We start from the raw sequence: 72,089 nt of genomic DNA on the forward strand, positions 1-72,089 counted from the left end.
CCGAGAACTCTTTGATCTCAGCGAGTATCTACTAGACCATTCCTTCCATTGCGATGACAATTAGCAAAGTGCTAGGAAAATTCGAAGATAAAACTCAGGGTCTGCCCATCACGGAATTCAGCTGACTTCGAGCCAAACTGTACTACATCAAAATTGACGATGGCACCGTCAAGAAAAATGCAAAACGAGTCAAAACACCTGTCACCGCCAAAAATCCCTAACACAAGCATTACACACAAAGCTACACAGAGACATGCATTACTATTATATGAGAAATTAACTATCACAACGACACGCCATATCCACAACAATCATTAACAGAAAATGACAATGCCACTTTGATGATAAGCGTTACTCCACCAATGCCATTCACACCTTCGCGCACCGACACTACCGACCTAAATCAACATAATACACATAACAAAACACTTTTATCAAAACTTGGTCAAGAACTACCATCGATTACAAAAGTGAATCAAAAACAAAAGAGCGTTCAAAACACCCATTCTTCTGCGTTGGATCAAACTCACCATTCGCCTGCACTGGTCAAGAAGCCTAATATTAATGATCTTGAGTGAAGTCATGAAAAAGTGATCCACAACCTCCCATTGCTCCATACTATTAATAATCAGTGATTCGATACCTGTCATTCATTAAAAGTGGGAATTAGTCCCACATATCACCTAGTTGTCATGAACTAACGTAATAAAAATCCCAGTCATGCGTTTAGATCCCTCTACCTACCCCTGCCTACGCTCATTGTCCAAAATAACAAGTGCATCGGGAATGACTTAAAGTGCACGGAAACTCACTGGCTAAAAAAGCAGAACGTAGCGGTCAGTTATATACACAAGCCAACAGCGCTATTTTAATACTGCAAAAGGTACATCATAAAATATAACTGCAAGATTTAAGTACCCCTTAGGTAACGCTATATCAAGCGTCGAACCAGTTGAAACCATCTTAATGATGTACAAATGTTAAACATTTCGATTTAAGTGTGTATTACTTACTTCAGCTTACGCAGAGCATCCCTGAAAATGAAAATTAACATTGTAAACAAAGTGTGCATTATTCATACTAATTATATTTTAAAACTTATATAAAATTATTTAAGGTTTACGTGATTCACATAATGCATCCAAATTAGAAGAATGACTTATAATTTAGTATGCCAGTTGATAAGAATATAATTAAACGTATTCATATGAGTTGTAAGAAACTATTAATATAGTGTACAATATATAATTCAGTATGTTGAGACAATTATACTAAGTACACCATTACATCATCAGACTGGCAGCTAATTTTACTTTCTTTTGAGTGCAAATATCTGGGCCAGCATGCTTGTTGAAACTAAGATAACAAACATAATAATACTAATAATAATGCTAATAACAATAATTATAATAATAATAATAATAATAATGAGGACTTTGTATAGCGCATAAAAATTTCAAGCTCTAAGCGCTTTACAACATTAGACAACACCTATAAGATAAAACATATCTAATGATATGATTACAAACACAAACACCATGCAATTAGAAAATATAGAAAAAAAACACGCTGAGAATATTTAACGTAGGAAACATTATTAGGTCTTTACGGTTGTTCTTGCAGTCGAAATAAGTGAGTTTTGAGAGCACTCTTGAATGTGATCACTGTGTCTTTGTGTCTAAGTTCAGTGGGCAAATCATTACACGTTGCTGGACACTGGTATGCAAAAGAAAGCTGTCCATAGGACTTTGTTTACATAGTGGGAATATGCGTATACGATTGTCAGAACAGGAGCGTAAGTATCGTGCAGGTGTTTACACATGGGTGACGTCGGATAGGTATGTTGGACTAGAGTCCGTCAGTGAAATGTAGCACAGAGAACAAATTTTGTGCTGGATTCTGGATCGAATGGATAGCCTATGTAGGGTACAGAGCAGCGGGGAGGTGTACTCTGATCGTGGTCTCTAAGTATGATCAGAGCAACTGTGTTTTTGGAGTATATATTGAGATGAATCAGACAGAAATTAGTTACAATAGTCCAGTATTGAAAGTACTAATGAACACACAAGTGTTTTAGTTGCATCAACTGAAAGATATTTGCGAATGGAGCTGATGCGTACAAGTTCAAGGTATACAGCCTTGCATATGTTCATGACATGTTGGTGCAATGTGAGACTACTGTCCAGAGTGACACCTAGGTTTCTTTATGATTGTGTGAAATGTTGGTGTTGCATAAGATACATATGTGCATAAAAATAGAAAAGGCTTGATCATAAACGTTCATTACTGTTGACGCATATCGATATCAAGTTAGGTAAGCAACTGTCTTATTCACTACCCATGTATCCACCTGCATCGGTTTATTATAATCATACAAGAACTTCTATAGAGAATATGAACATATCAATTATGTTCTGATAATGTAGGGTAATGAAGCAAGCTTTATCCTGAGCTGAAGAAACGACACATTTGTATATGTGTGTTTAACATTTAATCAATCAAAATTGGATGCGCTTGTTTGCAGACAAAAATGAAATAGTTTAGTACGTTGTGCTCCAAATACGACTTTAGATGTCTCATACATTCTGCATAGTACTTTAGCTAAAATAATAACTCAAATCCAAGGGTATGTATAATTATTTTTAAAAATTGCGCGCGTTACCGATGGCCCAAACAGTATCTGTATTTCACATAGGACAAAGACATTAGACACATACATCTACTTGCAATGAAAACATGATATCTTGACATGTTAGCGCTTATATATGCGCGCGCGTGTGTGTGTGAGTGTGTGTGAGTGTGTGTGTGTGTGTGTGCGTGAGACAATGTGTTATATCAAAATTTTAAATACCAAAATACGAACATGTGTCGTGGTGTCGCTGCGAAATATAAATTGAAGTTACTTTACATATGATTGGTTTTGTCTATATTTAATTCCCGCTTAGGAAATTATTTTTATATGTGTTCTTTCATTTTCCCTAAATAGTGTTGTACCACTGGTTCTGGCAATACCTATGAAAAGAAATGCATGTTCAACTAAAATTTGTTGTAAACAGTTTTGATGATCACTAGAAATACATCTGTTCGAAATAAGGTCCCTATCCAGGACCGCATTCAGTGTTGCACAATCCCAAATCTACCTTGATTATTATTGTCACGGATTATCTGGCTCATAATTACATAGTTAACTGGCTCGCTCCAAAAGCATAGCCATTGACTGAGTATTTCGTTTTGTCTTCATGCTTTTGTTCATATTATATTCTACACAATCGCAATTTAATCGTTATATTAGTAAATATTAGTAAACTAGAGCTTAAATTATATATAAATGCATAGTTCTAGATATCAAATGCAGTTTTTCATTTTTCATAGCCAGTATATGCCCTATAGAAAATCAAACGACATTACACCATAACTACGTGTACGCACTTTCTGACAAGAGTTATTGCGTGTATGTAAATTGCATAAAGTCTTGCCAAAACTAATCCCAATCAACAGCCTCATATTATTTAATACCACAGTTATGAATGTTGATCAATTACGTGCAGTCAAGAGGTAGGAATCACATAAGCTGCAATGCACCCAAAATGATTAACAACTATACCCCGAGGTAATGTTTTGTTTCATTTTGTATTGTTCATTTCCATTGTTATTTCCATGACATGTAAGATTATTTAGATGCTGATATATTTAAGATATGATCTACAAGAATGAGGATATCTGCCAGACTTTATACAATAATTATCAAATAGAAAAATAACCGAAATATGCGAACACTTTGAAAATATATGGCAATTAATTGCCTCCTTGTGCTCCATGAAAATAATTAACAGCGGGAATAAATTGCATACATGTGTTTGTTGTAAGAAGTACTTCTTCAGCATCCAATAACTTGAAATAATTTGAACATAAATGTGCCATTCTCATCAATTATTAGGCGACGGCTGCCTGTAAATATAGGTAAATGTAAAAGATGACTCTTTAAATGTTGTAACTAATTAATTTGAGTCTTTTTAGGATGGTACTTGGCAACAAGATGGCCTGTCCATAGCACATACATTTAGCAAACCTAATAAAACTACTTACTCAATCTTGGTATCCATGCTTATCGCAATCGGTACAGGTGCACCTCTGTCTTGTTAAGATCTGAAAAAGATTTATACAAATTTCTTGACCTCATTACAATATTAAGATAGCATGAATGAAATGTGCCAAACATCAATATTTAGAGTAGAGAAATGGTACATGGTTATCTCAAGATTACATAAATGTCACTTGAACTGGATCAAATCATGAACGTCATAACAAGCATTCGAGAACAATAAAGGGTTATACTTTTCATCCAAATGGGTCTAGGTGGCATTTGATAATCATTTAAATACTTGCGCTACAGACCTACATACTTTTGGATGACTATGCTTGCTGAATGGTCAAATGTGTTCTGCAATAAAGCACCTTTTCCAAATATATAAGTTTTGTATTTAAGGATATGGCCTTGAAAATAATGATTTTCCTAGATACAACACTAACTAATCTTCATCTTATGTTGGAAAACCAATCATCTTTCCTAGCTTCTCAGATATGTATGGCGTAGCAGGACATGAAAAAGAACTGAAATACTTGACTGAGAGCCTCGACACAGCATCAAATGCATACGGTATTGATATTAGCGCCCTAAAATCCAAAACTGGTGACCAGCATCACCAACAGCATCAATGCAGAAATAAAGGCCAGTGGATAGAAGGTGGAAACTGTCACAAGCATAAACTACTTGGGATAACGTATCACATATTAGGGTTCCAAACCATAATAACTTTGCTGGATTGCCGGGACAACAGCAGCAATAAATATGTTGAGACCAATATGGAAGGACACTGACACTGCTTTTGGTTCCAACACAAAGCTGATGCGCTCTATTGTCATATCCATATCAATTACGCTTGTGAAACATGTACACTCACGTCACATCACAAGCGCATTACTCAAACCTTAAAATTAAGAAGCTACTTAAGATCTTGGGCATCTCATACATTGACCATGTAACCAACAAAGAGGTCCACAACAGGATCCAACGAGCTATCTGACCCTCTACGAAACAACCATTCTTATCCAATTACGTAAACTATGCGGAAAATGATGTCCTATATAAAAACCTAAAGCAAAACCATAAAGACAATCATTCATTTGTCAGTGTAACTACGCATTATTCGAATATGCTTTCGTATTTTATTGACAAAAGCTTGAAATCCAGACGCTGACTAAATTTAACACCGGTGATGGTCTGTCTGCAAAGTTAAATTCATTTATATTTCCTCAGCAGTTCATGTTAACTGAGTTGCCAAAGCGAAAAAGGAAGAAAAGATAAATAATTATTGTAAACAATAGGAGAAGGTCATGTCGACGCTTTGGCTTCTATCATGTTCCAAACATGTGCCAATGCATTATAAAGCTGTAGCGTGTTTGTAACGTATTATTTAGTTCTTCTCATTTGGTTGAAAGTAATATATTTCTGTTAGAAATGGAAAACTAGCAACACATCAATAGATAATGATGTATTTTTATTATGAACAAGGTTTCTTTATTTATAGGTATAAAATGCGATGTCAACACATTAACACAAATCATTTTAATTTTGCATTTTATAGTATTCAGTGTTCTTGTTCATGTGACATTTACTAAATACTTTGGATTTAAGTTATATTTTATTTCTGTTTTGTTAACGTATTTATTTACATTATAAAAATAAAATTAAAAATATTGAGTGGATAGCTATGGAAATCATACTATCAAATTAAGACGGCCAAACTTTAAGTCGCGATGAATTCGTTTGCACCAAAGATAAAAGTGAAAGATGGCATACAATGGAGATGTGTCTGGCGGTGCAAAGATTTACGATGCTCTGGTAATATGGCAACAGGCGAGATTGAATCTTTAATAATACTAGAGCCACAACACACACACACACACACACACACACACACACACACACACACACACACACAATATTGGTCCAGATCATTGACGTTTTAAAACAAATACTTGACCTAAACGCAAAGGATAATCGACAGGCCTCCAAACTCTGCATGCAAGCCACACAAAATTCGTCTGGGCCAGTTCAGTCTGTTTAGCAAGCGAGGAGACAAAATTAAACAGGATAACTATATAAAGCAGAACCCAAAACAGTAAAAGACTTCTTAAGTGATAGTAACTGAAAGACTACGGGACGTGATTAAATTGCGATATTCATCTTGTCTGACAATAGCCAGGACTCTGATTAAGTATTTTTCCAAATAATGAAACTTGTTGATTCGACTATAACTTTTAACATGACTTTTTAAAGTATATTTTATTTCATTAAACACTTGAATTGTTATTAGATACTGAATAATACAGCAGAAGGCGTTCTGTGCTATTTATTAAATGCAATATATCAATACAGTTAGGAAGGGGAGTAAAGACTGCCCTGAAAGTATATTTCCCATGGAATATAAACCCCAGTAAATGTATACCATAAATCAGCTGTTGGTGGGCATCCGTTCTAACCTAGTATGGAATATCTGATTATTTTTACGGTCAAGTGATATTTCAAAGATACATAGATTAAGGCTAACACAACATTTCTCCGCTTGAGAAAGTTAGCATTGAATCGAAACGTGATCTGATGACCGCCAATGTGTGAAATATCCGTTTTGACTGGTTGGCACTGTTGTGCTTTCATCTGAGTCAGTGAAAACATTAGGGTTTGAAGCAGCCGCTCTGAGCGGTTTCGATAATGTAGTAGGCATGTGAATACAATTTCTCCTATTATGTCGTATCTCTCTCTCTCGTCAGCTACTACCATGTATGAACGATGTGTAGATGCCTCCGATTTAACAAAACCAGAAGGAAAATTATCTTTAATCCATACTTTATTTCCTACCTGAAATTTTGTATATTTTGGGCGCAGTGTTGACGATCATAATTTCTCTTTGGACTTTGCTTTTGATAGTGTTCTGATTTCTTCAGTTGCATTAAATCTGGCCATTTGGCCCTAAGTTGTTTGGTGTCATTGGCAAAGGAGTTTGTAATTTTCTTCCCTTCAATAATTCGGCAGGGCTGTATCCATTTAGTAGAGGTGTTGTGCGATATGTCAAAAGAGCTATGTAAGGATCGTTTACTTTTTTAAAGCATTCTTTAAATTGCTTGAACAGCATTTTCGGCGAGATCATTGCTCTGCGGATATTGTGAACTACTTGTAATATACATGAATGAATAATTTGTCGCCAATTCTTTGAGTATTGCGGATGTGTATTGCGGACCATTATCTGAAACTAATACTTCTGGCATACCGTGTCAAGCAAAGATTTTATTTAAGATGATTGTCCATTGCTTTTGAACCTGTGCTTTGCAATTTTGCTATTTCGATGTATCCTGAGAATTGAGTAATCACCAAGAGATATATTTGACCATTCAGTTCAAACAAGTCTGAAGCGAATCTGTGCCAGGGGCGACTTCGAAATTCATTTGTTATCACTGGTTTATCTTGATCTCTTGAGCTTTCGATGCAATTTTGGCAAGACTTTCTAGCTGAGTACTTAGAATTTAGCTCGTTCCACGCATGTAACTGTGCCTTGGTTGCCACCGAGAATACTCCCCACGATTTTTTTAAGTGACCTTGTACGATTAGGCGTATTCCTTTCATTAGAAGATCACTTTAAATTATAAATTCAGCACTATCTGCTCAGCACGGTTAACGCTTTCTTTCAATATCGTATTTCTCTGACCATCCCTTTTCACAGAATTGTACAAGATGTTTTCAAATCGAATCATTTCAACATTCAGACTTTATTTGATGAAGTTGAATATTTCATGCAGGCAAATTGCTGACTGCGAAATCAACATAGGCGTTAGTTTCAGCCTGAAATTATATGTCACCCTCAGAGTAATACGTTAAATGTGCTCTGGATAAAGTATCAGCAGTGTTGTGTTATTGTGTTAAAACATAAGATGAGACGCCGTGTTCTAAATATCAATAACTTTAATATATACAAATGATTACTGTGAGGTCTTAATACAGAGTGCTATCAAAGAGGCAGACGCCTGTATATAGTACCAGTGGAACCATGACTCATGCACAGAGGGTTCTGATTGGTCAGTTACACATGTATAATGTTACATCTCTCATCTTACAAAGAAAAAGTTTTAATAAACTTTTAATAAACTGTCTAAATGAATCATGAGCCATTATAACTAATATATCAAAATCAAGTTCGTATTTGATAGCAATGATCACAATGATCAACGAATAAAAGTCTGTGACAGATTGAGAATGCATTGTATATTTTTGTTAAATATCCTGTTGCTTGTTTGATTGCTATTTAATGTACACGGCTGGTCCTTATATTGAATCACCGTCTGTGTTTATCAACAAAACCATACACTGTGCTACATTAATGACTATTCTATTAGCTGAGTCTCTCTTATCTGTGAGAACAGGATTTCGCAACTGTTTCTTATCCAGGATATGTGCAGGTTTTAAGAATTGATATTACACTGACTCTATTATCTTTGGTTTTACTAGCCTACCAGAACGTGTGTAGTATCCGCTTTGCTGACAATCTTGTGGGTTTGTTGCGGCAGGCTCAGGCGTACTTTGGCTGAAACATTGAGATTCCACTGATTGTGAAATTGGTTTGCTGGCATTTGTGGGAAGTGTTTCAGATGTATACAGTGTGTTTTCAATCTGAGAGAAGAGCGCATTTATATTATATTGTAGGGGGTGTGTTTCATTAGTTTTCATGAGCTGACGTCTATTGCGACGATAAATGGTACCATCTTTGGTGCGAACTGAGTATGACCTTTCGTCGAGTTTTCTTATTATAACGGCAGGTTCCCAGTTTTGACCTTTGAACTCTGACTGATTCCCCTTCCTTAAGTGGTTTTAGTGTTTTTGCACTTTTATCATAATAATTCTTTGTTTTCTTCTTGTGAAGTGTAATTTTGTTTTTCACCTCGGCGGTGATGGGTGTTTTTGAAATTAACTTTTCGCGGGTTGTTGGGAGAATTGATCTGAGTTGTCTCCCCATCAACAATTGTGCTGGTAAGAACCCGATATCAAGAGCAGTGGCTCGATATTCTAATATGCCTATAAGCGGTTCTCTGCCATCGGCTTTTGCTTTTGAGAGAATTCTCTTTACAGTTTGAACTGTTTTCTCCGCTAGGCCGTTCGACTGAGGGTATGTGGGACTCGATGTAACATGTTTAAAGTCCCATTCTTTCGCGAAGCTTGCGAAGTCTCTCGAATAATGGCATGTTTGATTGTCGCTGACAACGACTTCCGGTATTCCGAAGCGTGCGAATATGCTTTTCATGTGATTAATAACAGTGCAACTTTTTGAGCTTGCGAGTTCCTTAACTTCGAAGTAGCGACTGAAATAATCTACTACAACAATGTACTCTTTATTATCCCATGTAAATAGGCATGTGGCGACTTGTTGCCATGGATATTCAGGGACGTCATGGGGGATGAGAGGTTCCTTTTGGTTAGAACTTCTGCGCTCCAAGCAGATAGAGCATTTTGACACTAAATCGGAAATGTCAACTGAGATTCTTGGCCAAAACAATACATCTCTGGCTCTTTTCAGACACTTCTTAATACACAAATGTCCTGAATGCACAGTTTCTAGCATTTTCTGCCTGAGGACTTGTGGTATGACTATTTTTTGACCCTTCAATATTAACCCATCTACAACTGAAAGTGTATTTCTATAATTCCAATAGTCAATTATCTCTGATTGACAGCTTGACCTCTTTTCAGGCCAACCTTCAATTATGACCTGTTTCACTATGACCAGCTGGGGGTCTTGTTCAATGAGAGATTGAATGTCTTCCTTCTTACGGTCAGATACAGGTAATGCTGATAACACCATCTGCACATGCATATCTATACCTTCAGATAAGTTGGGGTGTGTATCAGATAAGAACTTACGGGAGAGTGTGTCTACTACGGGTATGTTCTTACCTTGGTAATGTTTTACCTCTAGGTCATAACGCTGCAGTTGCAAAAGCATGCGTTGTAGTCGCGGTGGGGCTGCATTGAGGGGCTTTATAGCGACAAGTGGAAGGTGGTCAGTTTGAACGTGTACCTTTCTCGCGTATACATATTGATAGAACCGTTTGCATCCGAACAGTATAGCGAACATTTCTTTCTCTATCTGAGCATAATTATTTTCAGTTGTAGTCAAGGATCTTGATACATAAGCCACGGGCTTATCATCTTGTATTAGGGCGGCACCGAGCCCATATTTTTACGCGTCCACTTGCAAAGTCAGTGGTTTCTTAGGGTCAAAATAGGACAGAACAGGTCCAGGGCTTATAGTAGTTATGTCTTTGACCTTTTGAAATGCGTCTATTTGCGGAGAGTCCCATGTAAATTCTACGTCTTTCGCTAACAGTTGTCTTAACGGACTGGTGACCCCAGCCAAATCTGGGGCAAATTTGGACAAGTAGTTAACCATGCCAAGAATGGTTTCTAACTCTGCGCGGTTACGAGGGGGTTCCATTTCTCTGACCGCTGATACTTTGGCAGGGTCAAGTTTGAGACCTTCTTCTGACAGAATATGTCCGAAATACTGACTTCCGTAACACCTACTTCTAGTTTTTCCTCATTTAGCCGGATTCTTTTTTCGAGGGAACGTTTGAGAACATTTCTCAAATTAGTATCATGTTCGTTGCGTGTGCGTCCGAAAACTAGCATATCGTTGCAAATCGAAACGATACCACTTGAACCTTCAAAGCTCTCATTGATCTGCCTTTGGAATTCATCCTGAGATGATTTCACACCAAATGGGAGACGCAAGAAACGGTAACGAACGTAAGGGGTGTTGAAAGCTGTGAGGTTTGATGAGTCACGTGACAGTTTTATTGCCCAATATCCTGAGCGTGCATCCAGTTTGGTGAAGTATTTTGAAACTGATAATTGGGGTAGGATATCGTCTAGTGTGCGCATAGGGTAATGGGGACGCAAAATTGCTTTAGCAAGATATTGTGGGTCGAGACATACCCTTAGTTTACCCGATTGTTTTTCTACGACAGCCATAGAATTTACCCATGCTGTAGGTAATGTAACCGGGGCAATGATATTTTCGTTTTCCATGCGATCAAATTCAGTTTTGAGTCTGTCTTGAAGTGTGACAGGTACTTGCCGCGGAGGGTGTACTACAGGTGTAGCCTTGGGGTCGATGTGTACGGTACATTCCCCAGGGAAAAGACTTATGCCGTTGAGGACTTCGGCATATTCCTTGAGAACAACTGCCTTAGTGAGGGGCGTACTCTTATTACATTGTAAATTTGACATCTGCGTCTGAACAGAGTATGTAAATTTAACTAAGCCTAACTCCATACAAGATTGTAAACCAAGAATAGATGGTGCTTTCGTTTTAACAATGTACAACTCGAGTTCATGTGTACGTTCAGTGCGCTTACACGTGAGATTGACTGTACCCATTGTACTCAATAATTTGCCGTCATATGCGGATAATGTGCTTAATGTAGGTTGAAGTGGATGTTTTATGCCTAGCTTTTTCAATATATGCGACGGTATGATGTTAACTTGAGAGCCAGTATCCAATTTAAAATCAATAGAAACTAAATTAGGTCCTACCTCTATCGCCGCATACGTCTGGCCATTGGCAATTATATCCCTTTTTACACTGTCAATATATAAATCCTCGTCTTTATGTTCATTGTTCATCATACTGACCGTTTTTCATCTGCACACTTTCTCAAAGTGATTGAGTTTATGACACTTATTGCAAGTCTTTCCTTTTGCAGGGCACATGTCCTGGCTTGAATGTAACTTGTATCCGCAGTGTGCACAGGTCGCGTTGACGCTCCGTCTGGAAGATGTGGTCCATTTCTTCTTCGGCTGTAGTTCTTTTGTCTTGGCCTGTCGTTGAATTGTCGCATGTACTTTCGGTCTGGCTGATGCAGACAGGGTATGGAGCTGATCCTGGGCATATTCATGGCTTTGACTGATGTTAATAGCCTTTTCCAAGGTCAACTTTTCACCCTCGTTGATAAGTTTTTCTCGTATCCTTGGTGACGATACCCCCGAAGACAATTCTATCACGAATCATGTCGTCTTCGTCTTTGAAGAGACAGTCCTTGGCCAAAAGTTTCAGTGAAGTCACATATTGGTATATTGTCCTGGAGCCTTGAATTTCATTGTTGAATTGAATCTGGCAAATACCGGATTTAATTTTGGTTGCACGTGATGTTTGAATTTTGTAAAGAGCGTTGATGGGTCCTTTTGATCTTCATCCTTCAGAGTCCATGTGTTGAAAATATCTCTAGCTTTGTCGCCTACCCAAAGTAGAATGTAGTTGGCTTTGACCGCATCACTTCTTCTACTCATCGGTCCATTAAATATTAATTCACAGTGTTGTTCGAATTTAGCCGATGAGGTGGTAAGGTTGGAATTGTCCCAGTCCATGGTAGGGGTTGGCACGCCGGAAAGATCCATTTCGAAGGTATTAAGTTCGTATGCAGAAATTTCAACGTTTTTAAGGTTTTAAATTCGTGCAAAATCTTCCGTGGATTGTAAAGTTATTGTTTCAATATATCCATTTACGATCCATGTGCTATTCCAATTATAAATATTATCCCACTTCTGACACCATGTTGTGTTATTGTGTTAAAACATAAGATGAGACGCCGTGCTCTAACTGTCAATAACTTTAATATATGCAAATGACTACTGTGAGGTCTTAATACAGAGTGCTATCAAAGAGGCAGACGCCTGCAGATAGTGCCAGTGGAGCCATGACTCATGCACATGGGTTCGGATTGGTCAGTTACACATGTATAATGTTACAAGCAGCTAATAGATTTTTGCCAGCAAAATGAATTATACAAAAGTTAATTCTCATCAAACGCATTCTAAAGCGTTGAAGTCAAGTGGGTAAATCTCCCAAAATGTGTGTGTTCATTAGTGGTACTAATTGCTTATGGTCAGTTTCAAGCATGAATTGTGACCCAGTTGAATAGCTACGGAAGCGTCTAAAAGCCCAAGCGATTTCAAGGTCCTTTTTATTCTATATGAGCATAGAGTTGCTCAGTTTCTGACATACGTTGCGATGTGCTCGCAAACGGTCTAATTGTGCTACTGTGATACTGCCGTAGCATAGCACCTAGAGCAAATGAAGATGCATCTGCATATACAATTAGTTCTTTATCTGGATCATAATGTGCTAAATTTGGTGAATATATCATTTCTTGCTTGATATATCGAAAAACTTGTTCTTGATCTGGAACCCAAGTCCACGAAGATTTACCTTTCAGATGCTCACGTATTGATTTTGATGTTTCTGCCAAATTTGAACTAAATTGCCCAAGCTGATTTGATATACCGAGAAATCGTCGTGCCTCTGTTATGCATTTCGGAGTTTCGATTTCAGTTTTAGGTCTGACCTTTTTCCGGATCAGGTCGGCAACCATTTTCGTCAATAAATGCCCAAGAAACCTAATGGATGGTCTCGGAAATTTACACTTTTCAGCGTTCAAAGTGACGCCGAAATTTTGAATAGATTTCATGACCATTTCTTCGTCTCCCCCAAAAAAAGAACATCGTACAAGTGTTCTGCTATTCGCTCTAGAGTGTATGACAACCTTTTCTTAAAGAAAATTCAAGCGCGGCACTGATTCCAAATAAAAAGCGATTAAAATAAAACCTACCAAAATTAGCAATGAAAGTTGTAAGGCAGCGTGAAACTTCTGAGGGGTTTATGTGCCAAAAGCCTAAGTTTGCAACATGTTTGCTGAAAAACTTTGCACCTGCTAGTTTTGCAAGGGATTATTCAAATGATGTTAGTAGGTGCTTCTCACCTTTAACTGATTCATTCAGTTTAGATCCAAACAAATTCTTACCGTACAGTTTGGTTTCGGAACAACAACCATTGCCGCGCACCACTCAGTGGCTCATCTGCTTTTGAAATAACAACCATTATTTCCATTCTATACAACTCCTCTTGAACTTTATTCAATAAAGGAATAGGAACCTTTTTTCGGGGTGGTGGTACATAAAGCATAAGGTTTGGCATTTTTGTCCAGAGTTATGTTATCGAACCATTTTGTTTTCCCTATACCTTTTAAAAAATGTGGGAATTTCGCGCGATAATCCATATCTATATTTATGGATTTATCGTGACCTTTGCTTCAGTTTTGTGGGTTATGTGCGTGAGGCATTTACTGAGGATATATTTACCTTTTCAATAATCGTGAGAGCCTGAATCGCATTCATGCCTATCAGTGCCAGATTCAGTCCCTTAACAACAAATACACTGAACACATTGTTTGATTCCAGTCCACATGTACATTTTCCAGCACTTTAAGTTCAGAGATTCCGGGTTCATACAATTTTTCGATCAGACTTCGACAGTTTTTGGTCTCCGATGTTTCGTACATCTCTCTCAGGAATTACAGTCACATCAGGTCCAGTATCAATCTTGAATAAAAGTGAAGTGTTGTTCAATATCACACGCGTTATCCACGGTTGACCCTTCTTTGTGCTAATAGTCCCTAGAAAACCAGGTTTTGCTCTCGATTCTATTGTGCGAACTGCTGATTTTGACAGAGAGCATTTTGCATAGTGTCCTCTTTTCTTAAACTTGTAGTATTCTGCTTCTATTTATGGACATCGGTATCGACAATGATTAACTTTCTTTTCACATCTCATGCATCCTTTTCTGCTGACATTATTCTGTTTAACTTCTGGGATTATACGTTTCTGTTTCCCATATTTCAGTTAAGACGATTGTACTGCATCCATTTCAGTCATTCGTTCTCCAGTGGTTCATATAATTGAGTGTTGCTATTTCATAGCTTCGGTTCGTCTAACCTGACCAACTGCAGACTCTATAGTTAGATTTGCATCTAACTGCAATTTTTCCTACAGTTTTGAATCTCGCAGTCCATGTCACATAGTAAGGCAAGACATAACTTTATCTTGCCTTAGAACGATTTGACTATATTTCGTTGTGCATGCGTACAATGTTACCTAGGGTGAATAATTGTTTTTTCCAGGCAAGCGACTGTTCTAGCATGTATCTCGTCGAAATTTACTTACGGCGAGAGACACTAATAGCGTGGTATACACGTGATGTTTACCCTGACAATTACTCACTCTCATATAGATTTAAGGTAGATTCCATTTCTAAACGACACTGGTCGTTTTTGATCTTGTAAAGGAGTTAACGTTCTCCATTCTGTTCTCTGGCCATAGGGGTAAGTGTTAAATTCATATTTTATTTGATATGTGAAGCTTATTCAGGTTTTAATGTCATATCGTGTAATGATGCATTTACTACTATGCATATTTGAAACGTTGTGAACTTTGAATTACAAGTTGCTATTAATTTAATTTTTTTTCAGAACCCATTATTATGGCCAGTGCGGTGTAATTGTAGCTGTTCAGGGCTGTTCAGGGCTGTGTAGAGATGTCTGGATCTGTTCAGGACAGTTGAAGGCTGACTGTAGCTGTTTAGTGATGCGTGCTGTCTAGTCTTATGTGTATACGTGTGTCTGTACACGTGGTGGAGCCAAGAATGTAAACGTAGCCAATACAAGGGTGATGTATGCTGTCTGCACGTATGTGTATACGTATGTCTGTACATGTGATGGATCCGTGAAGAGTGAGCGGCCGATAAAAGTGTGGGCCAACCCAAGGACTCCGTGAAACTGTGTGGTGCATCAGTTTATGAATCATACGACTGTACAAGTGTCAAGAGGCATATGCTTGTTCCAAATGATGTTTCAATTGAGTACATTTTCAATTGTATGAGATTATTTGGAATCTTATTTGTATTATAGGAGTTTATGTGAAATCTCGCTTACATTGCATAATATTATTTGAAACGATTTGCAGTCAACGAGATTATTTTAATCTCACTTTCCATTCGTAAGATTACATGAATCATATTTTAGTTTTTCAATTTGTGAATGTTTGTGTAGAGCGATTGGTGGATCAATCGTATGTTGAGAACATGAGATAATCGTTGTATTTATTATTATGTATATATTATACATTTCCATTGTCCATCACATTGTGTTTGCGTTATTCGTTTAGTCCAAAACCCACTCGGTTACAATTCTGTTACAGTCCAACTACAAGTCATCTCTGATCATTTCTTCATGTAGTGGCCCGATATTACAAATATCTGCTAACACATATATAGCTGTAACAAAACTGTTCACTTTTTCTCCATCTTCCTGTTTTCTTTGATTAAATGTTGCATATTCAAAACATACATTTCCTCTTTGGAATGAAATATCGCACGAATATATGTCATAGGCTTCTACTATTTTTATCTTCCTCTGTGAGGCTGAACGAAGACAAAATGTCATCAGCCTCGCTTCCCATGGAATAAAGCAATGTATTTAATTGAATGTATTCCTCTTTTCACTAAGTCCAGACGTTTGTCGATAACGTTCAAAGCGCCAAAATCACTTTTCCCAAGTTTCAGGTCTCGATAAGTCAAATTTGTACGGATTTGTAAACTGAAATGAAACCATTTTCAACTCTGATAATTTCAATTATGTTTTACCGCTGCCACCATGTACAGTTTTCTGTTGTTACAAAATAACTGCAGAATGCGTTCTATACTATTTATTAAACACAAGACATCAATACAGCTAGGAAGGGGAGTAAAGACTGCCCTGAAAGTATTTTTCCCATGGAATATAAACTCTGAATGTATAACATAAACCTTGGTGTGCATCAGTTCTAATCCAGTGTGGAATATCTGATTACTTACAATACACACTGTAAAGCTGTCGCCGTTTCTTCCAATTTAAAAAAAAATATTTCATAATCATGATATTGCTATAAAAACAAAATAATCAAAACCCGCGTATATTTGCGGTGTTGACAGGCTGTCACTATTGCCTCAAATAGTCTACACTAATGCAAAATAAAGTATGGTTCAGCTGATTTTGCATGAAAAGTCCAATCATTACCTGTTGGATAAATTAATTTATATCATTGTCAGGTTCTATGCTGTATTAAGTGTCTCTTCATGAAAAGAATTAATTTTCAGGTAACAATTATTTCAATAGAAAGTTACACCGAAACATTCCAAATCAGAAGAAAATATGACTGATTTATTAAACACAAAAAGATGTACGTTTCATTCGATTTCAAAATTATGTTCTTTTTTGTCGTTATGTACGAGAAAATCCTTTGAAGCCAACAATTCTATGTGTACGCGTTTGCGAGGGAGTTTGGGTGGGGTTAGCTGACGAAATAACTAGTTCAACTTTTATAAAACTACAAGCATTGAGTTTCAAAGTGATAGCAGTAGTAAAATCATTTAAAGTAACTACCTAAAGTAATGTTTAAACAAAAGATATGAAAGAATGGTTAGAATATTCATTTATTTATTTTCCCCCGACCTCTACCACATGCCCTACTCCGGGTGTTAGAATATTTATTTCGTTATTTATTTATTTCATTTATTTATTTTCACCAAATAGAATGGGTACAGCACTACCTACCCTACTCCGAACCCCACCCCCAAAAATATAATATAACATGGTTCGGCCTGAAAATAATTCGTGGGGTTTTACAATTTTTGACGAACAATTATAGTATAAAAATCAAACAAAATCGTGCAGAAAGTCAAAGTGAATTTACTTACCGATTTGTCCTTTATCAGTATTTTCTCCTCATAAATCGTGGATTGGATTAATTAAGGTGTAAAATTGAAATAGTTTACCACCATATCCACTTCCCCTGCTATTTGACATTTGTAAATGAATTAGTGGGGACAGTATACAGCTTAACAAGTTGTCCTGATAAGGGTACACTCGATATCTGCTTCTAAAGGTATTTCGTTTAAATGTGAAAGGGCTTTCTCGGTTGGTAATTTTCAAAAGTGGACATTGTCTTAATCATTGATTCTGTAATGAAAGCAACGACATTCTTAACTTATGACTATTGTGTTTTAGAATGTCAAAATCCATTGACGCTAGTAATTTGATGTTCCGATAGAACGGTTTCAGCCCGGGATATGTTCTTGTTAATTCATTCGAGTAAAGTATACTTCCGTATCGATGATACCCCTCTCTCTCTCTCTCTCACACACACACACACACACACACACACACACACACACACACACGCACAAACACATATACATACATGTAAACACGTAAAAGTTACATTCCTAGAGAATTATCCCCCTTAAAGCATATGAACCTAATTCTATATTATATGGCTGAAGCTGTAGTGATTATCCTCTTTCTATATCATCTCTAATCATGGGATATAAAAACCAGGTGCAAATCTTCAGTTCAATTTCCAAAAGCTGTTTAGTATTTTCACATACTAAGATGTCATTCCTTTTAAATATGAGCGAATGGACTATAATATATAGTGTAGGACATAATGTGTGCGATACAAATATAATGCGCACATTAGCGACCGAGGTTTTCTCTGCCAATTCTGTTTTGTGTCCCATACCTCGCATTATCCTTGGTCTCAGGCGAGTATATGTAATCTAACTGACATGATGAGTGATCGCGGATTACGTTCTGATTTGTGTATGATCAACTCTTTTTATCACCATGGTCAGATCTTTACCTAGCGTCACTCGTTCCCAGCGTCTCATTTTTTTGTTATTATAAAAACTGCATCATCTCTCAATATGCATTTAGCCAATCACTGTCGAATGCTCGCTTGATCATAATCATAACTGTTCAAATCGCGAGCAAGTACATGCGATGTGCTCCTGTGAAAGACCATTGTTTCATATGCCGAAGGAAGATTGAATTGAAAGTGCAACATTTTTAAATGCCGTGTGTGTGTGTATGTGTGTGTGTGTGATTAGGATTTTTAACTTAGATTTAAAAAATATTCAGTCATATCGCTACGACGTCTGCAGTGCGGCAGTTTGTAGTGATGTCTAGCACTGTTACATCTTGCCGCTGACACGTAGCATGATGTCCAGCCCATTCACACTATCCTGACACCAGGTCGACCAATCCCAACACTAACCTCTTAATGCTGTGCGCCAAGCTACGCACCTGTTAATTCCAATTTTGTAAGTCTTTAGTATGAGTCGGCTGGGATTCGAACCCACGATCTCCAGCGTCCTAGGCGGACCCTCTAACCACATCGTAAGGAGGAATATATATATATATATATATATATATATATATATATATATATATATATATATATATATATATATATACATATTCTTTCGCCCTTGTATGGGTGTTTCAAATTTTTAAATCTTAAAATTGTTCATAAAAAAGGTAATCAGCAATTAATTTTTTGAGCTGCAGAAATCTCTAATTAATTATAATTTATAATTTAGGTAATATCGGTGAGCATCTATGTACTTTCCGTCTTTTAAGTCGGGGAATATTTTGTCAACTAAATGTGAAGGTGCTTAAGCACAGTGTTCATAACAGTACACATTGCACACAGCAGGTCATATGTATATTGACAGTTGATATGTCGATGGTTTTTGGATGAACAACGATCCCGGCAGATATATTGGTATTGATTTTATACATGAATCATATTTTGTTATAGGTAAATACATGCGTGTTCTATTGATTTTATGATCACGGTATTTTTTATATTTGTGTTTATATACATGATGGAGGAGAACATCGACATTGAAAAGGCAAAACAATGTTCTTATACTGTCAATAGTTCATCAAAATTAAACTTTTAATAATACTTTGGCAAACTACTCCACTTATTTTTTTTTAAATTACCCACTTCTCAAATTTTCAGAAGTTCTTGATGTCATGTACTGATCAAAATAAGAAATCTGCACACATAGAAATAGATCTTAAGAAGAAAAAAAAAAACACAAAACACCGTAGATTGTGCGGCATTTATAACTTCATAACTGTCAGATAGCAACTTGCTTGAAAGAGTAAATCGTCGTTAGATACCTATACCCCAGAGGGTGGAGCATCGGCAATAGGTCAGTTCTATACAGGACTGTTATCCACTAATTTACCTTTTCACCAAACCTATAAACCTTCCCGATATTTTCAACATCTTGATAAAACATCTTACTCTTATATATTAAATTTCTACCTCGAAGCATAAAATATTACAGAATTATAAATACAATAAACTAAATTAAATTCATTGTTATAATTCGTAAGAAAGGCTATTTTACACAAGCAGCATTTCTCATATACATATGTTTTTATCCAACTTTTCTAATGAAATATCTCGCATAAAGATTTATACCTCGAAATTCTCAAAAATAGCTTTCCTCGAAACATGTGCATTTTGAAACGGATTAAAACGATAAAAATTACAAGTTATTTTCGGGTTTTCCTTACCAAATGCGTCATTGCATAGAATAGTTCATCATCGATCTCAATAGTCTCTCAGTCTCTTCAATGTATTCGTCAAAGCCAAACTTTTAACAAACGGGTTGCAACCTAGATGCTCTTAAACTTGTTTAAAAAGAAAATCCTTGTTTTCTGTCTTTGTCGACATTCCCATATTAAAATTCTGAACATCAGTTTCTCAGAATTTACATTGAAAAATAATGCTGAGAAAATAAACAAAACTATTATAATGTCTTACATGGCAAAACATTCGCAGGGAACACAAATCAATGTTTCATACCTGACTTTACATTAGAAGTTAATGGAGCTACTGCCAAAACAACCAACTGAACAGCGTGTTTAAATCAAATAAAATATCCATTTCTTATTTGTTACTGCAAGAGATGACATCAATTATAAAATGATGTACATAGAGCTATATATAAAATATATGCGAAATAACTATTTTTAGGTTCACAGCACTAAAGGAAATAACATGATTATATTTATCTGCATTTCCGGAAAGTGTTTTGCATTTAAAGGACATCACACATAAAGGTAGAAAAGGTATTTTAACAAATCGAGAAACTATTGTTTGCATGGCAGTTTCATTTTCTCTATAAATCGCTCCTTATGTTTACAATATATTCAAATATCAACAGTAGATGCAGGTAATCGAAAGAAATCATCATTTCCATGGTATAAATTTAGATAATAATAAGCATATAGCAATTTTGTTTGACTTGTCCGTGAATAAGCAACTATTAAAAACAATACGTATAATACGAACAATCCGTCTGTTTTTATTTTTGCTTGATAGGCCATTTATATATCAGAGGATAATGTGTACATCAGACTCTAGGTACTGTACGATCGGCATACATATATTCAATCTAGGAGTGCGCAAAATTACATTAACAAGATCATGCTATTCCATCACTTTGTTTTATCTACTTTTCTATATGCTCGAATTGTTCATGAACCTTAAATATATAAAATTCATAACTGTTCTTCAAAATAAAAGCAATAATAAAACACTTCAAATAAAACAAAATCCATACAATTTCTTTTTTAAAAATAATATTGTTTAAGCACTGCTACATCTCTGCGACATGATGTCCCAGTGCTATGCATCACTATAAACTATCACTATAAATCATGTTAAACTGCCACACAACAGGCATCGGAGCGATATGACTGAGAACAAAATGATAAAATTACGTTAAAAATCCAAATTACACACACACACACACACACACACACACACACACACACACACAGAGTGTTTTAATCTACCAGTATATACATGTCTTGCTTTTAAGAGAAACTTTGAAGGGGTGATTTGCAGGACAAACAATTTCTTGGGGCATTACACTTTGTACTCCTACCCACCTTCCTTCAACGACGAGTGAAAATAAGTGCTGTCTTTCATTTTTAGCCCCATCATAGATCGGTACGTAAGAAAATCATGCTAATCCCATTAGTTGTTCTTGTTATTGTGGTGGTGGGGTTTAACGCCATATGTCAGCACACGATAGGGTATACATGGCTGCCAGTATTAATGGTGGAGGAAGAACCCGGGAAAACCCCGGAAAGAACCACCAACCCACGAGAAGCTACTGGCAAGCTTTCTCACATACCCACATTGGTTGAATCCGAGACTCGAACCACCGCAGGCAGCGGTGAGATGGCAGTGATCCGTAACTGAGAGCGCTTTAGACCACTCGGCCACTCGGGGCCCCCATCCCATTAGTAGAAACTCATCAAGCAAGACCAAATACACCACACGACAATGCTTCAATTGACTTAAACAAAAAATTGAAGAAAGATTTGACCGAATGGCAGAGAGCTGTAAACTTATACGGTTTACTACTGTCGTAGTAGGGCATAAATTGCATTACAAAAGTGAAACGTCCGTATTTGCTTTACCGTGAAATTACTAACTGGGAACATCTCAAAGCAGATGCCTTTCTCCAAACCTGTTCTGGATAGATAGCCTCTTGTTAACACTATGACCGAGAACACACATGCAAAAAAAAGATTTCTCCACCATTTTAGATGTTCCACAAAGATCATAACAGACATTAAAATATTCCGGTCAACTGTACTAATGATCATGGCGATACCGCGGATAGCTTATCCCGAATTCTCATGTAGCAATTACTACTGCATGTCATACGAAAGTGTTATAATGTCACGTTAACAATTGAACGTTTGATGCAGAAGTTACTGCTATTGATTTTTTTATGGAATATGGAAGAAGTTGTGGCGAAACATGCACGTAAACTTAATATTAAAGTGAATTTAAATTAGACATATATACTAGATTGTTACGTAACTCGGAAACGAAGGGGACGAGGATGGTTTATTGGTTGTTTTTGAAGAAGGTTTATTGATTTATTATTTTCTGTTTTGCAGTATACAATAATATAAAGAGTTATATATTGCTGAGCAAGTTTAGAGTATCATGTCCGAAACTGGATATACACCAGATGTTGACCCACTCGACTGGACATGGTTAGAACCCGCCCCCTTCTCGAACTGAGACCTACATCCTAACTACAGAAAATCGATACTTTGTTTGTTTCTTCTTTGTTCGGTTTTGTTTGTTGTTGTTGTTGTTGTGTTTGTGTGTGTGTGTGTTTAGATAGAACTCAAATATTACATTATAATGTTTTGCAGTTCCTTTTATTCAAATACATAACAATCATAACTTTCCGCAAAGATGTTTATCTCTAAATATTTAAAAGAACCCCTTTCGTCCACGTTCCATTCTCCCCATGGACGAAGTGCCTCAAATCTTTAATTAGTTTACCTTCTTACCTCAATTATGACTGTTGTTGCAGTTTAGTAGTGCATTACATTTAGTGACAAATTGCCATGGTTGAAAATAACAAAGATCCAAATTCTTTTTAACTTGACGTATGTTGATGTTCAATTGTCCCTTTCGAATCAGATCTCCTAATACAACAAAAGTCGGTATTATTCTTAATTAACGTTTCGACCTTTGACTGACGCTGTGAGTTCGACCTAGGTATACTATTTCCCTTTTTAACTGCATTATCGATTTAGAGAAAATAAACAAATGTCGTGCTAGTCACCAGAGAGAGAGAGAGAGAGAGAGAGAGAGAGAGAGAAAGAGAAAGAGAGAGAAAGAGAAAGAGAGAGATTGAGAGAGGTTATAATTATTTTCCCATGGAATATATACTCCAAGCATTTCATTTCATTCTCATCATTAATGAAGCATTGTTGTTTCGTTGGGTATTTGGGGTGGGGTGGGGGTGGGATTTGTGACTTGGCAACTGTGTGTATTTATTTATATATCATGGAAGATTACTATTTGGAACTATAAGTCAGTTCGTTTGAAACAGGGTGAATCGTAGGTGTTTATATGTGAATAAAATTCAACATTGTTCTCTAATTTTAGTGCCTAAAAACATCATTGAAAAATGGAGTGAAATGAAACGGACATATAGATATATAAAAAAAGATATTTCTTTTAACATTGTTTACTTAAATACATGGTATTTAGGAGATTTGATTTCGATGTTTTTAGTTCGAGCCGTATGTGCCAAAGGAAGCACCCCAGCAGGCGAACCAGGCTAATACATTGGTATAATTCGAACTTACGTCCTTTTGGGAAAGAGCCAAACATTCTGACCAGTGAACAACTTTATGCTCCAGACTCCAATGATTGCCTCTTCGACATGCGGGCCAATGCGTCGCGCCTATTTTACATTATCATGCCACACATGGAGTATCGTCAAGAAAAGAATAAAGAAACCACATGTAATGTATGTGATTATCAGAACACGGAATACCTCTCTTCCTAGAAGTTATTACCTTCCGAACAAAATGTTAACAATGGTGTTAGCGTTAGAAATTAAGTTTTGCTAACAAAATATCACAAGTACTATCATCATCGCCATTATTCTACTAATGTATTGATTCTACTGATCTCCGATAGTAGCTCATGTATAACCTGGCATATATGTACTCTTCTACGACGATAGTTAGATGGTCATTTTTTCTTTGGGTCAAAATCATGCGGTCACAAGGACCATGACTGTTTTGCCATAACTCAGGTGGGAAGGGCAGACAACTGTCTTTATTTTACTAAATGTTTCTTTTGCAAGAAATGGAGATATGAGTGTATGCATAGTTTGTAAACCATTTGAGGAAGAGGACATTTTAACCAGGACACTCAACTTGAAGGAGCTTTATAGTATTATAAAGTAGAACTTCTGAGAAAATTTAAATTTATTTGAGCACTATTTCTTAAACATTGTTGAAACTACTCTCTTCATAAATGGTGAAGTTATAAACCTACGAAGAAATTGCTGAATTTTTCTCAAGAATTCGATATATACAGATGAGGTTTGAAATTATAAGGATTTAAAATTAAACGCCAGTTAATCTTTAGGGAATTACTTTTCGTCGTTATGCTAGCTAGCTATAAAATTGGCACATACTGATTGATAAAGTCCCTAGAAGAGTTCATTGTACTAATAGCTTAGATATGCACTCTAAATCCTCAGTGTCATAATGTTTTAGACGACATTCGAAACTTTGAGATAAATTGGTTTTAAAAATGTTTGAAATGCACATTTCAGAAATTTCAACCACAGTGATAAAACTTCTAAATTCCGATTAACAATGCTTGCAATTTTAAATCTTTAGGAAAATGTATTCCTGGAATCAGCTACGCTCCTTACCATGATTAAAGGTGCCTTTGCGCTTGAGCAGTAATGGACGTTTATTTTAGTAGCAATAAGAGAATTGCTGTCTAAAAGCTGCTTGAGTGTAAAGGCCCAACTGGCTTTTAACGTTTAACTTTTTTGCGTTTCATTAAACTCATTTGAATCAAGTTTTTCAGTACAAGTATTCGATTGTCTTTTATCGCGCTGTTCGTCACATTATACACAACGCTTGACACCGCGAATTCAACCTGGATATTATATTTATATTTAACCGTGTTATCGACTTTGCCTATATCATAAGAACATATAATACAAGGACATTGTTTCCGTCTATTCACATATGAGAGAGAAAGAGAGAGAGAGAGGGGGTGGGATTTTGTTGTCAAATATGTGCATTCCTTTTCGTAGTGTTCCGTTGGGAGGATATGTTTGTTTAACCATTACGCAATAGTATGTCTGAAAGAGTCGTACTGAACGTGTGTGCATAACACATTATTTGTTCCATACAATGTCGACTTTTTCAGTACATTTTTATGTAAACCATTTTCGTCTATTATTTTTTACGTTCTTTTCGTACATGTCCAAGTATTTCAAATCGCGATCGCGCGTGCGTGTGTGTATGTATGTGTGCATTTCCATATTTGGGTAAATCGACAAAATATATTGCAAATGGCTGCATTGTATTCACAGTATAAATCTGAATGTGTTGTAACATCATCTAAATAACAATACTCTTCAGCTCATGAATCTGAGAAAATAAGGAATCTTTATTAAGGCGTTGATTTTAGACGAATTTTATATTTGAAAGCAAAATCTCTCAGATTCTACCCGTTTTACTCCCCATTTCCAGTATCGATCCCAGTTTTAGTTCAGGGTAAAACATTATCTTGCTTCGGTATGTGAGCATGGTATAAATTCATCATAGCATCTGCAAAACTTCTGTTCTTTATATCAAATGTGCTGGAATTTTGGAAGATTTTTAACAGATTTTACATGTTATAAAATGCTTCAAGCAAATATCATCGTGATCTGAAACGTATATGTTGTACAATAATGTTTTCCATCTTGGTTCCATCTTTTCATTAGTTTATAATTATAGTGCCTGAAGCAAGTTCGATAATTAAGTAATAAGGGAAAATATCTCACCAGTGTTATTAAGAATATATGCACCTGCTCAGTGTTTTAACTATCCTCATTATACAAACTATCGGGATCTTCTCTGTGTCCATAAAACTACTGACCACTTGTAGTTACATACATGACAAACATGCATTTTAGCAGACAGCTGCGTTGAACTTACTCACTACAGTCCAAAAATAAATGTATAATGTACAAATTGACATAAATCTGGTTATCATGCACTGTTACTGTACGTAGAGAAAATGTTTTCAAGCAGGTTTAAAAATTGTAATTATACAATATGGTTAAATACATAACCTTTGGTGTAAAATAAATATCTTCATTTTTGGATTGGCCAAGTCTTAAATTTACTAAGCAAGATGTTGCCCTCTAGGAGTCTGATCGTTTTGTGAGAATTGTGAAAGGTCACTGCCATGAACGTTGTACTGATCCTATATCAGACATCATTCTTTTTCATATTTATGATACGCGCATTATCAGATATGTTTGCCATTATTAAACTTCACAAATATGAATATTAGTTACACTGCAGTCCAATAAATTCCCTCAAACGCTTGAGGAAACAATACTTAGAGTATGAAAAACTACGCCACCAAATATACTCATGTGTATGCAATAATAATAATAATAATAATAATAATAATAATAATAATAATGATAATAATCCCTTTCCGGGCTGGTTCATTGCATTCCTTGTAGAATACTAAATGGATTACAAGCATTTTAAGTCCGGGAACTGTACAAATGTGAACTCGATATGATAACAGGGATTTGAACCGAACTAAGTGTGATAATACGACATTGTCATCTAGTTGGTGACAAATCTCTAATTATTTTACACTATATTAATTACATACCTGTCTGAAATCTGACCAACATTCCAGTGACAAATAAGTTCCTAGAGGTGACTGTGTCATTATAGAACATAAGCACACATTACAATTTATCAGGTGTTACATTGCGTCTTCATTAATCACAGTGGAAGAAGACTTAATATGGGCATGCTTCCATTTCCGGTTCAATGACAAAATAGTTCTTGACCATATTTCATGCTTACTTTCCCTGTAGGCTTCGATCACACTACTTTCACAGCAACAATACAAGCATCTCGAAATAACGAATGACTCCTCCACCATCATTTCATGGCAACAATTAGTCTTTGCCATGAGTATTTCACAGTGAAAGGCATAGCCAAACAACACCTATACATTTAGATAGAATTGATTGGTTCCACACCCAACCGGAAATATTTTGTATGGTCTGACCCCAGTTTACCACGCCCACCCCACCCACCCACGTCCCACACACCTTACTCATAACATGTCCGCGTGTTAAGGCTATTTTCACGTTTACTGTGAGATTCAAGGGTTTGACTATACAAGAAAGAATAAGAATACAATGACCAAAATGTCCAATAAATGAAAATATACAAGTTGATCCGAAGTACTCTTACCTTGAACATCATATGAATACATCATAGTGATCTGGTTTCTCTCCTGGTCTGTGCAACAAAATTTTTCATGTAATTTGTGAAGGGACGTAAAAGGGATTTGGAGTTTTCACTCAGCTTTTATGCGGGGTTCGTATAACCTCTTTCCCTGTGTTTGCCGAGCCTGAGCCAAGTGGACGGTGTTTTATATTTCTGTTAGCTGGATTGCCAAATACACACACACACACACACACACGTGCACTCAAGCACAACAAATGATTTCACCCGCGGCTAATAGACAAACAAGCTCTGGTTAAACAAACATGTTGCAGTAACCACATAACACTTGTCACATGCAGACAGTACCAACACTATAAAGGAACATATGAGATTGGTCACGGTCATAAGTTAGCCTTTTTAGTTAGGCAGCCATCCAGAATGCAAACCAACTCTGACCTAACTTTTCTTTTGGTGAGCGTCTGTGGTAAACAAGAGCATTTCCAGTTTTTGGCCCAGTTCGATTTCCATACCAGTCTGCGTCTGCTGCCTTCTTATGTTCTTGGAAAACACACCTTACTCATCTTGGTTTAGAAGCCCAAGAAAACCTAGCAGAAAAGACTTACCACCGGACACTCAAGGGTTCCTCCTCTACAACCAACGTTGTCATGAATATACTGCGCAAATGAATGTCTTTATATTATAATTTGCTGACAAAGGACCGGTGGCATAGATTGCTTTGAGATAATCGCTCTGATTTGGTTCTCTTTGTCTAACAGTACAAGACCATTTCAGTCGCCTTATTGTAACTGATAAAAGTGGTTCAGTTCGTTTGGTATTTTACGATATAACAGTACAAGTAAGTTATTTAGTGCAGAAACGAAACAGAGACAAGTGCCTTGTCCTAGAACTCATCGTGTTATCTAACCGTATTATGTGTTCCACTGCAAACGGACAACTATCCATTTACAGTTGTGTTTTTTGAATATTGCTTTTCGTGTTCAAAGCTATCCTTATCATGAAAATACAACCTTTGGCATAAAAGAGGGAGACAAACACAGTGTAAAAGAGAAAATCACTCTAAAAGATATCCATGTCATGAGCACCATTTCCTTGCTTGTTTCATGCCTTGTTAAGTACTAATACTGACTTTTGAAACAAAGGAACTTCAAATATTTTCTCCTTGTTTGACTACAGGCCATGTAAATTAAATGTTCCTTCAGTAAAGTCTGTATCGAAGCAGCATTCATATGGTTATTCTCTCCATATCACAATTTTGTGACAAACCTCATATGCCCCAAACTAACCCCAAAAAACAGTTAAACAATTGCTAAAATTATCATGCATATAAGTATCTAGAAATCTATTTTTGGTCCCAATTTAAAAAAAAAACAACATAATTTTGTAAACAATTAAATAGTCTTTATCAATTTGCCGAATTTGGTTTTGATGTCTCTTCAAATAATAAAACGGAGGTTATGTTTCCACTTTTCGACACAAAAATAATTAATTGTTAAGCTAAATGAAGTAGACGTTGTTAGAAACAAACTCATTTTAAAAAATACATTTTCAGACATATTTTCATAAAATAAACTCGTCTATGCTTCTTTGTAGTAACATAACATGTGTGAAAATTGACTGAGTTATCTTTTAAATAAAATAATCATTGATTCACCCTAGTTAGGGATGTAGTATCATTACATGTGTGAAAACTGACTGAGTTATCTTTTAAATAAAAATATAATTGGTTCACCATAGTTAGGGCTGAAGTGCCTCTATATTTGAAATGTGAGCAAGGTGATAATTTTGCTTGGTTGGAATCAATATAGAAATCACTCTGCACCATAGATAACCAATACCAGAACTTACATTAGTCATATATAATAGTCATCGGAAACCGTTGACCATACTCAATTTTATAAATAAAGACATGTTACTGACTATGCAACATGTACTGCTATTTGAGCTGTATTCGCTTACATAGTTGAAAATCTTGGGATATGACGCTATTATCATTTAACTTATAGAGGTTCAAACACTGTCTTTTTCAGTTTTGTTTCTAGAACGCACAGACTTTGTACTACTTTCTCTTTTAAGGTATAACGCTAATAATTGTACAACCTTTGGTGGGCGGAGCTTAAGGCATAGGTAACTATGTGGTACACATGGCTGAAAATGTGTTGGCAGTATATAACTCTTACCCCTGTCTAGTTCCAGCAGAGTTATCTCTCTTAAATGCAAGGAGTTCCTGGTTCTTTCCTTGTCAAATTGACAAACTAACATTGTTCATTATGAAAGCGTGTGACATGCACGCTGAGGTAGGATTGAAAGTATATTTATTTCACAAAACATTAACATTGAGGTCTATGGAAAGACAATTGGTAGCGTGATACCTATAGAGAAGAACAGCTTCACAGTGTATCCATAATAACGCATACACGTTGGCAGTATTTGTTAACTGTACTAGTTTGAAGTAGGAAAACAAATGGATATTGAACAATTTTGGTTAAATTATTGAGCCTTTTAAGATTAACATGCATGACATCTTCAGGATTTGCATGGGGCTTTTATAACTATAGCTATGACAGATAGACTGATGTCTTTATGTCTGTGCAGATTGGAATACATGCAACAAATAAGTCATGTAAAGAAAATATGGTTGATCGTGGCTAATTTTTGACTATTTTCCCTGCAAAAGATGAAAAATCATGTATAAAAATACAACTGTCTTGTTTTTGTAAGGCATGTCATAAACCAGAATAGAGGTTTAGGTTTATTTATAGGTAATTTAGGTTTATTTATAGATAGATCACTTGTATCAGAATATTCTGCTATGAGTAATTGTCGGTAAGTTTAGGTAATTTATATATATATATATATATATATATATATATATATATATATATATATATATATATATATATATATATATATATATATATATATATATATATATATGTATGTATGTATGTGTGTGTGTGTGTGTGTGTGTGTGTGATATTCATTCCCACTTTGATTTTAATTGTCCTGCTGTAATTGTCAATTTACCTTCTTGCCTTTCAAATGTTCATGCAGTTTATTTAGTTAACTTCTCTTGCATTCTTTTTTGTTGAAGTAGCAGGGAATACCAACGGACAAGAGCAGTGTCTTTAAATCAGTAGTCCCCATTGATACTTGTATAAGACGAATTATAACCTACTATTGACTTTCAATTAATTCTATTTATTTCTGTCCAGCTATTCTTGTGGAATATCCATATTAGGTCAAAGATTACCGAATGATAACTATATTAGTCACACATTACTCATTCCTTCCATTCATGTCCACACTTTTCTTCAAACTTTCCATCGCATCGCAAGAATCCAAATTGACATGAAATTGTATCTACATGTTTATTGAAGGCTGCACTCCACATGCCGGCATTGTAGACAACGTGAACTATGTGATATAAAACAGCCGTCTCATCAAATTACATCAGTCTTGAGGTTCCCACTGCACATATAAGCCTGAATTTTAGGTTCTCACTTTATCAGTAATGTATTTTTGGATAATTTAATTGCATGGAAGTTAATACATGTGTTCATGAACTCATCTAACTTACATGGATAATATATCAGAGGAAATATAGATACCATATCTAATGTAGATCATTCAGTTATCTCCCTTACACTAGACATAGCATTTCAAGAAATACAAACTCACATTTTCAGTTATTGGTTATTGGTTATGAAGATAAAGAGAAGATTTGTGACGTATTATATTAGCTCAGTCTTGATACAAATGTAAATAGAATCAATTTAATAATTTCTAACAGTAAAGTGTACAAGTTTAAAAACTGATAAAGTATGTTTTGCTTGGTTTAGGTATTTTTCTGCTAACTGAAGCCCATTATTGGTAATTTCTAATGTACAAGAAATATATAGTATATGTATCTATATTATCTACATTATTCACCTGAAACTTTGGTGCCTGTAAGAGATCTTATAGCACAGTTGCCTTCGGAGTGTCCTTAGAGTCAGTCTCCATATATTGTCCAAGGTAAGGTCATCAAACTTTCACTTTCATTGTTCTCATTGTTGCTTTTGTCTCCATTTGACTCACTATACTTATTGTTTAAATTTGGCATTTTTCTGTATTTTATTCCCCAAATTCCCGCCCCCCCCCCCCCCGGCATAATCACTAAGAATATGTGATCTACTATATTTGGTGACTGACTGGCTTACTGCATCGATTTTAATCACAACATAAAGGAGGAAAACTTTACATTTCTATTACAAAGATGATGGGTAGACCTTTATCCGAGGACTGGGGATTAGTGACCTCATGTATCTAAAGACAGTGTAAAGTTTTCAAAGCTTATTCTTTATAATAAAATTGGGTCATGTCCACTTCTCTCTGATGTTAAGTCCTGCATCTGCCAAACAAATATAAAGTCCTTTATTTTAGGTGAATTGGACTTTTTGAAGTAGGAGAGGTACGTACAATTTAGCACTTTGACCTTTGACCTATTTATTCCATAATATGATATATATGATATAATGTGATTTACCCCATATCACCCATTTGAAGTTCAGTAAGTGCTGATATGAATAAAACACGTCTCATAGTTAAAACAATTCATTTTATTCACACTATATAGTTTGGTAGTAAAGCACAAATATGAAAACACAAGCTGAAATAGTTCAAAGACGATTACATAAACATTAATATAAAACACAGCTTGGTACCTCATAAAATTGATTCTGACAAGCAAGACTAAGTACACTTGTTACCTGTACAGTCCCAAGCTATATCACAGATTATTGAAAAAATTAAGGTTGACTATAGGTATACCAGTACCCAATGTACAACCCCAGGTGGGCAGAACTTAAGGTTTAGGGAACATTGTATTCAGAAATAAACAACGACACTAGCTGTGGTGATTGGTGCATTATGCAAGAGTTGTACTTTCCGTTAGGCTTTAAATAAAGTTAATCCTCTTTGCAACATGTTAGTTTCTGTTAATTTACATCCATTTCATATTTTGAATTTTTTTATGAATTTTTTTAAAATGTTGTACACATGGCCGCAAATGTGTGTGCTTTTGTGACTATGAAACATTTACCCCCGTCTAGTTCAAGTATAGTTATCTCTCGTACATGCACTGGAGTACCGGTTCCGTACTTGCCAAATTGACATTCTAACATTTGTCTCTATGACAGTGTGTGACATGCATGCTGAGGTAGGATAGAAAGTATATTTATTTCACAAAACATCAGCATTGAGGTCAATGAAAAACAGTCAAACTTCAAACACGGATAATGAATGCAGACTACACAAAATACCGATATTTATATTGTTTAATACCAAAGTGAAAATTAATTTGCAAAACTCACGAGCTTTGTAGTTATTAAATTAAAGTATTTTCCCTAAGTCATTTTTACACAGATTTATAAACATTATCTGGAATATGATTTCCATTACTTCATATGGGTTGTATTTTTCTCTTACCTTGTACTGGAAAGGCTTGCAGTTTTAATCAAAGAATTATATTTTTCCGATTCCTTTCGGCGGATGCAGATTACCAGGAACATAAATAGTAACCGCTTTTTGATCTCTGATATAGTGTACCCCTCACCAACACCACCATCACATCCCGACCCCTGGAAACTACTACTTTCTCCTATGATCACGAGGCCTACACTTTCTTAAAACGTGTATAAAATTAAGTGCATTAATGCTATCGTAATTGTATTTACCAAATTAAACATCTTTCCATTAGATTTCATTACACATATTGTTAGACCAAGCTGTGAAAATAGAAGGAAGTTTCTGTTATTTAAGTTTTAACTAACGGTTAGATACTTTATCTCTCACTCAATTTGTACAGTTAATTCGTTAGTTAGTTGGTGACTTACTAGTCATGAAAAGAAAAATATATATATACATACAACTGACATCTCTATATAGATACGGCCTTGGCAATATTATCACGAGTCTGTTCAATTTCAAATCACATGGACCTTGAGAAAGCATTTATTTATTTTTCTTTCTTTATTTATTTAGTTAGTTACTGATTTATTTTTTTATTGATTTATTGATTTATTTATTTATCTATTTATTTATTTATTTAGATTCCACCGATTTCAATATCAATTAATATTCCTTTACTTTTAAACAAAAATTCTTCTACTTAACTGTGGTAAAAGGCAAATACCGTATAACCTGAAATGATACCAGTAATGTTCAATGACTTTTGTATTAAGATATTTTCCTTTTGGATTGGACCATTCATCAAACGATTGACTACGCAGACAGAAAACATAATGCAGGCTGTAATTGTCGCTTCAGGGAAATATTGCCATTATTCATTAAGAAATGTGTCGAATATAGAGAAATATATGCGCAGTACGAATTAAATTCAAACTAAAATGAATTATTTGTTCTCGATATTTTAATTTTGTAATTTAAAAGAATGAGTATTCAATTAATATCTGGTGCAGTCCCTATTAGTTCTAATTTACAGCTGAACTTTAGTAAATAAAAGGATTTTCGATATTTTTTATGTTAAATCAATCCAGAGGACCTGGTCCCGCTTTCAATGATCGTCTCAAATTAGAGTAAACATTCTAGCCAGCTGATTATCGGTAAACTGTATGATGACAATAACACTAAACCTATATTTCAAATTGAGCTTGATAATTTGAGAACTTACTTTAATGCACTGACCCTACATTTGCTTGATATTATGTTTTTGTTTAAACCTATAATATACTTTTAAGTTGGATATATTTTCAAGCTGAAATGTTTCATGACGGCGTGTTCACAAAATTTCAGCTCTACAGCATAAGTCATTCTCGAATTTATATAAAATATGTTCTTCTATAAGATGTTTCCTCAATGAAGGACTCAAGAAAATGGCTGAATTACCTCATGTTGCGCACTCTCCAATGTTAATGATTTTGAGGAATTATTATTATTAGTATTAGTATTAGTATTACTACTACTACTGCTATTATTACTATTTTTATTATTATTATTATTATTATTATTAGTAGTAGTAGTAGTAGTAGTAGTAGTAGTAGTGGTGTTAGTAGTATTGAGACAGAGTTCAATTTTGCCCAGCCAATGCCGTCGTCACGATAATAATGTTAAGTTATAGTATTACACAGTCACAGTAAAACTTTGATTTTCATGATCAAGGCCAATAATCAATGTTTTATCATTTTCTGTACAGATTCCTCTAATTACTTGTGATTGGCGTGCAACTTGGTTTTGGTTTTGCGGTTTACATCATTGCAACGTAATGGTGTTAGAGATAATTCCAGTAGCTGCTTAGCCCAGGGAAAGACTAACGTAGTTAGCCTTGGTTGATCCTTTGGTATGACACTGCTAACCATTTCTGTTAGTTTCCATATTTGTCACGTAACCATAAAACTCTTTCACAAAGATAAAAGTGTAGTTTCGTCATAATATACTTTAAATGACCTCAGGTCAAGAGGCGGGACACAAAGGTTCACTACACTTACTCGTTGGGGAAGATTTTTGTCCGAATTGTGTTTCAGTTAAAAATCTGATTCAGTAATCAAACGGATCGTCATAAAATATGATTAGCCGAATGTTTCTTTATCAAAAAACTAGCAAAGTCTAGAGCATGTATGTTTGTAAAAAAATGCATCTTAATTGCATATCAACGGATGAATAAATAGTTCAGTCTTTTGCTGCAAGCTACCTTAATATGTCACTATTTGCTGTTGCATAATCCATAACATAATTCTTCCAAACATGCAGTTTTATAGAGTTGTCATATATTAAATTGATAAATGTAATACTTACTTTCGCTAGTATATAATCAATATTGTACTATTGAGGCTGAATCTCAAATATGTTTGTGTTGACAATATTAATTGATGCATAATTATATGCTAGTGATATCACGGAGCATCTGTTTCATCAAAGTGTGTTTGCTAATAATTAGTTCATTTGGCTAAAATAAAATGTGAAATGAAGGCTTTAACATTTTACGTAAAAATAATCTGATGATTTACTACCCACTTCTTGATGTGCGCGCTTTCTTTCATAGTTTAGCCGTCTTACCATTTTGAGTCTTAATCATGTTAACACTAACATCACGCAAGTTTACACTTAGCGTTTGATTGATCTTGACAATCGGCCTGATTACTTCATGAATCGTATTGAATATGAAACGTATACCACGACGTGAAAATACATGTGAAAACTATATTTGTGTCAGGAAGTGTACTATACACGTTTCACCACATTCTAGAAACTGACAAGACTTGTTAGATTTCATTTCATTTCTTGCCAGGACGAACTCAATATATGAAAAGTTCTCCATGTTAAACGGTATTACAGGTAACCGGATAAGGAATTTTCTACCTGTATCAGCCTAATAAAATAATATAAATTTGACATATATTACGTTTTTAAAAAAATGAAGTGATAATGGTTTGATTTGTCTGTACTTTTAGTTATTAAGGCCATTCATTGTTTAAATGTTGATTTATCCACTTCAACAAGATGAACCATATCTCTCGCTCGTATTTGCTTTTTGATGACAAAGTAGTAATTGAACAAGACAGTATGTTACGAGTTTAGGCTCGATTAAACAGTAACACAAGAAAGAGTGAAAACAACAAGCTTTTAAAAATATAACAAGTAATTTATTTCCCTAGAAAAGAATTGAAAAATAAAAAATATGAACTTACGGTTTTATAGAATCAAATCCAAATTTAATCAAAGAATAATCCAACAATAAAATTTTAGTAGTCCTAATAACAAAATGTTCCACTGATTTCACGTATTAATCCCGACATACAAACCAAGACGGAAGACGATGACGTACGCTGCAATATGTAGTGTTGAAGTCTACAGTTCCTTGTAGAAACAAGAATTGTCACTCCGGTTTCTGATAGCTGGTTATAGAAGTATGTTCTTGTTAAAGATCACGTTAACCCAGTGTGACACTGACGAAAATCAATCATTTTTACTCTAAGAAATAAATAACGAGAAACATTGTTTACATCTTAAAGATAAAGTCCCATCATGACCTAGAAAACAACCAATCATTTTTAAAATCAAATAGAACTTGTTAATTAAGGTTACTACAAATTCTGAAACAAGTTCAGGATTAAGATCAACACCTGATGTTTAGAAACGTTAAGTCAAGGCCAAACTATTTTCTAAGAAAAATATAATCTCTAGTGAATACGTTTACATTAGAAAAAATAAAAATAAAATAAAACTTACAAACATTACAATTGAAATAAATATATATCAATTCAGATATAATTAAATCAAATATACATAACACGTAGCTTTTCGGCCTAAATCTCCATCTTCTATGACGTAAGTTTGTACATTCGCCCATTTTCCTACCTTTCAAACAGTTTTCTCAGATATAATAATATCAAGTCCATTCTGATATTTGTAATAATTAGTTATGTCAACCGTTATCTGCGATGTTTTTAAGTTTGGAAGTAACCGTTAAAAAATTAATACTTGTTGAAATTTGCGCTACATTTATCCTTGGATCTTCCTTCCGCAGACACCACGAAAGGCAATTTGAACTGTAATACTCTCATTATCAATTTGATGGACAACAAGGTCAAGTGGGTATCGTAATTTTCCACCTAATTTATCGAGGGAATAGTTACAGAAACAAAAATAAATGGAACGACAAACATAGAGTATCAGTGTATTTCCGAATTTTCCCGCCTGTAAAAAAGAAAGCGTTCTCAGCATTATTGCCCACTGCCAACATGTCATGTCAGAGTCAGGTCGAAAATTATTTCCGCTGGAATTCAACCTTGAGAAGTGGATAGTACGTTCTTTAACTGAAAATGGGTTGGTGTTCGCTTAATACACGAATAATCTCTAAATATGTTAGTGCATGCTACTTGAATATCCTTTTCGATCTTATGCTCATAACATAACGTTTCGATGTTGCGAACCAAAAACGGTGATTGGTTTCAAGCACATATATTGTTGCTATACGTCTCATGATTGTATGACCTGAGTGAAATAATTGTGTTGTCCTCATATAATGAACCTTTGTACATCTCGAATATTAAATTCGTTTGGATTTCTTTGCAAAAAATCCTTTTGTTTCCAACAGTTTTGAATAAGCTAAGACTTGATCTGAACCCATACAACTTTCTAACTGGAACACCACTCATCTAATCTTTTTAGATTCTAATGAATTTTCTTATTCGTAGCATAAGAAATGTGACCTTCTTCGCATTGTCAAGAGTATCACAGAACTCTTATTTTTCCTGTCAATGTAAATCTTTTCCCTCTGAAAACGAATGTATTACGAAATTATGATTCATCATGAACAATCTCATTGTATGAATATATTCGTTTACACCAATCACTTTTATAATGTTACTACTTTACGTGCATTGACGTTGTAATTTTACGCAAAACAATTCCCAAACTCTTCATCTATATCGCATGACATATCACAATCAACCCCAACCAATTTCGACTATGAATAAAATCACCAAATCCTGATACTTCAAGGTTTCTGGTATAGGCCTGAGACACGTAAATATTGACTGTTACCGAAGTAAGGTATATAATCATTTGAATTTCTCTTAAGTGAATATTAATTCATGCATTGGTAATTTAGTATATATCTCGCTTTAGTTATTCATCTATATCTGTTTAGTTTGATGACTAATTGAATGTGGTAGTATATTGTTCTAAAGTTGTTCGACTCAGTTCAACACTTTTAGAAGTCTTATATTGATTTATTTAATTACAAACTTTTTCAATGTTTTCGTATGCATGTATTTTTAATTATTTTTTACCTCATCATAATTTTCTCAAAACACCATTTCCTCGCATTGTCCTGTCAAATCACTGTGGACAATCATTTCTGTGGTATAGCTACTTCCGCTGATTTGGGAAGGTTATGGCCTGAATGTTTATGGCAGATCAAACGGGTTTAACGCTAAATCAAGTGAATTTAAACCGTATGGGTGCCTCTTAATCGAAACAATAGTTAGGAGTTCCGGAAGTTAATCAACCTCTCGGCATATAGTAAACAATCGAGAGATTTGAGCTGCATAATAGTTACACGTGGCTAGTAATCTGAAGTGATGTAGATTCATAATATTGTCATCGATTTTGTGTTACCATCCGTCGATTCTGAACAATGAAACCAATTTACTGCCAAAATTGAACGATTCCTATCGGTGTATAACTGTATATTAACACGTGAAGATTATGGTGAGTAAAGTCAACTCTCGTAAGTGACATGCCCAGGGTTACACCATCCTTGCATGCCCTTTCTAATCTGATAGCATATATTAAAGCAGAACCCGTTCGGTTGATTAATTTCCATATCTGACATGTATCACTTCAGATCTTTTACAACGATAACCTTGAAATGTCATCGTTTTAAAACTTTGGTGACCTTATCACGACGGTCTAAATATATGAGTTTACTGAATGTGCATGGTACTTCTGATCTGTGCATGGGTTTGTGCATAATGAACTGCTGCAGTGTATTCAATGAAAGAATCCTGTATAAAGTTGTCACATCAAAAGTCATCCCGAACGTTTCTTGATCCAAACGTTAACATAGTCTAGGGATAGCTGCTCCAAAGCAAACATGTACTGCGTATCATGTCTGATCAAACTCTGCAGACTTTTAGCTCGTGATGCTGCCCACTACTTTCATAATGAGGATGGTTTCAGGGGCATGGATCAAGACGCATTTACCAATGCTTACACAAACTAGGGACAATTATAAGTACAAATTAAAGACCATCGATTTTGCAGCGCTAGCAGCTGTTAACACAATATGTGTAATACTTTTCACCAAATCTTGGACATAGGTTAGTATATAATCTTAACTATCTATTGAGACTGACTCTAAAATACGTTGTATGTTGACAATATTTTTTGGTTAGCAATTATTCATAAGTGACACAGTAGAACGCCTGTTTAACTATTGGACAGTACGTCCGATACTGAATATTCAGTTGTGTCAACAATGAGATGATAAATGGGATAATACTGGAAAACCCAGACCATTTTACATACGACAATGATCAGCTGATGGCAGACCCACCTGGTAATGAGAGAGTAGGAGAAACAGAATGACAGAGAATGGAGGGAGACAGAACAAGAAATTGATCTCGTTGTAATCAGTGGAGTGGGTTATGTCACGTATAAAACTTGTCACCAAGTTTCACTCAGTCTTTAGAAGCTCCAATAATTATATAAACTTAATGTATAGATTTGTACTGATATGGTGATAAACACAACATGCAGATAGATATTCCCGTGATATTGGGCAACTTAGCCATTCTTTCAGATTTCACCGTTAGCAACAGCTCATCCATTATACACTGGATTTCAAAATTCGTAAACTAACGGACTAGTAAACCTACACCAAAGCTTTCGCCCAGGCCACAAGTCCTCAAAATAATTGTACCAAAAGACCTGGATCACTGTTTTCAAAATATTTAATTAAAACCTGGGTCTGTGGCATTCAGCATAGATTTGGTAACAACAAGTAACACACTTAAAAGTAAATGAACCTCAGATTAGATGTTATATGAAGAAACTCCCTAGGTAAGTGATGTAAAAAATGTTTGGTATAGCAAAAGGGACAGGTGACCCAATATACATTCAAAATACTTGCTTAAAAGGGAGGACCGGAAATCTGGGGGCACACACACACGCACACAAACACACATACACACACAAAAAAAAACATACGAGTTAAAATTTCACCGCATATCCCAAATTGTATTAACTCATGAGTCACTGTGAATGCAAACAAATGTTAAAATATCTTGCACACTACCTAATTTACTAACTAAAGCTTGTTCACTGAGGATATCCAAAGGAAACAAATAACTTATCCACAGGAAAGGACAGTATTTATTCTCAGACCTTTGTTTTCTTGCTCTCTTATTTCGAAATGATGTGCCTCTTTTTCGTGCAATATAAGATGGTTCATGCGTTATCATGTTATTTTGTGTACTGTTTTTATTGGAGCTTGTTTCTTCTGTGGATGGTTTTGGTCTATTTTTAATGAAGCTAGGTTTAGATTGTAAGGTGATACTCAATTATATATGAAACATAGTTTAGATGCAAACCATGGTTCGATATCTCACTGTCATTGGTACTATAAATTGTATCTTCTACAACTGACTAAAATTACTAGAAGCTCACTGTTCAAGCATTAAAATAGATTCCAAACATTTTGCAAACGAAATACCTAAGACTACCATAAACAAGACAGTACATTTTTCATAGCAAGTGTGGTTAAACTAAACAATTACAGTAATTAATGTCACAGAGTATGCCTTATGCATAACTACAAAATGTGAAACATGGAAAATTTCAGCTGCTTCTAATTCGTCTTGGAACTTAAAGACAAATAAACTATTATTAATGAAACTTAACCAATGTGTCGAGAACGATACCACATTTATTTTGATAAATATTAAATGCATACAGACCTGACGCTAGAAAAGAACTTTACCAATTTTCTTTTTACTTTTATGGAACTTTAACCAAGATTATGGAAAATAATCTGCCGCTGAATCAGAAATTCATGTTCAGTAAAGGTTCAGTTAAATTTGTCAGTTCAGCTGGTACGAAAGGAGATCAGCAAAGATGAACTGCATCATTATCAATGTAATTAATACGTAGATTGGTTTTATACAACACAAGCTAAAACATAGGGAACATGAATCAATAAAAAATAATGTTGAAGAACTGATTATATAATGTGTACAAAATAAACGTAGAATGGTTTAAAATACGATGCATTGTTTTACAATGTTAAAAGTATAGTTCTAGCTCATTTAGAAAGACAACAAAATTGAAAAAAATTCATAATAATGCGACAATAGCTACTACCAATAATGATAATTATAAGAGCTACAATTGCAAATTGAAATCTCAACAGTACTGACTCTCGTCATGATTTGTAATAGATATTTGAGATATTGCAAATTATTTATATAACACCAATATTTCTAAAACATGATAATACTATTTTGACAAGGTCAACAAAATTTAGTTATTATGATAAAGGTTTGAGTGCAGTTTAAAGATACAGTAATTCTTATTAAATTGAATTTATTAAAAGACAACCAAATATTATGGGATCTTAAATGACAAAATCATGTAGTAGTTAAAAGAAAATTGTGATACAATACAGATTAGAATATGATAAAAATGAAACCAAGAAATTACATTAAAAAAATTCACATACTAGTATGCTAAATAATACAGGAAATTATGAAAGGATTTCATTAATAATCTTTGCTCAATATTGTCTCCCGAATAATTGAAAATGATTTATTATGATGTAATTTTGATTTCAAAGAAAGATATGTGAAAGAGAAGCTCAAATTATGTTTGAGAAATAGACGATCTGAAACGGGTAATGACTTAGTACTGAATTAATGAAAAGAGTTGAATAATTTCCACATTTTAAAGCCTTAGCAAGCAAAGGTTTGCAATTATTCAAAGAATCTAATAGCTTTAATAAAAGATCATTGCCCATATGAGATTCTGTTCAACTCACGTTTTATTTCAACAGATCTAATTAATAGAGAAAGAAAGAAAATTCATTTATTTTCACTCAGATACTGCGTTTTTCAGTTTCCTACTCAGTAGAACATTTTACGTACACAACGCTTTCGACACTGGATCTCTCAGATAAATTCCTGTGTGATGGCAAGTACTGACATAGTTCACTCCGGGTAAGATAGCCGAGCAATGTGCTTCGAGTTGGATGATAATATTTGTAATGTTTCCACTTAAAGTATGTAAATTCCACCAATATAGATAAAGCATTGTATATGAAAGACACAACAACATTCATTTGTTGAATATTCATGTGAAGGGATGATTACTTAATAGATACTTTTGTGCTAAATATATAGCAAAGATGGTGCTAAGTATAGTAATTTCGGATTTAAAGTATTTGTGACTTGAAATTAGCATTGTATTTTAACGATGCTGTGGCTGATAACCTTCTACCAGTTGGAAGACCAACTGAGTTCACATTATTTTGGAAACAGAAATGGTTGTTTATACTTATATGTTCACGTTTTAACCACAATTATCATAGTGTTAGGTGCTTGTTATAGGCTTTTACTCCCCTAACCCTTACCTATATATACATTGACATATGTCCTTTATTATATTTGTAGCGGGCTCCGGTGTAGTACATTGGAGACATTCCGACAGCCCCTCCTATCCTCTGACCAATTCCCTTAATTATATTTGTACAGAGCTCTATTCTGACAGACGTATTTTTTTTCCAAATGCTCACTGGTTAATCGATTTGAAAAATGTCCAAAACATGCTGATGGTAATAATAAAAAGGAATTGATGCCGTTAAACACAATACCCATTGTTGCTTCCAATAAGTAAAGAGAATATTGAGTAAGAATTTCATGAGTTTATTTGGAACAGCGACATAACGTTATATCTTAATATGCTGAAATCTAAAATATATTACACTGCATACACGGTATGTAAAGTATACCAACAATGTGATAAATTAAAATATGAGATCTTCTGTTGATCAAATCATGAAAACAAGACACAATTTAAAGAACTATAATAGTGGATGTGCGGTGTGCTTTAAGTAATCTCTGCGGCCAGACGTCTTGGTTTAGTCTGGCATAGGTTTGTACGAATCTTGGATTATCAGAGGGGATAGAGAACTGGAAAACAATAACGTTAGATAACTGTGTTCGGATTTGGGATGACAGTTTTGGCGAATATATCGATAACTCATTTACTTACAGAACCATTAATACCATTCCTATATAAAGGCAGTAGTTTCGAAAAACGTAGAATGGCATCAACTACATTATGGGTATAATCACACAGGTGGAAAATTCTATCTGGAAGATGGAAAAGACCAAACAAAACTTCGAGAGAAAATGTGGTAATTTAGAAGATGGATATAACTTTTTCCTCGAATTGCTGTTGTAAAAAACACACCATTTTATTGTTCGATAGTACCCTACATGTGTAAATATTTAACCTGAATATCTTGTTCTAGTGTGTTGGGAATGTAAGTAGGTTTATGCATACAGCTCTTTGCAGGGAATATATAACGCAATTTCAGTCATTTTATTTAGTAGTTAGTTAGCGATGTTAATTGATTTAAATTGTTCCCATCTGTTATTATCATGATGTGTATTCTACATCCGATATATGGCTCCTTCATCATCACTAGAAATATAGCAAGAACAGAAACAGCAACAACCCCAACAATAGAAGCAAATATTATCATAGCAAACACTAATAAAGAAATCAAGTTCGTAACACGAAACATCAGCATTCAAATGAGCAATCATCACCTTCTGATTCTCTCGTACAAGTGTTCCAAATGTGAAAGTTTAATGCGACGTTTCTCGTGAAGTAGCATTTAACCTGATTGAAGATGAATGAAAAGATTGGTTGGACGTTTTCATCAATTTGCCTAAAACAGATTTTGTATTTATTGATTGTGTATAATTTATATATTTAGTTACTTACATAGTTTATGTATCTTTCTTACTGAATACAATCAAACTGATAGATGATAAGTAAATGCATATTTTGATGAATTTTATGACGAAAAATAAATAACATAAACATGAATTAAAGGGGTCGACTGACATTATTTGTTTAAATTGTAATGTCCTTTGAGGCAAATATGCATTCAACTTTTCAACATTCCACACAACATGTTAATATAGTTCTTTATGAAGTCTCTATTCACAGTCTTCATAATGTTTTCACCCAAAACAATCTAAGAACAATGTGTTGGGAAGGTGGATCGCTGTATAATTTCCCTATCGTATGAACCTATTACGGAAATTCTCAATCATAAATATATCCCGTCTGTTACTGAAATGTTTTTAATCACTTTTTATTTTGCTATAAACATTTCATTCAGAAAATTTTTGTTTAAATTTCTATATAATTTGTATTGTGTGGAAAAATGACTAGGTCGTATGCAATTTTCCATCGCTGGTTCTGCAGTCAAGTATACTAAATACCAAATGCTACATACCAATGTTGTATAATTGGGAGCCGTTCCTTTGTTAAGGTAAATCATCCAAATATAAAATAACTATCATAAAGTGTATTTGCTTTGAATAAGATCATTATCGTTCGCTTGAAGCTACTTCATCGACTAATATTAGGAAGGTCATATCTTTGGATCTGCCTTTTATTCTGCAAAATCCTCATTTACCAAACTCCTACGCTCTTTTGACGCGATCAAAAGTTTTGAAGCCAGATTCTTTAGTGAAAGATTGCTCATTGCTGTTGCGAGTTCATTAATCATGTCGCTTGCTTCTTTATCCGATTTCTGGCGCCATTTGAACAGAACTTGAAAGGTCAGTTGTGTACCTACATACCGATGTGCCTTAAGGTTTGCTACCTCATTTTCAGACAGATTCAACTCTATTGCCAACTCCTCCGTTTGTCCAATTGGAATTTGTCTGGCGAGAGCTAGGATAATCTTTAGATGTAGAGTCTTGTCTGGAATGAATTGATTTGTTTTTAATTCATCATTGACTGTATTTCAAAAGTATAAAATATATCATTAAGGCATTTGAAGCAACTTCTGAGACACAATATCAGTACTAATTTGATTTAAAATACCGTGTTTGATAAATGTTTTTGTAATTTATCTTAGTTTTAAAAGTGATCAAAATAGACATTCACAATTATTATTATTCACATTTTCCATTATATGCGACGCTTTGATTCAGGGGGTATTATTAATTAGTCAACCCGGCTATGCTAATGTGGTTTTTGATTTCATGTCGTTATATTGAAACTGTATTGGATTATTTTGATTAATCTTTGCACAAATTTCCAGGTGCAAGAGATACAGAGTAAATATGTTATGACCTCTGCACATACACCGTTCTGCAACAAGCCATCACATTTCGTTTGCAGAGTCACCAATGCAGTGAGTGTTTCCGAACCATAATTAAGTTCAATCCCACATACCAATGTAACAAAAATAGATAACGTCAAGTTTTACCAGCTGATTTGGTGGAATTAACGCTTATAAATAATCCCGCAGGCTGCGTACGATGATATTAGTAGGCAATAATGATACACTCAAAATAGGCGCAGTGGCTTGAAAATTCAGTAGGGTATGTTAAAAAAACAAAGTAAATGTACTTTAGTATTTCTGGACCTAATTAATACTTACCAAACGCAGTAAATTCATCCAAAACTCTTTGTAAATGGGATATGTCATCAATATTTGTTAACTGATGGACAGCAAAGTCATATATTATGTTGGTCTTATCAAAAGATTCATATGTATTAAGTGCTATTAATATATGTAAAGAGATTATGATACACTGGTATGAGTTGATCTGTGTTGGAAATGCTATTAAAAATCCACGGTATGAAAACAATATGAAAGTATTTTTAACAATTGTATTTTATCTTAATTGTTTTAAAGAAACTTTAACTATATAGATTCAAAGAAAGGTATGCTATGATACATTTCCAAGCCTCCATTTCACTCCAGAAATACATTAAATTGTCTGCACAGGTTCAATAACAAAAAACAAAGTATTTACTCACTTGCTGTTAAGAGAGCATTTCTGTGACTTTCAGCTTCTGGCGTCGTTTGTGTTGTTTCGCTCCTCCGTCTTAACCAGTCGTTTGCTTCAAAATGACAAAAGTAGCTTTTCTTTCTCAACTGAAATTTCAACATGGCACTTGAGTTTCCATCTATAACATCAACTTGAAATCTTAAGTGATTATTTTCACCCTTTTCTGTGAACTTGATCTGCATGTAATCGGCCTGATAATTTGAATGAATTCTTATGCTCCCGAGAGCATAAATTTTAATAATTCGTCCGTACCGAACTTTGATGGTAGGATATGAGTTGTTTGTGATTTGAACCAGTTCTTGCTGTTCAAACCTCATTTTTAGAACATCGTCCACTCTACTTGATTCTACTATTTCAATCCATAAAGTATTAACAGCAGACGTGTCTGAAAATGTAAGGATCTGACACTCTTTAGACAATCCTCTTTCGTGCATATAGTAGTCATGGATGTCAGGTTTCATCAGCTGATTCCTCCTCCGTCGTCGCCGCCTTGCAATAGAGCATCTGTAAGCACATGCATCAGTCTTAAAGTGAAACAATTTGCAGAAAACGATTTGCTCATTAACAGCACTATAGTAGAAAACAAAGGACTGCTATGTAAAACCATGAAATACAATTAATAAGTATTTTTCATATTATATATTGCATAATCCTAGCTCCTCTTAATTTGTACCGCATGTGAATAGTGTACATTGTATTACCTAGTATACGCATTCTTATATATAATTATTATTGCTATGAATTCAAGTTGGATATTGTAAGTGAAACATCCTTGGAACTAGGAAACGTAGCTACTAATATCATTGGGTGTTAACGCCAATTGATAAAAGTTTTGAAAGTTAAATTCAATAAAAGTATATAATAATGACAGTTCTATGGTTGGAATTTGCTATTACAAAATGGAAAGGGGTTACAGATACATTTGCAAAAGTTAATATTGTAATGCTTTGTAGTTGTTATATGTAACATATACGTCTTTTATTGGCGATGAAATGGCCCAAGGATTTAACTTTATCAAGATGATTTAAATTAATTTATCGTTCTGCAGAACCCGTATGTTTATCGCATGCTTTTTTATAGATACTATAACGACAAGGGATGTGTAAACATATCTCTGTTGCATTTTGAACATTATTTAGTGCTATGATGAACCGATATTGACCAGTTCGAATTTATTTACATGCTTCTAATTTCGTACATTAACTTATATGTTATTTATGTACTACTGGTATTTTTGCAGTTATGCCTGTTTAAATGTTATAGAATTTTCAAAAGTATTTATCGAATCTGTTTTTAATACGCAAATAAGTTGATCCAGATATGTTCCCAGTGGTCTTGGACATGAAAAAAACTGATGTTTTGTCTTCTTATCCTGGAGAAGTATTTGACGCTATATTTACAAATAGATAATAATCAATTCTTTGATATATTGGCTTGTGCTATTGATAGATATTGAACTTAAAGTTAGATAACAAGATATTATGCAGTCACTCAAACATTCAATGTCAAATATATGTATACATAAATGTTAACATTCTATAAAAGTTTTTGCAGATGAAATGTCTGAAGCAAAAATCCTACCCACTAAATCCATCCACCTCAAATTCACAAAAGTCCTCCTTCACACGAATGCTTGTCTCTGTGATATACACGTCATCGTCATCTGTCCATTTAACAAGGCAGAGATCCGTTTCTTTCTCTGTAGATGACATCAGAGGAAGAGGAAGAGTCACGACAATTGGTTTCTCAAATTTCAACAAATCACCATGCGTTACCCGAAGTCGTGGGGACACGCTTACTATATCTGAGTCAACATCCGAGTCTGGATAATTGTTAGGGTCTAGGCACTCTGTCAGTTCTAATGGGTTAGGTGGAACCACCTACACGAATGTGCAAAGAAATATAAGTATTGTTTTCATGACCCTGAACACACACACACACACACACACACACACACACACACACACACATCTGTGTGTACTTTCAGTGCTCCTGATTTCCGTGTCAATGAACATATTCCTTAATACTCTTCTATTATCTTAGAATAACGATTATCGATCACAACGAAAAGGAACAATAATTTGTTAACAAACATATCTTAAATAACTTACAAATAACATCAGTAATTAAAACATAATTAAACAACAAAATAGTGAATACTTTGCTCATATCTTCATATCTTATGTCCTCTTTTATTAATTTTCAGTATGGAAACAGATCAAAGGAAAATAAATATATTAATAAATTATCAAGTGTAAATGTGTACCTGAATTCGTATTTCACACTTTTTCCTAACAGATTGAGGTGGAAACATAACCAAGACATGTTCGACGTCGGCAGATTTATAGCTGAGCCCCGCTGGGCTCAAAGTATATGCGACCCACTTCTCTCTTGAAATAACAAAGAGATGCTTCATGCGACGAAGTGGAATTTCTATATATTCTTCCTGAAATATACGAAGACAATCTGACGTGATTTTGCATAAGAAAGGCTAACTAGATTTTATCAATGAATAAAATGCAACACGTGTTCTTTCTTGTCCAATATATGAAAATTGGCTAGAAGTTATAAGTATCCTTAGTGAGTTATATTGTTCATAGTATAACAATTCGGTATTATTGAGTACTGAAGGAACATTATATCAGCAATTAATGCATTTATAGCCTTGTGTGTGATAAGCTGCAAAGAACATATGTCAAACTTACTTGCGAGTGTGCAGTAATTATTTCCCAGTCTTTTTCAGACTTCAAAACGATCTGAAAATCAACGAAGGGTAACTTTGAAGGTTCTGTGGTTATTTTCACAACTGCAGTTACGGGGTCAGGACAACTGCATGGGAAGTTAAAAAACTCCAAAATATCGGTCTCAAGGAGCACTCCACGTGACGTTAAGACCTTCGAGTCATCTACAATCTGCTCACTCTTTTCTTTATCCAGGTTGACCACTTTTGCTGAATCGATGAAACTTTTCTTAATGTTCTTCTTTGTGGATATAACCTTTACAATTGGATCGTTGCATAGTTTAACAACACTGTAATGAGCAAAATAATACCAAATGAATACTTCAGACTATGAAGCCGAATTAAGTATCACTTTCAAGGTAACTGAATAAGCTTTTATTGGTCACAATATGCGGAAATTTAAATAGATATCAATGTTTATTAAGGGAAGGTCAATAAACCTTCACGTTTAAAGAGGTACAATGTAAATTTTGTAAGGATTTGATGCAAAAGGACGTGGAATGCTATGAATATAACGGAAAAGATTAGTTAATGTAAAAGTAAGGAATATGTATACGGAGGCACCATGTATCCGCATTTATAGAGCATCGCATCTGGCACCAAACTGCTATCTAACAACTAGCGTGTATGCCCACCCATCTCCAACCCCATTAAATATGTATGAGTTCTCTACAACTGAACCAGTAAAATCCAAATATAACGAAAACAACTGAACATTTACCTTAGCATCTCATTGCCACTTCCTCTGCAAGAAATAAGAATGTGGAAGAATGGACCCAGGAGAACATGGATACAACCATACATACATACATACATACATACAGATCAGTTTGATATACGGATAGATGCGTTTATGATGTAGATGACTATGTCTTCAAATAGATTGTTATTAGTTTAGGTTTAGTGCAAGTTGAAATGATTTTACCATGTTTGAGTCGAAATGATCTAGTTTAAACAGTTTTGTTCCATACTGAAGATGCGATTGGCGTTGAGCAGCCTGTTCTTTTGCTTGGTTTCTTAATCTCCAGCGACGCACTAAGCTCTTAATGAAATACGTGAAAGAGTGACTGATGGACGGACCGATGAAGATGAGTGAAATCCAGGGATATGTATCATACAGATAAACTTAGATTTTTCGATACAAATAAATGATATCGCATGGTGACCTTAACAAAAAGTTAAACATTGTTAAATATATTTTATATGAAATATTGCAGGCAGAGGTATGTGATTCCGAATTAGAACTAAACTCATTTTAGGAATTAATCTGGAAGTTTAAGAAAAGATAGTCCATTTTGGATAAACTTGATTAACTGAAATTATTGAGCGTTCTTTATGCTCAGGCAATGTTCAAAAAGTGAAGATTAAATGTATACAATTTATATTTACTGTAGTCGGCACACATGTAGTGATATACACTAATGTGTGTGTGCCCGTGTGAGAGAGAGAGAGAGAGAGAGTGAGAGAGAGAGAGAGAGAGGATGTAAAAAAGTAGGGAGAGGGAGGGAGAAAATGAGAGACAGACTGTGTATGCATATGCAGACAGATTGTTGATATCACGGCGCTGGTCTTACAATCCTTTTTATCAATCAATGAATAATGACTCCAAAAGTACTAAGAACATCTTTATTATTCGCAATTTGATACATTCTATATTAATCAATATCTGAACTTTACTCTTTCTTGGGAAATATTTTACCTTACCTTTTCATGTTTTCCAGCACCAGTAGTCTGAAAATAATACAGCTGAAACTATATCTTTTCGGATTAAATATCAGACTCTTAAGAGAGAAAAATTAGTCAGGAAAACATTATATCTTGTTTGCAGGGACATTTATATTCAAACTCTGGCCTTGACCTAATAAAAATATATAAAAGTCTGACACAGACTATAAGCATTGCGTAACCTTTAACCTAATGGTGACATTTACTCAAGACAAGTAAATCATTTAATTTCTGTTTCAGCTTGAAAGAAATCTCAGTTTAATCTTCTTTTACTGGTGAAGATTACATACAATTAGCATTGACCATGAGCCACTATTCTCTCTCTCTCTCTCTCTCTCTCTCTCTCATACAGATATGCCACAATTTTCAAATATTTTCTGAGTTCAATAATAACTTTCACCCTACGATTCAATTTACTCAATCTACCATTCTGGAGAGGAGGATAGAAACTAACCTATGCTCTAAACATACTGACTCTCACCAGTATCTAATGCAGACCTGCTACAACCCCCATCACTTATCAAACATCTCTCGTACGGTATATGCGTTTGAACCAAATGCATATGCTCTAATCCTGTCACCTTTGAAAAGAGACTAGGAGAGCTCAAGAGACACCTTTGAAGGAAAGGATACAAAAGGAGTTACATTGAGGAGGCTATTAATAAGGCTAGACTCCCCGAGAGAGGAACACGACTAAAATCTAAAAGTAATAAAAGCAAGAAGCGTGTCCCATTCGTGCTAACTTGTATCCGCAATTTCCCAAGCCTGCAAAAGATCATACACAATCATTGGCACGATATATTTCAATAATTTCCTATAGTTGCATACCATAGACATAATATGCTACAGGAATATTGGTAAGCATCAGAGTAACTTTAAACAAGACAACATATTCAGGTACACACTATTGCAAAGACAAGCGTTGCCTAATTTGCACACATATGCCTGTGACAAAATCTTTCAGAAATTTTACAACACTAGTTAACTACACGATTAATCAGAGGTTTGGCTGTCAAGCCAATAGTACAATCTATTTTCTGACTGGCAAAATGTTTGCCAGACAATAATGTAGCGAAATCATTGTTTTCAGAAAGCAAATGAAAATCACAAAAGTCACATTCGCAACTAAATCATCCGCAACAAATCGATTGAACATTCAGTAGGTTCGCTAGAGATGTGACCGATTGAATCTATCCTAGTGTGGACAAACACAGAACGCACACGTAAGGAACGGCACTGAATATTACAACAAAACCGTATGCGAAATTTGGCCTAAATGAAACAGAACAATAAACCTTCCCGTTGCAGCCTTGTCCAAATTAACTCCAGGCATTAATTGTGTACCCGACACAAAGGTTACGCTAATATCTAACCAAATATTTTTAAATGTTTTAAAAATAATTTTTTATTATTATTATTAATATTATTGTTATTGTAATTATTATTATTATTATTATTATTATTATTATTATTATTATTATTATTATTATTATTATTTATATTATTTGTATTATTATTATTATTTATCGCGACACAGTGTCTTAACATCTTTCATTCAAAACACCATCGTATAACTTTACCGGGGTATAGATTCTGCCATGGATATCTCACCAGGCTATACCTCGACCTTTGTAATATATTTGGAATTCAGTCGAAAGACTGCCATGTTAGTTATTTGATAGACACAATAATCGTCTAATAATCCTGCACAACGTTCATTGATTTATCTCTTGTTATAAATTTACCAGAGTGATCCTATCAGGTAAGAACCCATAATTTTTCATAGATTTTGTCATATATAATACAGTAAACATCAATATAATATAATGAAAATCAACACGTTTTGCAAGCTTCAACAAATAATGTATTTCCCTGCCTATATACTAATTTTAGAAACAGACATTCTAGCTATAACTAAGATTTTTCCTGTAAAGATTAGTAACCTTCCAGAATGAAATTTTCCGTTAGGTAATATTATTTTTAGAAAATGCTAATAATGAACTGGAAGAGCTTTGGCGAGGGTACCAGCCATACGCAAACATTGCATACATTTCTTTTTTTTCTGATATTCACACCGAATTCAGAGGTAGCCTTGACCTTAGTGTCAGTTTTCAATTTTTCGCAATATGTCACAGAAATTAATACAGCCAAGGGAAAACTCACGTTTGGATAAACTAATTGTTAAATTTGCATCTGTCAACGAATTTCGAAATTGTTTCTAAGTGATCATTCATGGTGTTGATGTAGTTGATAACTTCATCGACGTAAGCATCAAACCTATCCAGGCCAGATGTAATTATACTCTTTAAACATTAAAAATACAAGGTGAATCTTTCACCTCAAACATCATCACTTTATATCGACAAAAATCATGTGGAGTTACTAATGTCGAAATTTCCTTGCCCTTTCCGTCAGTGGAATTTGCCAGAATCCTTTGAAAAGGTCAAGGTGACATATTTTAATATCCAATGTTATTAATGCAGTCAATAACTCATGGCAATGAAAATGAAACTGCATTGGACACACTATTCACTTTTCTCTAGCCTGTGTACATGCGAAAAGTATCTGGTTTCGGTACAAGTATACATGGTGGACTCCAATCACTTTTACTTGGTTCTTTGAAATCATTCTACAGCAAGCACTTAATTTTTTTAACATTCCTGTTTTGAGAGGATTCATCATGTGCTGATGATGTTTTAACATCATTGTATATTTTCTGTTCTTGTCGGTATATTTGGTAAAAAGTGCTCATATTGAAGTAATAACTGTTTTAGTTCATTCTTGTCTGCAAATGCGAAGGTTTCTAGTTCAGATTATTTATATATTTTTTAATGCTGAAGATTAGTTTGACATTCCGTCCAAATGCATTACATCGCATGAATCATTACAATGTGAGACAACTAATTTTACTGCATGATTAGCATGTCTATCCCTAGCAGTATATCGGATTTTCTTCAAAATATTTACATCCCAGGAGTACTAATATTGTAACTTAATTTTTCTTTCTAACTTTGTAGAGACCACTATAACTAATGTGAAGAACATTTGTGACGAATGAGCATGAAAGACAGAACTGAATCACCATAATGATAAAATTTCTCCATTGTCATTTTGTCGTGCCTTAATGTCATGCTTAACTTGAAATCCTGTATGACTTTTTTATGCATATTTGCTGGATTGTTCCAGACATGAAATTAGACCTTTGATCATATTGGCATGGCCAAATTGATTCTTAAAAAAAAAATTAATGAATCTTTCAATATTTGATTTTGATTTTATATTCCTCAAAGAAATTGACTCTGGGAATTTTAGAGGCATAAGTTGTGATCAACAGTTATTGATTTCCTGACTTTGTGAGGGACTTCCAATGTCTACCATTAACCTGTTAAATGATTCATCAAATGCGTGAATATACTGCATATGAGCCCTTTGTATCTTCTGACTGGGTAATTATACCAATCGACAAGTGTGACAAGATCTACAAAATCTACAAACAAAACTTTATACTTTTGGCATATAGGGATTATTCAAGATCCTATGACAAGTTTTACTGATCCCTAAATGACCAAGCAAAGACGATTGATGGGCTAAACTAAGAATATCCTATACAACGGCTTTGGAACTATAATGTGATAGCACAATGACAACTCGTCACAAGCAGGTACTTCAGGTGGTCTCCATTGTCTCACAAGGACCCCATTTTAAAATAGTAAAAAGCAAATTCTTCTATGACTTCAGTTTCGCTCATAGCGCTTTTCAAACAATCAAAAGATCTCAGGATCTTTTTCCTGTTTTACGGTCAGTGATTGTCTTTAGTCACCCTGATTAGAAACAGGAGAATGAGTAGTTAAAAGAAAATCACTGTAATAAACACTCTTTGGATTGACAAAAAATAAAGTAAAAATTAATCTTTACAAAATCTTGACCAATACATGTGTCAGCTAAAGGACTAATTTCCTGTTCACTATCATTCTCAAGAGCTTTCTTTGTCATATTTATAGTAACTGCACACTCTCTGTATAAATCAGGATCTTCTAGTTCAATAGGATCGACTTTCTGATTCAAAAGAGTTTTGTCAGTTACAAGTTGATTAACCATAATCTTATCTCCAGCTAGGACATTCCCTAGTAATAAATGAATACCGTTGAGAGGTAAAACGACACTGTTCGTTCTTCACTTAAACTTTAATAGATATAGGATTGGCATAATCTCTTGTGAGTGATGTAAAACTTTGTGACATGAATGGATCATAATTTTTCATAAAAACATCAGACACGAGTTGTTTATTCTAACTAATGCATTGCTTTCAATATAGGTCCATGCATTTGACTTCATAGGTATGAAGATCAAGCGAAAAAGGTCTTCTTTAAAATATATTGCTTATTTTTAGATTTGTGGCAATCACAAATTACGTTCCCTTTTTTCTTGCACGAAGTGCACGTAGGAAGAAACAGGATTTCTCATCAATAGTTACAATGCAACTGAGTTGTGCCAGACTGAGATTTGGAAGTGCACGCATTAGCCTGTAATAATTTTTGCTAGAAGACGGCTGAGTTGAAGACTTACTAACAAAATAAAGATTATGAACTAAGGAAAATAAGTCAGCTGTACAATCAGCATTTTCTAACGTTTCGACCTTGTGCACATCGAGGTGGGTATTAACTCTTGAAATATTTAACCAATATGAGTTGTCGGAGATTTTTGTAATCTCTACGAATTTACAAGTATCAAATAATTCCTGTGTATCTCTTGAAAATTTCACATGTTTTTGTTTAGTTTCATTTTTAGTAGTTCCTCTACATTTGTCGATATGTTTCAGGCACCAACTCATAACCCTTTACGATACATTCCTTAAACAGATCATCATCATTGTTCTACCGTACTGGCTTTGAAGTGAAGATGTCACGAACCTTGCCAAAATGTAGACTTTGAATTAAAAGACTCCAGTGCTGTCTTGGTCATATAAAATTTTCAACAATTTGTTAGAAAATGAGGACAATGTTTATATACTTTCTTTCCCTAAAATGGGGGGACTAACTTAATATTTTTTTAACATCGAAACTTGAATTTGTATGTGAAGTGGGGAGGTTCATTATTGTATTCTGAATTGAAAGTCCCTATCGCCATTTTCTCTTTTTGTATCTGCACTTTTCTTTGTTCCGTTCTATTTGCATCTTTACTGGCATTTGACCATCATTTATTTCTCTTTGTTTTCTTTCCTCTTTCTGCAGTTGCATTTGTCTTTCTTGAAATTCACGCTTTCTTAAATCTATCTTTCTTGTTTATTTCACAGCCATCGCTCTTAATTTAGAACCAGATAAAAACTTACTAATCAGATCCAAAGAACCTTTATCAAACATGTATTTTCCGCCAAGTATTGGACCAAACTATTTTGTCTTTCTGCCTTTGTTAAAAAAGCATCGTCTCAAAATGATTGCATTTTGGGCAAGCCGTAGCAATTCATTCTTTATCAAGGTGTATTCCTGGTAAGATTTTCAAATAAAGTTCTCCACTTTAGACTACACTGTAAAGGTGTGTTGGTTTCACTATAGATTAATAAAATGTAAAGCAATACATGGAACGTAGAAAATTCCCCATAAATCGACACAATATTTTTGTAATTATTTAGAAAACATTCATATAATTGAAGAGTTCCAATTTTCTGTGACGTGTCTGATCTTAAACTAATTAATAGAAAGGAGCGAACCTTTTGTAAAATTCAACAAATAATCTATTTCCCTAAACCACAAGGTGATAAATCTAAAACGAATCTAATATTTCATTATGGAAAGGTACAAATATTTATAAGCTACAAAACATTTATTAATTGTGGTATGTTTCTTGGTATTGGATATTGATAACAAGTACACACAGTTACTACATTCTCACCTGACATCATCCAAGGCGTCGCTGAAAGAAAGCCGAAAAATAAATTATATTAGCCTCCTGGACTTTGCAAATCGTTTTGCACTGTCTGATCCGAGCACAGCATTAACCACTCGCATAAAACTCGGTAACACTATTAATTTGTTTTACGAATATCTCAATCAATACGCAATATATGTCATCTTTTATTTTAATTTTTGTATCAATTATAAACTAAAACAAAATTGTTTAATAAAAAATATTAAATGGCACAAGAAGGCCAGAAAAGGCAAGATCATTAAATCTGTCATCGAGAGAAAATAACGGTAGACCTAATCAGTTTAAACAAATTTAGAAATGCTTTAAATAAACGTAAGACCTGAAAAATAAATAAATAATCTGTTTGTTTATTATTGGTCCACAAGCAGCTAGTTGGCTTCGACATATTGAAAACTTATCCAAATGTTCAAAATAGTATTCGAGTTGAACTTAAAAGAAAAAAATAAATGCATCGTAACGTTCCACTCTTTCTTGAGAAAAAAAATCGGTTTTAATTTCTTTAAGCCTAATGATCTTAGTTTTCTTTCTTTCTAAAATATTAGTCGTGCTCACGAATATTGTCAAACATGCTAGTTAAATAAAATCGTGTTAATTTTTGCTCTAAGCGTATTGTGCATGAATCTGAGTGTTTCTCTGTGTGAGTCTCTTTTTCTCTTGATGTGTGTTTGTGTGTTTACAAAACATTCGATTATTGTTTCTAAGAAGGTTCAAACGATAATGTCTGTATAAACCAGTTATTTGCACATCTAACCTTGTAACTGATTAACCAATTTTAAGGTTTATAAGGTGCTGTGTTGATAATGACCTTTAGCAAATGTATATCATGAAGTTTCGTCTGGATATTTATCGGATAGTGAGATAATGTACATATGTGTCGATAGACAGGAGGATAGATATATAATATCATCCTCATATTCGTCACGCTTTATGTCGACGCGTGGAACCGTTATACAGTCCATACTTACATTATCAATAATGACATATATAAATAGTTTAGTATAGTGAAACCAATTACAACTATTATAGGTATGCGCATCTCAATATAATCCGAATTTATCATCAATTACTTGGTTATTTTCCTCCTATTTGAGAAACTAAGATATAGACTTACCTTGCTATGCTTTCCAGTTCTAGCAATCTAATAACGTAATGAGGAAGAAAATGCGATAATGTAACATCCTTTGAATTACATTGTAGCAGCATTAATCTCTAGAACTGAAGACACTTTAAAAATGGGTCTCAGCGCCAGTAGTATTAGAATTATGGCAAAACGCAATTTAAATATATTCAATAAACGGTATACATTACAAGCGCTTCCTTCTTGTATATACATAAGATTGACACCCCTATATTCAAGAAAAGAACAGATACATTCTCTTTATTTTCACTTGGAAAGAAATTTCATCATTGCTTACTTGACCAAAGTATGCAAGAAAGCGCTACAGATATTTTTACCATCGATCACATATGAAATACATCTGTTTTGCCAGCTTGCAATGTAATTTCATTTGCATTTCTATAATAATTATGTCGCTCTGCTTTTCGTTACTCACCTGTCACCATACGAATAATCTCTGAAAGAAATGGCAAATGAGACAATTGGTACAGTATCAGCTATTGGTACTTTCCATGCATATAAAGGTAAGAAACGAAAACATTGTTGGCAGCCTCCATTGGTGATAGAGGTATTCGGAACATATTGTTTAATAAAGTATATGTTTAATTATATTTGAACATTATTATTAATACGTAAGATTCTTGTTTGATTTTATCTTTTTTCTTTTCCATTCAACTTCATAGAAGGGCATAAGGACTGCTAGGTTTGTGAGTGAATGATACGCGATTTTAGGCATCCCAGAATAAAACCAACTGGCACTATTCTGTGCCAAATAGAGGCAAACTAAACAGTTTGGTTTCAGTGGCATGATAGTGATGTAAGCTGGTTTTAGAATAGCGTAGAATGTAAGTAAAACAAAACTTTCCATATCGACCAAATACAAACTCTTTCGAACCGCTGTAATGGACGTCTCCATTTGTCCCTGCAAACGCATTATACCTGCTAAGAATTCTAGGGAACTAGGTTATGAGATGTTCGCAAGCAACATGCTTTCCATCATTTCAAATTGGCTTGCATAATTAAAATGACAGAAAAGCCGCGACAAGATTCAAGGTGTTTAACTAACGTGCTGCCAGATTAAATGAACTTTCCTTTTTCGTACCCAAGGAAACTGGCATATTTTGATGTTCATTATTTACGAATTTAGTTATTTCTAGTTTTCATCCTATGTTTAACGGACTAATATCACTAAACATAAAGATTGCCGTCACTCCGAGGAAGACATAAATCAAGAACCATCAGGATTTGAATAGACGAATCATCATAGTAAACATTAAATATATATACGTTTGTGTATGTATGCCGATCTAAAGCTTAATGACTAATTCTAGTCTTACTTCTGTTATAACAAGACATCTAAAGACACCAAACGACATAATATATTCTTGTAGACATTAGGGAAATTTATTTTATATAAGGAACGTCTAACTGAAGACCACGTTGTGACCATCTTGTACACTATTCTAATATGCAAAAAATTTAAATACTTACATTTAATGTTTTGCATGGGCTTAGTTTACTCAGGAAAAAAGCAACATGACAATGAACATAATAAATCAACGTGACAAACCACAGATACTAAGTTACTTACATTTCTTCCACATTGGATCCCAGTCTTGATCTGCTTGAACAAGGTTGTTCATTAATGAAGCACATCGATTGAAATTGTTCGAAAGCAAGATGTGAATGCAGCTTTATTTTTATGTAAGAACATTGCTCCAAAGCTTATTGTTCATTTTAAAACATATGTATATATTATATAAATAGAGCTGCCCACTACTTTTCTAGAATTTAGAATGTACAAATTGAAGCTGGCAGACAAAGAGAAGCATACTCATGTCAATTAAAATAATTTTAACATGTTTGATTTTTTAACTCGTTCGGTTATTAAAGTTCAATTCATTTCATTTAAGATCTGCTTGTAAGCTCTTTGAAAGGCTCGTAATGTTAACATCAAGGAATTTATGCGTTAATATGTCAGAGTTAATCCCAATGGACGTAAGCAGTCTTCTCTATTCTATGTTAAGCATGATACTACTACTACTACTACTACTACTACTACTACTAATAATAATAATAATAGTAATAATAATAATAATAATAATAATAATGACCTTATACACTATTTAAAAATATAGCACACTACATTGCCTTATAATGATTGTAATGATAACATTTAGCTAAATAAGACATATATTACTTACTTTATTTGCTCATCAATGAAACTAGAATGAAAACACAAAGATTTTAGCTAGATACTTGAGAAGAAACTTAAATATCATTTAAACTAATTATAATTTTTAAAACTGTTATTGATGTCAAATCACCTCATTAATCATTCTTAAGGTTCATTGGGTAATGTAAAACATTCTTGATATTAAAATTAGATTAGAAAAATCTAAAAAATATACTAAATATACAAAATATTTAAAATATACTCACTCAAATTGCAAGCTTTTCAACCTGGAACGTATTCAAAATTTTGGTGATTAAAACAATAATATTTCAGAAAGCAGAAGTAATGTTTCGCTTACATATAAATTGTTAATAACGATAACGTCATAACTAATTAACTAAATGGAGGTGCTATTCATTACTGCATATAAATTTCAATGTTGTTATTCTATTGATATTATCAACCATTTCACCTTTGTCCACGATTTATCTCAACAAAACAAATTAAAATGCAGTATGTGGGGAGCAAACTGACATGTTCAAAAGTTGTTTCTGTTTATGATGTTCCTTTTCAAACATTCAGTGCTGCGAAATGAACCTTAGAATAACATTACTGAAAAGCTTTTAACATTATTTATCTTGAGACAAAAATCATTCAAGGAGTCTAATGTTTAGTGGATGTACTTGTCTGACGTTTTGCTGTGACCGTTTGTGTATTGTTGTATTTAATGCCCCGCTGAATTATACATTGAATAAATTGTGTCATTAATATCTAACAATAACATGACGTTCTGTTATTCAAAAGTACTAGCAAAATCAGGAAGCTATTCGACAATTTCATATATACTGCTTAGTGTACTGTACGTTTTAGATTATAAACATTAAATCAGTTATAACCATTCGCATTGACTATTTATCCCAATTTTAGAAAAAAGAAAAATACATATGATATAATCTGGATTTGACATGAAACTAGTTTGTAAATTGGCTTTGCTTATAAAATCAGTTCCAGTATAGCTATCGCTAGTGGAAATATAGCTAGTGTCATAACACTATGGGAGATTATTCCACACCTATGACCCTTGAGCAGTTAATATACTTACTTATTGGCTGCGAGTCTGAAAGTACATTTTATATAAATTCATCACTAAGTGTATTTTAGCAAACATTTCTCATTCATCTCATATGTCAAATTAAATCTCATTTATTGATACGGTATGACACTTTTATCTAAGATTTGTGCACTCAGTAAAAAGATATCTTACTTAACAAATGAGGATAAGGTCTTATAAATTTCATTTATCTATCAACTATGTAATACGCTTTATTACCAAAATTTGGTGAAACAATTACAGCAGAAAGTTTGTTTGAAGCTGTTTGCCTTTTGTTTTTGCTTTGTTTTTCTTTTGATGCAATTTTTCCAGTCATTTCGTGGTGGAATTTTGCAATGTTGTAAATCAAATTATTTTCTGTTAGTTCGTCCATACTACCTATGCAAATTTATTTTGGAAAATTGAATGTCATACCATTATATGTATTTCTCCTTTGATGTATTGCTGTCAAATACTATACTGCAGTTTAACACATTGCTTAGTTTTACGTGTACAATAAATTAAACTTCAGTGTGGTAAACATTGTTTCGGATAATTCATTAATTTATTAACTTAGTTAAGGTGAGTTAAACAATTTAGTCAATTAAACCGGGTTGGTTGATACGAATGACGTGCAGTATATGTTCGTTTTTAAAATATGAAGTCTGTTTATCAAAGATAAAGTCTACATTACTATTCGTGCATAAAATGGCTCTTCCTGTGCTATTACATCTATCATGTACTTACTGTTTTACCAAAGTCACTGCAAGTTTCTATCATGCACCATATTTTTATTTCATTCACGACAATATCATATTTGTCTTTCTCGCTTCTCGGAATATTTATATTTCTAGCATTTCCTGCTACGATATTTTATGTCTCCGACAGTTTTAATGGCACTTGTGACATTTAAAAACCGTCGTTTGTTTATACCTACTTACAAGGCCTGTCCCAAAGAACAACAGATCCTTCTTAAATGTGCCATTTATTGCAGTTCATATACTTCAATTTCTACTGGATATCGTTTAAAATGGGACCATCAAAGAATGTGTACTTGGTGTTATCTTGCTCAGATTACACTTATTCCTCTCAAATGAACTGATGTGATGAATTGTTTACAGTTCTTTATGACCAAGGCTTTATGGATACGCTAAAGTGTTTCATGGCAAGCATTTTATACGCATAAATGCATAGTTGATTGAGTAGTTTCGTGAATCAATGCTCTTCACCTGTATGAAGAAAAAAAAAAAACAACTGTTTTCTTAATTTTTATCATTTCATTCGTGCAATTGGAAATGTAGTCATTAGCAAGTATTGCTTTGTATGGCGAAATTCTGGCTGTGTCACTAAACATGAATCTTTAAAGTCCACATATATCAGTTTTCGAAAAACAAGGAATAGTATTCCACGTGTTGACCTCTTTTGGTCATATATTCTTGCAACTTGAATCATGTCCATTGACTATACGACGAGTGTTAGATTGTTAATTTGCCCCTCAATACGCTTTACTAAAACATCAACATGTTTCATTTTGAGTGTAATTACAAATTATAGTTCTTGGTTTTACGTTCAACCTTTCCACTACGTGAAGTTTTTTTTCAGGTAAGTTAAAACTTGCTCTGTTTCCATTTCCAATATGTTCTTCAGTTTCATAATGAAGAACTATTTTCTCTCATTAAACTTTATCCTGCAATGTGTTTCCTGCACGACTGTGACAACACGTCGTGCACGATATATCACTTCTGTTTTGGCTATCTTACCCCATACATATTTACAAAATGACACTGATTACTGCCAAATGTATTTTATCCATCAGTAAAGGTTTCATACGCCTTGTTCTTTTAATTTTTCCTGGTATCCATTTGTCTACATTACGGTATTGTTTCTGAGAGAGATTTGACTTTAGTATTGTAATATAATGTATATTCTGTATTACTCCGAAGAATATGTATATAGTGTTAGAATTGTCGTCCGTCCAGGTGAATAATAATAGGAAATATTCTTTATGTACAACCGGTACTTCTCTTTAAACAGTTTGCAACATTTTGCTACAATCGTTACAAACCCATGAATGAATCAGCTTGATTTCAAAATTTCCATTTAACTAGATGATTCAGAAAAGCCACTATCTCAAGAATTATTATATGACGTTGATTGTATTGATCTAGTGAAGGTAATGACATCTTAAGTTTATGCCAAAAATGTAGGCTACAGTTAATTTGTGAATTTATACGCATCAAATACACAATTTAATTCCTCTTTAAGCTGCACATTTATATTAATCATGTCTTCAAAGTTGATGCTGCTCATAATTGAATGAAATCTGTATATCTTGATATTTTCTGAAACATTGCAGTAAATTTCTTCTGATGTTTGAAAATAGCTAGTCAACCATTGCTTTAGCTTGATCGCTCTTTTGCGTAACAATTAATTTTGACAACAGTTGATTTCCTTCTTAACCTGCAGGCAAACCACATTATCCGTTCATGCCGAGATTGCTTTTATGTTCAACTCAACAAATATTTCCTTCTAGACTCTGGAAACTATTGAGTTGATCACGGGCAGGCATTGGTGAATATGTTTTGTGTTAAATGGATCTCAAACAATAATGTGATCGTATTTGGAAGCCGAAACTGTAATATTTTATCAGTTCCGTTTAATTCAGAAGAACGCCTATGTTATCACTTAATCAAAGCAAGGTTCATGAATCTGTTTTGAACGAATTCTGGGGCGCAATTATGAGATCACAAGGATGAAAAATGGGCCAGTAAAAAGTCTAGGAACACGGACTGAAGTTTTTTGCTTTATGCAGTAGTTGAGGAAGTGGTCGATTATTGTGGAGTCCAGATATTTGGGATTTGCTGAATGCAGCAGTATTGAACGTATTCTATCAATGATGTTATTTTGTGTTCTTCAATTCAGTAGTAAGGATAATGGTTCAGCAATGAATATGTATAGGATTTGAATCCATGAGTAACAAGATTTGGGAGAGTGTGTTTTTGAGCACAGCCGACTCAAATAGAATATCTTATTAATTTAAATATAACTAGGGGTTCAAATCTCTGATATGTTAACTGCTCTTTGTTGCTTGATGACTGTCTGACTGACGGGTTACTTGGTTTATTCATCAATATGTATTTTGAAACCGATACTAATCCGCAAGTAAATGCAAACGCTTTTGTTTTCTTGAAGAAATTGGGGTTTTACAACCATTTTCTCGTTTGTTTTTATTTAATCATTATAAAATGGACGAAGAATAATTCAATATAGTAATATCTTGAATTATGCTATTAAAGTCTTGTTTTGCCTACATATAAAAAAGTATAACTTTAATAAACTTAAAAACATTTAAATATATTATAAGAATCATAGAATTCAAGGTGAACGATTTAAAAACAAAATATAATTTTGTACATTTTATTATCACTTCCTCTCTTAAAAGACCCGTATTAGTAGATTTTTCCTGAACAAAATGAGACAATATCACAAGCGATATAGAAAATCATTTGTGCAATTTGATCTTAGGACATTTTTATCAACAATACAAAAAATCATATTTTTCACTGTGTAAACGTCATATTTATTTTAAAAACGTTTCACAAGGAATGTAGTCTCCGGAAACGATGACTGTTGGTGAACCATAATTTAAATTAATACTTCCCATATTTTCAATCTTTATACATATATTTTATAAGCAAATTAATGAAATACTTAAAGTTCAGTCAAACATAGCAATTACTCACAGAACTTTCTGCATTTTAGTTCTGCAAAAAAAGTAATACATTGATCTTCTAGAATGTATGAGAAAACAATCATTGCTATACAATCGTATATATATATATATATATATATATATATATATATATATATATATATATATATATATATATATATATATGGAATCAAAACTCTAAACAAATAATCGGGAAATATTTGAAAACCACCTTTGAAGGGATATGTGAACTTTTATCGAAAGAATCATTGGATAAAGTTTAATTCTACACTAATCTAGTTGTACATGCTGCTAATTGCTTTTACTTTCATGGATTAACTTTTTCAGGTTCAAAACAAACTGTTACGTCTTTCGGTACTACGTTCGTCTACATATATTCAAAATAACCAACCTTTATGTCTACGACAATAAAATATTGGAATTAGAATTTGTCGCTTATTGTATGTACAAAATGTAGCAAAAATGCTATCAAACAAAAGAGATAAATTACATTGCATGAGATGCAATAGGTGTTTACTATATACAATTGCCTGTAAACTATCTAGGAATCACTTGACAAACTGTTCACTTCATTGAAACTAACAACCACTACCAGTAAATGTAATCAATTGTCGAATTAAAATTAAGAGAAAGAAACTAGGTTAGTCAAAACAACGTTTGTGTTATCCTTAACGTTATTATGATAAACGTTTTTCCGTTAGAAAGCATCTAGAAATATTACTCTTACTCCTTTTTCAAGATCTTCAACCTAAACAAAAACAAATTCCAGAATTAACATGAATTCGGCCGGCACATAGTTTTTTAGTATATAGTTGCTTCATATGTATATCGAAGGGAAAATAAAACATATAAAAAAATAATTGTTGCTAGATTTATTTCATTTGTCGAACAATAATTACTATCTCAACCTTCTAATCTCAACGCTGAGATCTGACAAAGTGTAACTTTTGAAACGTTTGAATCAGTTATGGTGAGAATGTTGTACGAGACATGTGATTTGGCAGAAATGTAAAATAAATCACCTGCAAATATGTATGTGTCACATGCAAAACAATTTGCTTATTTACAATAGCATTTGAAACAAAGTACTTTAAACAAGAAATGTGCTTTCCATAATTTTCTTACAAATGGTTAGGGACAGAAGATAAAAAAGTCAAAAGTAATTATTACAATTGGCACCATCTAGTTTCTTTTCGAATTGACAAATATTCATAAGCACACAATATATAGGTGATTACATTATTTTCGCTTGAAATATGCTTTCTCCCGCTAATCGCTTTATATGTGAAATGCATCTTTCTACCGGATCCATTGTTGGGTGAAAAAGTACAATTTTTAGCGCAAAAGTTGACAAGGATAATGTAATATATACAAAAATATAATAAGACATAATCATGGTAACGAACTGACACAATCTCTAAATACATTACAGTGGTTTTGTAGAGAGGTACTTTACTCTTGTCATTGTGTATTCAACTGTTTTCATAAAAGAATACAATGTATTACCAATTTAATGTTGACATCTACTGCACGCTATGGTTAAGATATAACGAAAAACGATAATTCATGTATACTGGATATTAAAGCATTATATTATGTTGAAAGGTAGAACGATGCGTTAGAGTCACACTACATCATGAGATATATTGTAGGCTAACCTTTTAACAACTTCATTGCAAATCATACTCGTCAGTTCTCATGCTGACAGGTTTAATTGAAATATAGTCATAATTTTTATTTGAACTTCAAACACTTTTCCATTTGAAATTATAGAGATAATGACCTTTTAATTTTAACAGAGTGATAATGATTGTCTTCACTTCTTCAACTGTTATGCATATCTATATTATGTGTAGTATGATTCATGATCATATTGGAAAGGATTATTGTGATACGTTTGGACTTTCAGTTACTATACTAAAAGTTATTTTCACTATTTTACTTTTTATTTTAGGGAAATAAATTATGTGTTCATTTGTACAATACTTGATGGTTTTTGCTCTTTCTTGTTACTTATTTTTAGACCATAGAGCTGCAACACTACATAAATGGATTTTGCTGAAAATGTATCTAAAAAAATTGCACTTACCTCAATTTCACAATTTCTGACCTGACAAAGTAAAAGAAAACTGCGGCAATATATGCGCCAACCTTGCCACAAAAATATATGACATTTATATATTTCGTTAGTACATAATTTTTTTAGTACGAATTGGAAAGGCAAAAACAAACGAAAAGAATTATCCTATGCTAAATTTAATATCAGACAAAATTATTTGTACTTTTTCCGGTGGTGTCGTAAAAAAGTCACGAATTTTATAACGAAATGCAAGAAGAAACAATAGTAGAATTTACATTGACATCATATGGCATTGATATCGATAAATAAGTCCTTAAAAAAGGACATGATCAACACTTTAAAGAAGAAACACGACAGCAATAAGTCAATATTTTGTGCATCATTAAAGAGAAAACTGCATTTTGAACGTTACTAAACGCCAAAACAATGATACAATAAATTATGAAAATTCATATTTATCATTTATTTAAAATCATTACATGTATATCACATTTTAACTTACAGAAGTGCATGCACGAAGACAAAACTATTTAGAAAATCTATGTCTTTCAAGAAAAGATGCTACTTGTATTTTTAATGCATTTGTCGCGATTAAAATCTATTGTAATCGGGATATTAGTATGAGTAATTTGATAATGCTATCTTCCTTTTTGGAAAACGGCCAAATAAAGAAATATTTTGTAATTATCATAAACTAATTTTTCTATACAGTATCATGCAAGCTGCATTATCCCTTCAGGATATCTTACTTTTCATTAGGTCATGTTCAGAGTCTCTAGGATATTGAAGGAAACTAAATAGACAAAACATAATAAAGATTCTGATATTTTTAACTGGAATCTTCAAACAATAATATATGTTTCTTACAACGTCCGCTCCACCACAACAAAAAAGACAAACCAACACAAAAGAAACGAAAATTATTCACAGCAACCTGTGTTCAATAGAAAATAAGTATTGTGCATGTAATTATTTGAAAACGTGTTTACATGTAATAATATATCAACAGCATATGTATACTGTCGAATAACAAGATTTGATCCTTGACTGTCTTGCCTCATTTTGATTCGCACAAGGACTATATGAATATCAGAAAATTTTGGCTTGCTGTATGATAATTATAGGGGAATTTACACATGAAAATCCGTATCACAGATTGTACGATATTTCTAGAGGAAGTCACACATGAAAATATTTCGACTCATTTACTCCATCAATATTTCTGTAAGTATTTAAATATTCAATATCTCTCTCTCACTCTTTTTATTAAGGATAGGTTCAATATAACAAATATCATAAAGTATATATGCTTCATGTGTTACATTTAATTGAATTGACATTTCATCTTTTATGAATGCGATGAGTTCGAAAGTAATTTATTCGAAATTTTCTTAAATACTTGACTAAGTTTAGCATATCAAAAAATATACTTAGTCTAAAATATGCACATAGCACGTAAAATCATTTGCGGACATGTTTGGTTTTATTACAGAAATGCATATAGTTAGATTTTAATTTACATCAATTTCTAAATTTTAAGTCGACACATAGTGACAACGCTTTTTCATAAACAGGGACTAGAGTCACCTAAATGCCAGCAACATAAAAATGCATCTGCATGAAAAATAGCTATAAAGCATATACTTACTCCACTTGTCTGACATCCACCCTAAACAAAAAAACAATATATATATATATTTATATATATATATATATATATATATATATATATATATATATATATATATATATATATATATATATATATATATATATATATATATATATATATATATATATGCATGTGTATGTGTGTGTGTGTGTGTATTACAGCGAAACCGTCATTATTGCGACAGTTCATTGTCACTGGGTCGTCATTATGGCGAGAGTAGCATTAGGGTGACAAAATCTGTGTCAGCCAAATGTTTGCTATCCTTATGTAGCTTAGCTTGCTTACACTTACAGAATTTCATGCATGTAACATAATATCATCAATAACTAGTATTTACAAATGTTGATGCAAGATATGGACGATTTTGTTAAATATTATGCAAAAATTTAACCGCGTGTTAAGGTTGTGTTATCTCCCACCGTCAGTGAATAACGATTAAGGCGACATTCCTAATGCCTCCCATTTTTTTTTTCTAAGTTAATGAACATTTTAAGGATATATACTGAATTGCTTTAAAATAAAAAATATACTTTTCTCATACCCAATAAATGGGCACAAGAAGACAACAATAATCACATTTCAAGTGACATTGGACTGTTCGTTTGTATATGTATGTTTTTAGCGGGGGTGGGGGCAGGCCCCCCCCACACACACACACCGATCAGACCCTGCGTTTAATTTCCAGTTCAAATTACACAATTGTGGCATAACGTCACTATATAAGCCCACTTTCATATTTCTCTGACCACCATACTGTTGTCACAGGGGCTCGTATTGCTTACAATTTACCTGTCATACATGCATTATGAAGTTATTGTATAGTATAATTTATGCATGTAAACAGAGAGCAATATATGTGTTTAAACATATAAAATGGACCATTTAAGTTTTACTCTGTCAATATACCTACCTACTTCTCCTTCCTGCCATCCCACCCTCTCTCTCTCTTTCTATGTATAGATATATATAATGTTTTTATGCTTTTACAGTAGAAAATCATTCTCTTTAGCTGACTTATATGTATTTACTTAATGCAAGGGGGAAAAATGGTCATTTCTACCACAGGCATTTATTGTGGTAGTGGTCATGTGATTAACACCATTTTTAAGCACATCATACATCACAGTCTGTATAATAGGTGCAGTTAGATCCAGGGAAGAATCAAAAATGCAGAGGAAGTTACTGGTTAGCTTTTTCACATATACCCATGTTAGCGGAGCCTCAGTCTCAACCCCCATGCAGAGGTAAGATGTCAGTGATCTGTCTGGAGAAGTGCCTTGGGCCATTGGGCCACCATGGGCTCTGCAATCATTGTTTTCTTATCGTTAACATTTTTCAAGTAAAGTGATTTGCTGAATAAAGGTTCCTGCCATAATTCCATTAGACAACTCCATTAAATTGATGCCGTGGAGTTTATATCAACATAAACGAGAATAAATGTAAATAGCTCATTTGGAACAAGTTTGTCGGTAGTTATCATAATAATAAAATTCGCTTCGTTCGATTACATTTTTATTACAAAGTAATGACCTCGACAATTGAGTTCTAATTGTATTTCATGCCTATATGATTGTTTATGGTATGTATTTATGACAGTTAAATAGTGAGTTGGAATATTAGAGAGACACGGATCATTGTGAATAGAAGTTGAATATTAATATAATATGAATTGACTAAGTTGCCCTTATATTATAAGACAAGGATAATTGCTCTATGCTACGACATATTTGCCGTTATCGACGAAAAAACTAACTGAAGGAGGCGTGTCTTCGCATCTGCTCAGGCTGTCTGGCCCCCTCGGGTCACTGACTAGTTTAGCTATGTTTGTGACTTAAATGTGTCTTGATTCACCGATATATCGATGCATCAATATTTTTGCTGTTCCGATACACATATCGATACAAGAGGTGTCAATTGATATAAAATGATACTTAACCGCATGCAACTTATTTTAATCTTCAGCTGTCGTCAGTAAATATTAGTCATTTACCAAGTTAATCTTTAACATCCGAAACAACTATTGAACGAACAGGCACTAATGTTTTGTTAGCAAAAACGAGAAGGACTTGCAAATTGCCTTATACATAATAACGTGAAATGACATGCTTTGTAATATTGCCACCACCACTCCACCTCCATAACCAATTTCATGCTAATTATGTTATCCACGTATGAAGTAAAGCATAAAAGAAAGAGTCAGATGTGTTCCACGTGTACAATTAAGTAATTTACCTCTTATGTTGTTGACTTATCTGGTGGCATATGGTTAGGGCTTATGCTTCCGATGAGGGAGTTCGCGGGTTAGAAGCCTGGCCGAGTCATACAAATGACTTAGAAAATGGTACTAAAAGATATCGCTCTGGTCGGCATGTTGTCAGGATAATGTGAATGGGAGGGACATCATGCTACCGGTTCTGGACATCACTATAAACTGCCACACTGCCGACAGAGATATGTTAATGTTACGTTAAACAAAATTCACACACATCATTTTATTAACCATTTTCATACGTAATTTCTTTGCTTGATTATATCTTGTCTACTTTTTGTCAAGTCTGAACGCTACACTACTGGTGTTGTTGTTGTTGTTGTAGTGTTTAAGGCCATTTTTCAGCACACGATGGGCTATACATGGCGGCAAGTATTAATGATGGATGAAGAACCCCGGAAAGAACCACCGACACACGAGAAGCTACTTACAAGCTTTCTCACATACCCACATTGGCTCAGTCCGAGACTCTAACCCACGCAGACAGAGGTGAGATGGCAGTGATCCGTAACGGACAGCACTCTAGACCACTCGGCCACTCCGGCCCGCTCAACTGGTGTAATACGGTGCAATATGTTACACTGAATTCTGATTTTGGTTATTGTTTGTTCCGGTCCATGTAAACAGTAGCCACCAGTCATATATTAAAGTAGCTTATTTGCTGCGAGATAAAACAGGAACTTAAGACAAAGAAAGTGCGCAAAAGCGAGCATTAACTGCTCTAAAAGTAGTTCATTTTTACCGAGATGACGCCAGTGTGTACGGATCGCGCAAATCGTTCATGAATTCACGCACTTGGAAAGCATTATAGGGCGATAATTCCTGCATAATAACTAAATGTCGCACATATGAAAATGTTCTTGGCGCAGTATAGAATTTTTATTTAACCTCTTAACCTTAAAAATCTTTTTGCGTCATTAGTCCCGCCAATATATCGCGACATCAATTTTTCGGATTGGCAACTATTTATACATCAGCTTGATATGAAAGGTTGTTAAACTAAATTTAATTAACGCAAGCATTATGTCGTACTTTGAATCTTTCTTCAAGGAAGTTTTACAGATGCTTGTTTATAATACGAGCTATCTAGAAAACCAAAAGTGGCTGATTCCCACCGTTTTTCCTCTTTAGATCAGCAACTGTAGAAAATGCAGAATATCAGGCCCAATTACACTACAGATAGTTTCTATGTATATCGCAATTTTAATTTCTTTTCGAAAAACAATTTATCCCTGTGGGATCATTCGCGCATTTCAAGAAACTTTATTATTGAGGACACTTCGATATGTGGGATGGGAGAGGAATCAATGTCATCTACTAATGAGTCGAA

General features: G+C 34.1%; 1 protein-coding gene across 1 annotated transcript; it reads right to left on the reverse strand.

Moving 5' to 3' along the window:
* Positions 1-44,488: 44,488 nt before the first annotated feature.
* On the reverse strand, positions 44,489-54,690 carry LOC149799878 (uncharacterized). Its single transcript, XM_089958296.1, has 5 exons — positions 54,613-54,690; positions 48,499-48,678; positions 47,814-48,112; positions 46,201-46,736; positions 44,489-45,132 (listed from the first exon to the last, which is right to left on the reverse strand). The coding sequence occupies exons 1-5, from the start codon at positions 54,688-54,690 to the stop codon at positions 44,819-44,821; spliced, it is 1,407 nt and encodes a 468-aa protein (XP_089814422.1). The 3' UTR covers positions 44,489-44,818.
* Positions 54,691-72,089: the final 17,399 nt, after the last annotated feature.

Source organism: Sinohyriopsis cumingii, chromosome 5 (genome assembly GCF_028554795.1).
Source record: "Sinohyriopsis cumingii isolate HCF-2022 chromosome 5, ASM2855479v2, whole genome shotgun sequence".
NCBI lineage: Eukaryota > Metazoa > Mollusca > Bivalvia > Unionida > Unionidae > Sinohyriopsis > Sinohyriopsis cumingii.

What these genes read in the sequence shown, in the direction of transcription:
- LOC149799878 (XM_089958296.1), bottom strand. Translation starts at nt 54,690, where the DNA reads ATGACAAAGAAAGCTCTTGAGAATGATAGTGAACAGGAAATTAGTCCT. An exon ending in AGTGTGAAATACGAATTCAG is followed by an intron (nt 48,113 to 48,498) that starts GTACACATTTAC and finishes ACATTCGTGTAG; the next exon opens with GTGGTTCCACCTAACCCATT. An exon ending in AAATGCTCTCTTAACAGCAA is followed by an intron (nt 45,133 to 46,200) that starts GTGAGTAAATAC and finishes AATTCATTCCAG; the next exon opens with ACAAGACTCTACATCTAAAG.